General features: G+C 41.0%; 1 long non-coding RNA gene across 1 annotated transcript; it reads right to left on the bottom strand.

The window, feature by feature from the left end:
• Positions 1–45,130: 45,130 nt before the first annotated feature.
• LOC117755793 lies at positions 45,131–70,940 on the bottom strand. Its single transcript, XR_004612664.1, has 3 exons — positions 70,869–70,940; positions 64,116–64,118; positions 45,131–45,142 (listed from the first exon to the last, which is right to left on the bottom strand). It is a non-coding gene; the product is annotated as an uncharacterized LOC117755793 (long non-coding RNA).
• Positions 70,941–72,089: the final 1,149 nt, after the last annotated feature.

Here is a 72,089-nt window from a genome sequence, read left to right as displayed (position 1 = left end):
AGCTGTATTCTTTACTAAAATCTGAGAAAGTCTTGTTTAAAAATTTAAATGTTTGTTTTAAATCATTAAACCACTTTAAAAATCTAAATAATTCACTGTGAACAAAATGTGTTTCCCCTCTTTTTTACAAACTGCAAGTTCTGTAAGATGGATGAAAACAGGTTTCCTGTAACAGAAGATGTCCATCATCTTGTCCTGGACTTTGAATGCTCAGATCACCACCCAGCCAGAAAAAAAATGACACCACCCACATGCCTCCACGAAACATTTGTTTATACTCTTTCCTCTCTTTCCTCTCCTCGTCCTACATCACAAGAGCATTGGTAATTTACGTTCCCATGGAGGGGTTGCAGTCCTTGGGGATGAGGGGAGAGAGATCAGCATCATGACAGCCTGATGGAACCAGCACGGAGGCTCCGGAATCGTTTCCCAGACGGAAGAGGATTGAAAAGTTGACAATGCTGGTGGCTATGGAGGCAAGGCGGGTGTTGTAGATGTCCAGGGAGGAGGGGAGTAAGTGCACCAGTGATCCTCTCAGCTGCGTCACATGGTGCTGGAGGCTCCTGTGGTTGGCGGCTGTGCAGCTCCCAAACCACACAGTGATGCAGCTGGTCAGGATGTTCTCAATAGTGCCTCGGTGGAAGGTCCAGATGATTGGTGATGGTGCTCATGATCTGTCGATGTAAATATTTCAGTGATTTATGCACTTTCATAAAGTTGGGAGACTTAAAACAGACAATTTTAAAAGAAGAATGTAACAAATGCATTTTAATGCATCCACTTTAGTGGGGTTTCCATCCATACATTGCAAATTTTAACATAACATAATTTTGAGGAAAATTGTCGAGAGAAATATGAACCAAAGATTTCTTCCATCCACTACTGTTGTGTTTCTCCAGGCAGTGCCATTTGTAGAGGAAGATATGGTGATGAAATTCCATTCAATTTTATTTGTATAGCTCCAAATCATAATGTAAATTATCTCAAGGCACTTTAACTGTTCAGTTTCTTTACAATTTTTAAGGTCTTGACCTTACAATGTAAAGAATCTGCATTCAAACATCATCATGAAAAACATGATGGGGATGTGATGTTTCAGTTTCATGTATCCCACCTTGTTAAGCCCTATGGGACAAATTGTGATTTGTGCATATGGACTATACAAATACATTTTGATTGATTGATTGATATTAATGTGAGGGGGATTCTTGTATCCTCAGCACTCCACACACATCTGATGTTTTCTTTCTTCAATGAAACACTTCTTGTATATCCATGCACTGCTTCACTTCATTAAGATCACATAACTTTCTGCAGTGGACGCTTAATGTTGGCTCATAGGTGAACAGTGTGCATAACAGATTTGTTCGCTTTTAACCCAATTTCTGTTTCAATAAATCAATCAAATTGAATTTTATAGCCCATATTCACAAATCACAATTTGTCTCATAGGGCTTAACAAGGTGCAACATCGGAATATAATTTAACAATAATGCTCCTTACCGACAAAGCCCTTCATAATTAAGCCCCATCGTGTAATAAATAGCTCATAGCACCATATTGTCCCCATAGATCACTTTGCTCCCAAAATACAGGCCCACTTGTGGTTCCCAGACTCTGTAAGAGTTGAATGGGAGGTAGAGCCTTCAGCTACCAGGATCCTCTCCTGTGGAACCAGCTCGCACTCTGTGGGACCATGAGAAAAATGATTAATCAGTCAAGGCTTCAATGTAGGTGTTCTTAAAGGTCGAGGAATTTTATTTCATTCAAATTTATATGAATAAATATACAAGCTAAACAAATAAATATGGTCATAGCTATATTGTTAGTAATCATGGAAAGACTAGCATGAGACATCCCCTCTGTCACAAAAGAGGTGCAGGATCTCATGAGCTTGGCAAGTAAAATCATAATTCTGGTATTTAGCATACTGATCCCATCAGCGCTCTTGTCAAAGCTGCGCTCCCAAAACACATCAACGTGCACTGCCTGATAACTGTTAGAGGCTGACTTTTCCGTGACTCGCTCGTTAACATCTAGCTATTGTCTCTGCTTCGCTGGTGTATGTCTCTCCAGCTTGTCCAGTCCCCTCATGTGCAGTGAGAGCACAGGCAGGGTGCGCACAGGCAGGTCGGTTAGTGAACGACTGGTACGCCAGCAAATGATCAGAGTGTCAGGTCAGAATGAAATGATTGACCATGTTCATTACAGACGTTGGCTTTTTTTCTTTTTTTTCCAGACAAATTTATTGATAGCTATTAGGACATAAAGAGGTTTCAATAAATAAGACAACAGTTGTTTCAGAAACAACCGGCTCGGGAATAAATGCATGTATAATACATGTATAACTAATATACACAACCTGATCACACACAAAAATACAACACTGGAGCATGCTTGAAGTTCAAATTGCAGTTCCTGTTAGGTTGTTTTGTTCTTATATGTAACGTGTTCGATGATTTGGTTCTGATGTGTGTATTTGCAGCACATTTGTGTATTTGGCCATGTTGTGAGTACTTGCAGTTTGTTTGTGTATTTGGATATGGTCTGTGTATTTGCAGTGCATATGTCGTCAAACTGATGAAAGTGTTTTCTCAATTTGCTTGTGTTTTGTCTGTTTGCGTGTTTTCTTCAGTGTGCTGAGCTCTCAGGGCCACTGTATAAATGTTACAATAAATATCCAAATAAAGATAAGCTGTGATAATGAAATCATCTCAAATTCATGGAATGAAGGATGGAACCACTCGACTCCTCTCCCTAAAGGCTGCGTACATAGTTAAAGCTAGCAAAGTTTTAATCAACAGTGTAGCTTGATCAGTGGCTTTTCCCTGTGTATTTGTATTGTTTGTCGATGATTCATACAGTATTGGTATTCACACAAGATTTGACTTGGTATTTGATCAGTAAGGAAATCAGTAGTAGCACATGTCACTTTGATGAACTGGTACCTTCTGACACGTATGACACTCAGTAATGCCTTTTTCACTCTCTCATAATTAATTTACAGCCAGGACTGTTTTCATATCATCAGTCACCCAGTGGTATGTTTACTTTCTTACACTTTCCCACAGTGTTTTATTCTGATATGCACATTGTCCTACATGTCAAACATAATAAAACTTTGATATTCCAAAGGTGGAGAGTCACTCAACCATCAGCACTAATGAGACCACAGACAAAGGTTTCATATGTTGTGAAAGAGCCTTTCAAAAATGGAGCGCCGCCTGCGAGCTAGTTCAGGCAGCCAACTCGAGCTGCGCTGCTCCAATCATGTGACATACATCATGTGACATACCTCACTCTCCATAACCATCTATAATACACACCCACCTTATCAGGTGATATATTTAAGGAGAGAGAAATTTCCCATCACCCCCTTTGCTCGCACTGCTGATGCAGTATTGCTACCAGTTGCTTCAGCCCCTCCACCACCCCAGCATCCACCTGTAGGCTCCAACGGGGGGGGGGGGGGGGGTTACAAGTATTTGCTCATCACTCCCATCATTCCTGTGTAATCATATGGGGGAGTGATTAAATTGGAGACTAGATGCCAAACACTAAACCTGTTCTACTGCTGCAATAAACGTTTGAACGTGAGTTGTCTGACTGAAATAGGTTTTAGCTTATAATTTTAAACATAAGGATGTTTAATGGCGCTCACAATATTTTTGCTAAATGTTGACATGAGAGCATATCAGTGATTGACAGTGATAAAACCTAATGTGATAACTTCAAAAGCATGACTTTAATCATCCTTTCTGCTGCTTGGATACATTTTTTTTTACATTAGAATCACATTGTCCCCCCCCCCAAGTAGACAGATCTGAGAACTGTCAGTGTGCAGGGGCCACAGGAAAAGGGTATGAAGTGTGGCCCCACTCACACAGCTGCTGTCTGAATAAATGGCTTTTTTAACACGACAACATGGTGGGCTGAATGTAATGTAGTATATGCTGTATACTTTAAAGTGCCACAATGCAAGTGTGCTAGATTTTCTATTGTGATCTAATAGTCCAATGCATCTATACCTGTCATTCAAATGACTCAATTAGTCCATGAACAAAGATTTGTAGTAAAAACGTCCCCCTACTCTGATCCAGCTCACACAGCATGTAATGTATACATCAAACAGTCCTATCAGGAGGCGTCTGAGGGTCCTTGATTTATTCTGCAGCGGGAAAAAGCATCCAGACAAACAGCAATAGTTATGAAGAGTTATCCTCAGAGACAAAAAGAGCATACAGCCGGACTCAGACCTGCAGCATATGGTTGGGCCCCACAGATATAAGCACAAGTTTGGGATCACATGAAGACACTGAGACCTTCAAGAGTTGTACATACATGTACATATATGTACATAGGCAACTGGTCCTTGCTTGTGTTTCTTGAAGACATTTCCCCTCACGTCCAAGAGGCGTTTGCCAGAGAAGACAGATGGCTTTAAAGTGAAGTGGTAGTGAAAGGAGCCATCTATACCTGGAAAAACCATGCAGGCAATTGACGATGCCACTGGGGTCTCCCAACAACAGCCAGAGATGAACCAGTTGCTTTTCAGCATCTTTATTATCGAACACATGAGCAAACGTAAATTTCAAACGAAGTTAAAGGGTCCAGCAGTTTCTGCTGGCGTGGCAGCTCAGCTCAGTCTCTTTCTTCTAATGTGTCTGCCAGTGTCTCTCCTCATGTTCCTCCTGGTGTCTCTCCTTCTCCTCATGGCAGCTCTGCTGCTGCCTTTTGAATCCAGGGAGAGTTAATTGGTCAACTAACCTCGGCTGTGCCAATCAACCCTCCCTGGTTCACCTGGAGGTGCGACCTCCACACCATGCTTCAACTGAGGAGGAGCTAAAAGGCGACATCCATACTACTTTATCATAGTTCATTTGAAAACAGTGTTTTAGGAGCCCAACCAATCAGCTGAGCTTAGGTCATTACCTTAAAGACCCAATCAGTAGCGGTTGTGAGTGTCTATGTCAATGTTTCCAAACATTTCCATATCTGATTAAGTCATTATGTCTCACAAAGTTAAGACAGTGTACTCTGGATCTGCCCCCTGATCCATCTCTGCACCAAAATTGAATGGGTTCTTTGCTGACCATTCCACAACTTTCCATACCATTCCCTCTATCAAGTGTTGTGGTAATTCGTCCAGCTGTTTTTTATAATCTTGCTTACAAACCAGCAAAACGATAGGGTTGGAAACATGACCTCCTTGCCGGATATAAGGAAAAGATTCTTACCCTGTGTATATGGTCCTGCTGAATCAAAGAATTAAGGATACACAAACAGGGTATGTTTAATTGAATAATAACATCACCACAAACAAAGAAAATCCCAGTTTTTCTTTTATTTCAATTGAAATTCTCTGAATAACCCTGCTGTCTACCTACAGTTAAAAACTCTGCCCAAGGACACTTTGACACGAGGAATGGGGATCAAACTGCTGACCTTCTGGTTAAGGGGCAACCCGCTCTAGCTCCTGAGCCACAGCCGCCACAGAAGACGAAAAGTACACTGAAACATATAAAGAGGATGCAGTGTGGAGTGCAACATTAATTAATTCCTCATTTCTTTTTTTCAACCATGCTAAACGTGCAACAAGTCCTCCAACTTTAACAAGACAATATAGCCTGTCCAGTTTCAAAGCTCAGTCATGACAGCGAAGGATGTTCAGATAATGACCTTTGACCTCTGTCCCGTGGATGCTGTGTGTCCTGATCAGCTGATGTCTGTTTCTGCTCTATGTTTCGTCACTCGTCCAGGGTTACTGCAGATTCACTGATGTGGTGTTCTGCAAGATTGTCACGTGTGATGTCAGAATGATATTACACACTAGGGGAGGCTGTGGCTCAGGAGATATAGCAGGTCGTCCACTTACCAGAAGGTCAGCGGTTTTGATCCCACTCCGCGTGCTGAAGTGTCCTTGGGCAAGATACTGAACCCCAAATTGCCCCTGACGGGTGTGCCGCTAGTGTGCGATTGATGTATAATAGAGAAAGTGCTCCACAGAGATGCACTGTATGAATGTGGCAAAACTGTACTATAAAGCTCTCTGAGTGGTATTCAGCAGGCCATTTACACTTCTCCGATCACTGGTAGAGGAAGAGAGGGGGGAGGAGTTCTATGTTAACTTCGGTTATTATGTGACATTGGTAGCAAATGAAGTGGTGGCTGCACATGCTGTAGCCAACATTAGATTATGTTGTTTTAATATTTTTTACCCTTTGCTCACAGCAATTCCTCAAATCAATACCTACAGACTACTCAGGGCTGCTCTTTTTGTAGCCCTCTCTTTGTTCTTATTATTTGACCGATAATGTGTCTGTCCATGATTTACTTTTTTTCTTTACTTGCGCAGGGCTCCATGATCCGTGAATATTTCTACAGTAGATCCTCAGAAACAAATGCAGGAGCTGGATTCAGGATGCAATGCAACCACAGGATAAATTGCAAAATGAGAGAGGCAGATTGAGACGGCCGCAACAAAAAATCTGGACACTTTCCAGCAGTTCATGAACTCTCTCAGGGCAGTTTGAGCAGTCTGGGTTGTCTTTCTTTCAGTTTGCAGTAAGCAGTCACAGTGAGGTTCAGATGAACACACAGAATGACAGACAGGTGAATTGGCCCTGTCTTCACCTCCTCCTTGCTCCATGCCACTGCATTAATCCCCAATTCCTTCACCACTCTGACCTTCCTTTGGGACAGGTCAAAGGTTACACTCAACATAGGACCCTCCCCAGAGTTCCAGACTCCCAGGGGGAGCAGTTTCTACTTGAACCCTGACCTCTGATCCCCTCAGCCAGGACCTGAGCAGAGGAGATGGAGAGGCAGGAAGGTCACGGTCAAGGACTGAATGTCTGCTCAATGTCAGGAGCACACACACACACACACACACACACACACACACACACACACACAGACAGTGGCTGTCGTTATCCATCACTCAGGTGCGTTTTAGGCTCAGACTGCCTCTGGATGTCAACATTGCCACTATTGATTTTCCATTCATCTGGACCAAAGACCTACAGGAGAGGAAGAGAAGGGAAAGGAGGCAAGGGACGGAAGTAGGGGAGAGTAGGTGAGAAAAGAAAAAAAGTAACCGCGAGAGCACAGGAAAGAAAAGAGAGGGTGAGAAGAAAGAAAAAGAATTATGAAAAAAGAGCAGGAAATGAAAGAAAGAAGAAAAGGGCAAAATGTGAAGGAAAGGATGAGATAAAAATAAGGAACCAAGAAATACCAAAGGGAAAGTGATCTCTGTTTTTTTCACCCCCTATTTTGAACAATATTATAATTTAAAGAATGGCTTCTTCTTTGATATGTTCTGAAACTACTTCAAAATGATTCCATGTCATCAGTGAACCCTCCTCAAACAGTCCTACAATATACTGTCACTTTTTTATTGTTTGTGTGCTGGACGTTGTGTGCAGAGATTTTTATAAATAGTTTATGCTGCAGAGTTAGAAAAGATAGAAGTTAGAAAACTGTTCGTTCATCCTACACAGTCGTCAGACCCAAGTTTACAGCTTTTTTAAATAAAAGCTCTGTAATTCACTTCATTGCAGCAACAAAATGAATGCTGTGTTTTTACTTTGCAGAGAAATTGCTAAAGAGGAAGTGACTCTATAATTGCAGTTGCCATGACGGAGATCAACACCTGCCGCACATGTGGATGTCTGTCTCAGTCTGATTACGGTGAAAATGATCAAAAATGATCTGGTGGCGATTTTGACCCCTGTTTTGACCCACTTGCTGACCACTGCTGTAGTTTACCTGAGAAAGTAGAGGACGTGTTCAACTCGGTCCATAGACTAAAAGCATACTAACTGCATTTAAAGCACTTTAACTGCTATAACCTGTAAATAATCCCTGTGGTGAAGCATGTTAGGTGCAGCATCATGCTATTGAGGAGCAGTGACAGACTGGTGAGAACTAAGCCCTATGAGACAAATTGTGATTTGTCAATATGGGCGATAAAAATCAAATTGGATTGACTCATGATTGAACTGAGGAAGGAATAAATGCAGCCAAATACAGAGAGGTCCTTGACGAAAACCTGCTCCAGAGTCCAGGATCTGAGACTGTGGTGATGGTTTAAATTTCAGCAACATGACCTCAATTAAACAGCCAAGACAAGTGGTCCAGGTGAAGACCAGAGATCAGAGAACATCTGTGGAGAGACCTAAAGAATTCAGTCCACAGACATGACATGTCCAAATCAAACAGTCTGAAGGGAGAACTAAGGGAGAATTAGATAAATTGTCCAAATCCAGGTAAGAACAGCTTGTAGAGTCATTGAAGAATCAAGGGTACTTTTGTAAACATCACAAAACCACCTGCTGCACTCCAGCACAATAAAAGCCTCCACACTCATGTAATAGTTTATATTTTATACCAGTGCCCCTTTTACTCAGTAAAATCTGTATTTATCTTGTCTGGCACATATTCTTCTGAAACGAAGTTTCAAAATTAGGCTCCCGCTAAAGCAGTGAAAATATAAAAATCAATGTTGGCCTAGTTTGTCAACTTTCACAGCTTGCCTAGAACAAGGCCTTGGATTTTCTAACAGCCTCCTAACTGTTTCCTGATTCAAAATGACAAAATTTTATACCCTTCTATGTTTGTTCTTTTTTTCTCGCAGTACGTGTGGAAGTGCACACTGTGTTTTTATATCCTTTCAAGTGTGTATGTGGATGGTGTGTGTATAGAAGAGGACGGTCTCTCAGTGACTGGCCATGCTCTTGTGGCTGCAGCAGGCAGCGGGCAGTAGGGGTGGGGGCATTTATCAGTCCTCTAAGTGGCCATAGGAAAAGCAATGCTCGCTGGGAGTCGAGCTGACAGCAGTTTTCCTCGGATCGATTTGCAGCGCTGCTCCAGTTTATGACAAAAGAGTTCACGACACGGCAGTCACAAAGTCAATACCGTGATAAATACTCCCCCTCCACTCGCTCCTGTCCGCCACTTTACCAGGCATTTGGCCTGACAGTTATTACTCCCGCGGTAAATCCACTGACCAGAGGGAAGAGAGCTGAAGAAAATCCACTCTGCTCTAGGTCTCTGCACTGGATTTATGGACCCGGGTGGACCCAGTTTACTTAATTTAAAGAAACTGTATAAACTTGGCGAGTTGCTCCTTCTGCAGGTGAGCCACTGCTGTAATTTCACTCAAGGGAATCTGAGAGAAATCCTGCTAAATGCATGTGTGCCTGCAACATACTGCACTATGCGTTCTTGTATCCATGCCCATATGTAAATGAAGAAATTATAAGGCAGTGTTTCCATCTTTGTCCAAGCACGAAGACGACAAATAATACACCCAAAATAGATCTGTAATATATCCCCTTCTTTCTTCTCTGGAATCGAATTTAAATAATGATTAAGGAATTAAAATCAGGGATTAAGTCGTAGGCTGTCACACACACTTGTTTGTTGCCTTGACCGACTAACACCCCTGAAACTTTACATCACATGCTCCTCGCATTAGTGCAAAAAGATCCCTGTGGTTACATTTTCCACAAATGAAGAAATATTAGGAAATGTTTTGTAATTTGTCATAGAGCCTTGCCTTAGCGCTAATCCAACATGTTAAATCCCTTTACAGTTAAAAAGTAGCCTTATCCTCACATATGGCTGGGATCACAGTAATCATCACAGCCGATTATGTGGATGAAAATTACACTGCTACATATGAATATTTTCAATTATTCTGGTCCAAATAATACAAGTCTGGTGTGAGATTAATATTTTTTTCAATAATGACTTACAAACAAGACATCTATTGCATGTTGAGTGGCAAGTCATTGCATTGCAGCATGACTCGTAATCCTGTTAGAAACCGAGAAAAGCACAAAAAGATCTCATTAAGATTTAAGTTGTTGCAGGATCATCAATAAAACGTTGGCAGAGACACACTGGTACTAGGTCCCATCATGCAAAGTGTCTCTAACAGAGTGTGACCCACATTGGCACCAAGGCAATACGACACAGTGTCAGCCGTAATCCTGACACCCAAACTTTCTCTTCTTTACTCCTTCCCTCTGTCTTTCTCACAGACAGGTGAAAATAACTATTAACCCATACTCTTCATTTCATTGATAAAGTTTTGGGATATATATTTTTATAAAACTTAAAAGAAAACAAGCTGTGTAACTGCCTAAAAAACAACCAGAGCCTAACAGGGCTGCACATATGTCTACAGTGTGTGTGTGTGTGTGTGTGTGTGTGTGTGTGTGTGTGTGTGTGTGTGTGTGTGTGTGTGTGTGTGTGTGTGTGTGTGTGTCATCTTTATCAATCGATTGATTGCAAACTTGTTTGGGAATTTGCACTTACATACAGTCTGTGGAAAACAGTGAGTTTTGCATAATTACAGTATCTGTGTTGATTGCCTATTTTGCAGTATTAAAATGTACATCCTGCATGATCCACACATCTTCAAAGGGGGTTATCTAACTAAGTAATTTTGCCCTTCCATAAATTGTGATAGAGATAAAAAAAAATTACCGGGTACCAGTAAAAATCAGCTTATCAGTTCCTAAACTGCTGGGCAGCTCTGGCTGAGTGGTAGAGCGTTCGTAACAGCAGCATGTTAACAAAATAGCATTTACAACACTCAATTGCATTAATGGAGAGTTGTACCAATGTTTAAAGTATTTATGCAAAATGAAACTGATCTCCATGTGTACACTTGGTGGGGTTACCCTTTAAACCACAGCAAAAAGGAGCAAGAGGCTCACTAGAATTTGGTATTCTTGCATGTGAGCAAGTGAGTTAAGTAAGTCATGCTAGTAGATTTAACATTTAAATTCCACCTGCTTGTTTCAATGTATTCACTTTGGGTTTACATTGATGGAAATGTCATCACTGGTGGTTTAAAAGTAGCTGCAGCTAGAAACAGCAACAGAACAGACAGAAACATCATCACACAATAGGTAGAAACATCCTCATGGGTTTGAATATCGTCACTGGGCGGCTGTGGCTGAGGGGTAGAGCGGTCGTCCTCCAACCTGAAGGTCGGCAGTTCGATCCCCAGTCTTCCCCATCTGCATGCCGAAGTGTCCTTGGGCAAGATGCTGAACCCCGAATTGCCCCTCATAGAACAACAAAGTGCTGCTAATAGATGCACTGTGTGAATGGGTGAATGTAAAACTGTACTGTAAAGAGCTTTGAGTGGTCATCAAGACTAGAAAAGTGCTATATAAATACAAAACCAAAACCTCATCATTAGGCTGCATCTGTGTGTAAGGTGAAGTACATTCATCTTCACAGCCTGTAGAATCTGTGTCACTTAACACAGCCCTGTGATGACTATGTGTACCGGAAGCTGGAAGAAATAAGGAAAACTGTTGAGTACATAAAGTTTTTATTGGTTTTGTTACTTTTCCTGCTATTTTCTTATTTTGTGTATTTGTTCCTTTTTTTGCCCTGTCAAAACTTTTCCCTTTCAAAAACGTTTTTTTTTATATGATGTCATTAAAAATATCATATAGTGATCGCAGAGTATTTATCGATAAGGAGAAAACACATTGTACACTGAAGCTCGACAGAAATTTTAAACAGAAATATTCATATGATGATATTAATGCAGGTTCCTGTTAATCCCTATCAAGATGAACAAAGTTGCTGGACATGTAAAAAAAAGTTTGAGAACGATGAACTGAACAAATCGGTTTACTTATGATGATTGTGAACGTGAACGACATTCACTCCAACAAGAGTGTATGTACCTCACGTTCATTTTTTAAATTATCGTATCAGGCCATCATGTGAAATACCAGGAGCGGGCGGAAATGTGTCTGTGTATCTTTCCAGACAGCACGCACACACACAGAGGCCCCGCCCCCACTCACTCGCTCAGAGTGACACACACTGTAAGGTGTGAGGAGCGTTCACGTGAAGCAGCCGCTAAGTGACTTTGTTGAAGAACAGTGGGAACGAACAGTGAAAACATCCCAGCCCCAATCTTGTTTCTCTGGAGCTAGAGTCCACACAGTTATGTATTAACCTAGTTTCAGAATTCTTACTTAGAGTTATATGGTGTTAGCTAACTTATAACTATAACTGATAACTTATAACTAAACAAATTGTATTACCTTTGAAAACGTTTACACACAAATAGCTTTAATCTGCCTAGCTAGCAGCTAGCTGATGCTGATGAGTAGCTCATGCCAGCAAGGCCTCTCTAGACAAGTACAGTAGCCTTCTAACAAAGCAGGTAAGTGTGTTTTCAGTAGTAGCTGGTTCTATGTGGTGCATTGTGCTGTTTTGTAAATACAACTAAATTCTACGATATTAAGATGTATTCATAATTTGTATTCATTAGTTTTGCGAACACATCTATTTATTCAGCATAAGTTTGATGAACTTTGTGCAGATATTGAATAATTCCCCCAATAAATATTTCCCAAAGTTATGCTAAATCACATTTCTCCAAACTAAGTACTGTAGATTAACCAGCAGGTGACCTTCAATGTGTAATTTTGGTGAGAATATACAGTATTACAGGGAAGAAATTGCAGGATATATAGAGACCAATGTTATGTGTCCAGCTCGGAGGACGACTCATATTGATGAAAATAGGGTTGTAGCCTGTTGTCTACCTTGCTGCGGTGGAAAGAGGCGTGGTTAGTGGTTAAACAACGTTTCGCTTATGACGTATTGATCCAGGAAGTTTGAATATGTTTCCAGCTCTACCGAACTCAGTTTTACACTCATCCATTCACACACACATTCATACAGTGCATCTATGTGCATCTGTTTCTCTATGAGAAGGGGCAATTTGGGGTTCAGTATCTTGCCCCAGGACACTTCGGCATGGGAACTAGGGAAGACTGGGATCGAACCGCCGACTTTCTGGCTAGAGGTCGACCGCTCTAACCCCACAACTACATTTGACAATGAAGTACAACCTTGTTCCTGTGTAAAGCAAAGCAGCGATGTGAGCGAGAGACAGCCTGTGATGTGTCTCGTGAAACTTTGTGTGTTGACCCTTTAAACACGATAAATGTCCTCCAAAATGTGCAGCCAACAGACAAGGCTGTGAATATGAATAGTCAAGATTTTTGAGATTCTTCTTTTACTTGACAGCAGAGCTAACTTTTATCTGTCTTCACAGTTAGCGTACTATGCAGCCAACCTGTTAATCCTTTAAAGTCTGTGTGTGTGTATGCACATGTATTGCTCCTTTCTACTTTACTGGCTTCCACATGGCTTTTAAGCTCTGGTGGAGGGAGGGGCGGATACTGACAAACACAGGGAGGGAAAACAGAGTAATATAAAATGAGAGAAGGAACAGATGAAAGAGAGACAAGCACAGTGTCGAGAGAGGAAGGCAGAGATTTTTCTTCCAAGTTTGACTGCAGGCGATACAGCAACCGTAATTAATTACGTCAGACAGGTACGTATTAAAAACAATATTCCATCTCACTGAAGCCTTGGAGGTCTTTGCACCAATAAAAAGAGGTATTCATCAGACGAGGCCCTGTCCAAGGAAAAATACTCCACGAAAGGGGACGTTGCCTTGTGTGGTTAATTTATATCAAAATCACTGCATAAACTGGGAGGCTGTAAAAAGTCCCAATTAGCCATCTGCGATTGTCTGGAGGAGGTTTGATGTATGGGTCTATCAATACAGCACAACTGCAGGCTGGGCTGTAATATCAAACTGTAATCCACAGTGCACATGCGAATAAGCACCCATTGACTCTGGGTGTGATTTTACAGACTGTTAGGGAGAGCGATTTCAGTGCAGGCACAGCCCGTGGTGGACATAAAGCCACAGACGATGTAGGCAGCAAGTGTGTGTTTATCTGCTGTAAAGTTTGACATGGATCCTTGGAGCTTTTATTGTCTGGTTGTCAACTGCTTTACAGCTAAAGTGTTAATGTTTAAGGAAAAACATTGTTAAGGGTTGAAGGATTTAAGTTTTAGTAGATTTTACTGTTAGTTATAACATTTGGACAGACAACTATTTTTATTATCAAGGACAGTAACATTTATTATGTTCAGGGTCAATTTTACCCCAGGAAAGCAAACACAATTTCAAACATTTACAAAGATCTTATTTTTAAATCAGATCTTTATCATCATCAGAGCAACTGTAAGGATCAAATAACAGTCTTTTTTATACAAAAAACACCTATAAAAGGTCAATTTGAGCATTGGTAAGGTAGTCGCTGAACCCACTTATCCCATACATTATGCTGAGGGTTTGTTGTCACGCTCTAGTCAGCCCTGCCTTGTTTCTTTGTTATCAAAGCGTATGACATGACTGAAAACATGAAATGTGTTTACATACATGGTGGCTGGAAATATTGCCCTTCCAGTATTCCGATTGTTGTTGATACGCTGTTTGATTTGTGCACTACTGCCAAAATGAGCAACCAAGTTTTTCCAATTGTACCCATAAAGAGCAGAAGGAAGTTTTTTTAAAGATGATAAAATCACATGTTACAGTGACCTCAGTATCATTCTAAACAACAAATATAAATATGTTTTACAGCTAAAACAGCCTGGGGTCAAATTGACTCCAAAGAAAACTATGCTTACAGGTCATTGAAAATAATAATAATCATGTACATTTTTTGTTAACTCGGCTGTTCCCACTAAATTAGGAGAAGTCATTCAATATGAAGCCAAAAATTTGAATGGGGTCAAATTGACCCCAAGGATAATAGGAGGGATTTTCTTCCCCCAATTCCTAAGTCTCTTTCTGTTTCCACAGCGTTATATAAATGTACCAAGCCTGAAGATCCTTTCATGTCCTCATCCAACATTACTTTGTTACCACAGAGACTTACATTCAAATATTTGGTGGATTCATCCTCAGGCCAGTTGTCGTGGAGAATAGACAACCTGATGAGAGTGAAGCTGATCTAGCATCACCACTGCAACAGGACCAAACACTAGTTTCAATAATCCTGGTCCGAGATTCATTGTGAAAAAAAGTACTCAGGCAACATCACAACCTTCTCTGGCCCTATCAGACCATTCTAGATCTCTCTGATGAGATTCTGGCCCACCCTCCAGATGATGCTGTGGTCTCACTTTCACTGGACCCGGATACAGCACCTTATTGATACTGCTGTCTCCCCTTCACCACCTATGGACATTACTTTGAAGATTATTAGCCAAGCAAAGGAAAATGGAGCAAATAACCTTTGAGCTGTCAAATCTTTCCATTGCAATTAGCTGAATGAGGCTTTAATCAGGAGAATATTAGTAGGTCTTATTCATTCAGAGACAGCAGGGATCTCCTCAAGGACCATCCTTCAGTAGTTGGTGCTCACACTCTGTTTCGCAGTGAAAGAGCCCACACCCCTTGACCGATCTTGATCCCATTGATACCGATTATCAGTGATTCCAATTCAATTCAATTTTATTTGTAAAGCCCCAAATAAATACATTATCTCAAGGCATTTTACAGAGAAAAGAGTTCCCACAATGAGCAGCACTGACGATTGTTGAGAGAAAACTTTTCTTTAACTGCAAGAAATCTCTAGAAACAGACTTAATGTGGGAGGCCATCTTGGATTGGAGTTGGTTAGAGCAGAAAAAAATGAGGAAGAGAGGAGAGGTGGGTGGAAAAGAGAGGGGATGAGAGTGGGAGAGAGAGGAGTGAGAGACCAGGAGTAGTACCAATAAAAATGCATTTAATATCGGCTGTGGCTGAGCGGTTGTCCTCCAACCAGAAGGTCAGCAGTTCAATCCCAGCCTTCCCCATCTGCATGCTGAAGTGTCCTTGGGCAAGATGTATCTGAAATCTGTGCATATCTTTACCGAAGTGACTCCGATCTGCTGGTTTGTAAATAAAAGTTCATGGTTAACTTCAGTTTGGTAAACCTGCTTATTTCAAGCAGTGCCAGGGTCAAAGCGTCTAGACATTTATTTGTCTGCAGGCTCACCTCCCAAACACGTCAGCTCCAGACACTGTCCTGACAAGCATGCCTGTGTGTTGTGGAGGGAGAGAAAAAGACAGTCTGAGGTGTGTAAATCAAGCTTTTTGAGGAGAAGAAAGTGAAGGCGGGAGCAGGAGGTGTAAATCAAATGACTATTGAAAAGTGAGGAGTGGGTTGTAAGAATGAAGAGAGGAGGAGAAGGGGAAATGAGAGGAAGAAAACAGTGTCAGGTGCCCTGCTCCCGTGACTTGTCAGTGTCTTCTGTGCTTCCTGTGTTATTTTGAAATGACCCATCTTTTTTTCCGCATTTACTTCCAGCCCTTGTGTGTTTCCTGCCTGTGTGATTGTTACGCCCCTGAAAATGGGGACAAAGAATCACGAGTGATGTGCGTTGTTTCCTCAGCAAAAACTTTACTGTAATGAGGAAAAGATTGCTTTTTCCCCTAGGTACGTGGGCAAGGACCAAAGCAATCGATCTCAGACTCAAGATCAAGACCACTATGTAGATCAGAGTTTTCCACTATTATAGCTTAAATCAAACAATGAAGAACAAAGTAAACAATGTAAAATAAACACTATTTTAGCATTTTATCTTTTATCTTTTAACATGTGATGAATTTAAACCCTTTCGTAAACCCCTTTGACTGTTGTGTGCTTTGTTCACTGCCATCAACCCCAACCAGCTACTAATAAATGTGGAACTTCCTTCATATATTCAGACGGAGATGATGTTGAGAGTTTACTGTCGCAGTTTAGTTGTGTAGAAATGTGATTTCTAGGAGACAAGGATGGGCAGAAAGTCACAAATAGTAGTCTTGAAAGGGGAGAAGGCAAATGGAAGAACCGATTTACCGTTTTTAGTTTTGTTCCCATTTCTCCAATTATTGGAAAAAAAGAGGAGAGAGAGATGGAAAAATAGAGAGAAGAGATAGAGAGCAGCATTCCAGAGGTGTTAACTCCAGTAGCTCAAGCTGTAAGTCAGTACAGCAAATCACAAGCCAAGAAAACATTTGACCTGCACACACACACACACACACACACACACACACACACACACACACACACACACACACACACACACACACACACACACACACACACACACACACCAAAACACACACACACCACTGAACTATATATACTGCTGTAAATATTATCTATGCCCCCCCACCCCCACAAACACATACACACACTGCATCAGTTGTCCATATAGTAGTCCCAGGTTAATTTCATGGCAGCTCCTCCTCCTCCTCATAACACAGATGGCCATGAGACAACTTAATTCTTCCTCTATTGACTCAGTTTGCATCGCCAGTCCCTGATGTAATGACTGATCCATCACCAAACCTACGCGATGTTGAGGGTGAGCAAAGTAAAATCTGTAAGAGAGAGAGAGACATAGAGGGGCAGAGAAGGACGGAGGTCTGAGATGAGTGTAGGGCTGAGAGTGTTAATGCTTCTAAATATACCAGCATACATTCCCACTTTGTGTATATCAAGGGTATTCCTGACACTGCTATGTTTAACATGCACTATTATTCAAGCAGTCTTTTTTAAAAAATATTCTCTTATTATTTCTCAACTTTCTCAAACAAAAACACCTTGTGTTTCAGCAGCATCTGCTTTGCTCATTCTTTTGCATTTAGTTATTTGCTATGCAGTAGGCTATATTGAAACTGAACCAAGGGAATTTCCCAAAAGCAAGGTTTGAGAAAGGTGCTGCACAGAAAAGTAAGATTTGTCTTAAAAAGTTGGAATTCTATATATTTTAGTCCAGAAGCATTAGTTGGGTCAAGTTATTTAACCTTAAATGTTATGTAAAATATTATAATTTCACAAACAAATGTAGTTTGCTCAGTGCTCCATCCAATGAGTTTGACCAAACTAAATCCACTGACAAAAACTGTGAGAAAAAGTGGAAAGGCATTATCCAGGTTTATAATCACTTCTGGCAACAGGCCCTTATACATTCTCTGCTCAAATGATGTCGTAGCACACTGACATGAAAGTAAAATTAGCGCTAATGTCATTTCTCTTATCTCCCAGTGCCACATCCACGAGACCGGTGAATGCTGCAGCATCCAGTCAACCAAATATCTTCAGGAGCTGATGTGACTCAGTCACTACAGAAAGTGTATGAGTCACAGACACTGGCAGTCAGAAACCTGTATAATCCTAGTGAGGAAGTATCCAGGTTTATGAAGGACCAGTTTTCTCTGTGTTCATTGTAAATGTAGCTCTCTTCACAACAACAGAGACACGGGCATTTATTGCTTTGTCTCTCTGATGCACCGTCAGAGGAGAACTATATATAAGAACCATGATGTTTATGAATAAAGACATATCTCCTAATTATGAAGCACATGGCATGACAATGAAAGTAAAACATCACTCAGTGTTGACATGAACCCAAACAACATTTTACAAGTAATATAAATACCTTGTTGTCAGCTTGTCGAAAAAGAGGAGTGAAGTCCCTTAAATATCCTTTGGAACTTCTTTAAAGAGGTCTTTAAGTCACTGTACCATGTGCTTGAACTTCAGACATTAAGAAAACTTCATGAGACAACCTTCACAGTGCCATAATGAACTTGACTGCAGGACCACCACAAACAGGAACATTATGTACAATATAAACAATTAACTTATGCATATGTGGTTACAAAACTTTTAGTAATTTATTTAATACGATGCTACCAAGCGGACCAATCACAGCTCTTGCGGTCTGCGTCGCCTTGATGCATAGTTATACTTTCGGGAAGGTACACGTCAGGGTACGGCGTAGAGTTCTGTGTAGGGTACACGTCTATGCAAAGGCTACGCCATAGACACAGAAGCATGAATTGAGCTTTAGGTATCCACTGAAGTCCAACAACTCTGAGAGCCAGGGTGGGAGGAAGCAAAGGGTTAACCAGCTGTCAAGCAAACCTGTCTCACTGCTTAATTCTCTTAACTTCAACAAGTCCAGACTCCTCAAGCCAGTTCTTCCAACATGATGGACGCTCTGTTAACAGTTTCCACTTTTCTTTTGAGACGTCCCCCCTCCCTCACTTCCTCCCTCCCTCTGTCACCTCATTTCTTCCTTTTTTTCCTTAAAGATGCCTGTAAGATGAAAGGCTGCAGCCTTCGCCTTATCACTGTCTTTAGAGCTTGCAAAAACTTGGCGACACCTCAGCTTTTTAAAGCGAGAGAGGAAAAAGAGAGAGAGTGAGAAAGAGAGAAGAGAAATAGCGTTGGGGATTATAGTTCTGAGGACAAACCTGACTATTCACACTTGGCATTAGCAAGACAGCCCGGGTACAAGAAGGATATTTTTTATTCCCTTCAATTTAACTTTAATTACTCAAATCTCGGCGAGGGCACACAAGAAAAGCCCAGGCATTTGTGTCTGGGAGATTAGCAGACTGCCCTGCCAAGTCCTCGCCAGCGCTGCATCGTTAGATAGAATTCAAATTCAAATCCAGGCTAAAGACAGTGCAGCTGTCGCCCCCCTGGCCTGAAAACCCCCTGGATCAGGAACGAGCTGTCCTCCCTCCTCCCTTCTTTCCCCAGGAGAAACCTAATCCTGCCTCTCTCTCTTCCTCGCTTTCCATTGCTCTGTCTCTCTCACTCTCTCTCTGTCTCTCTCTCTCTCTCTCTCTCTCTCTGATGGCTGTGACAGCTAAAATAAAGCCGTTAAAGCCCCCCTGAAATAATAAGTAATTAAAAATAAAAAAGTGGGTTGTTTTGTATTTATTTGGCATCTTTCCTCAGGCTGGGAGTAGAGGCTGGCATTTGTAGGTGTCAGGGGTGACGTGTCTGTCATAACTCCATGAATCATTTTGAAGTGTGGTTAAAGAAGGGATTTCTTCACGGACATATCTGGTTAAACAAACACTTCCACTTCCACAAGGGAAACCTTGCTGGGCTTTCCTCTCCTCAGGAAGTTTGATGACATGCTTAAATTCTGCTTCTCTGTGACGTGCGATGCAGCGAGTCTTCATTGGGGGCTTGTTTAATCTTGTCAGCGAAGGACTCTTCCTCCTCCCTTCTTCCCTCACTCCTTCCTGTATCTGAAACCTCTTTGCAAAGACGGCTCAACGGGAGAGCGTCTCACACAACACTGAAATCCCCACTAGTTGTTCACTTTTCACCCGCAATTGACTTTGCGAACACCTGCAATGTCTTCGATAAGTAGCTCGTTTTATCTCCTTTGGGAGAGCAGACCCCCATTATCGCAGGTTCGGGGGCAGATACCCCTGTCGTGCCGCAGGCCGCAAATGATAATCCATGCTGCCACTCTGCTGAAATCCTGGTAAAGTGATCTTAAATTGACAAAACCCTTGGATCCTCAGGACTAGGTTAAGCCTCATCTATTAGTGCTACAGTAGCTTTGGATGAAGGTTCGTCAGCCTTGTGCCATTCCTGAGAACATCAGCAGCAACGCCGTCCTTTTGGTTATCTTCCTCTTTTAATCCACACAGACACAGCAATGCAAGAGGGGCAAAGAGTTCACCATCCCTCTCCCTTTTAAGTCTTAAGTCCTAATTTCTTCATAAAGTCATGTGGTTGGGTCTGTGAAAACACTGCATCAAGCCACAATATCAAAGCAGGCAACATTAAAGTGCTGTGCTAAAGTGCGGCAACTTGTTATTTCACTGGCCCAGAGTCCATGAGCACAGTAATTGATTGGCGTGATGGAATTAAGGGGAGACTTGCCATGCTGAAGGGAGAGCTGGCATGAGCATGATACATTAAATATTTGGCACAGCTCAGCCAGCCAGGCATCTGATTATGATTTCAAAGTACATGGACCTGGACTTGATTAAAAACCACGTACCCTAGATGAAGGGCCTGAAAAGTCCCTATAGGCATCCACAGAGATGCCAGTAAGGGGGCCACAGGGAGTAACAGCAGCCCTGGATGAAGTAATGCCATGCCAGCGCAATTAAAGGTCCATTTAAAGAAGCTTTGTTTCAACCAGCCAATCAAATGTTGTCTGGGAGGATGTAGGTGGGCGAAAGATTGTACACCTTTAACACAGAGGTGCACCCTCTTCTGCAGGACCTCTTACGAAATAGGAAACGGTAAAATCAACAGTAGAAAAAAGGACAGGAAAAGGCAAAAATGTCTCGACCTTCTGGAATTTACTTGCTGCCTTCCTGACTGAGTTCTAACAAGCCGCAAGAGCCAAGTTAATAACCCCTATTCCCCCTCCCTTCCATCTCCCATCCCTTCCTCCCATCATCTTTCCTCAAAGCCCTCACTCATCACCCCTGTATCCTCCCTCCCAGTCTCCTCAGGCTTCAGGGAGGGGATGGCGATTAATATCTTCCTAACTTGTTACCTAATTCATTATGGAATAGCAGTTAATTTGATTTGATATTATTTTAATAATATTCTGTAATATATTAGATTGTTTCAGGCTATCAAAATCATTTTCCAATTATTACGGTTACTCAAGCAAGTCCAGCTTTTTCCCCCCTTTGTGGTAAACGGCAGTTGGTCTGACTGTGAATACATTAGCTGCTACAACTCCATCCCGCAAACTGAGACTTCAATACATGTGTATGCATGATTACACCCCAAATGTCATTAGTGCTATAGATCCAGACAACCACAATAGACTTCTTTGGTGACTGGCACAGCAAGGTGCCGTAAATTTGTTTGATTGGGGTCTCGTAAGGAGGAATAAATCAAATAAATCCAGAGAGATCTGATTTCTTTCTGTGCAAACGGCTGCACACTGGTGTTTTGGCTCTCTGTTAATTAATGACACACTCCAGTAACCCTGCCCTTTTGTGAGGCATTAAGGCACATTGGGCTTCAGCTTAAATGGACATGATCTAAGCACCCCCTACTGCCCTATATATACACCTTGCTGCCCCACACAAGTCTCTGAAAGCCAGTGTAGAAATAAGAGATACAGACATGCCACCACATTGGTTAGGGTTAGTGTTAGAAAGATCACTTCGGCATTAGATGTTTTACAATTAAAAGAGGTGAAAGCTTAATAGAGCCATCATTCAGATCTCACACAAGGCTGACTAATACAACACTGTCTTCATTCACATTGTACATACTTGTGGAGTTTTGTATGTGTTCACTCTTGAGCAAGAACAAAACAATGTGGTTGCTTTAATTATTATCCTGGTTAACCCACAAATATGATTTAAGAAAGAAGACTTTCTCATTTCCTCTTGATTAGACTAAGCTGCTGCGACATAGGGCAATTTATGTCCACTTGAACATCATCTACCTGTACGGTCAATGATGGCAAGTTTCCAGGGAAATGCCTCCACATCAGTAATTACAGGTTACACACTCAACTACACCCAGCTGTAACAGTGGAGCCAGGTTGAAATTGATGACTTTTTATTTGACCACAGACAGGTTTTCTGTTCCAGTGCCTTGTCCAGCAGCTCTGATGTCTGTGCCAAGGGGTGCCCCAGGGCACTCACGTAGGGACCAGCCCGGTTTCACGTGTTCCACCTCTCTGAAGCTCATAACTCAGTTTTGAAGTGCTGTTGGCACACTCCCAAAGACATACCGATCTTTCTCCAATGTATGCAACGCTCCTGCCTTGAGTCCTTTTTTTTCTCACTAACAATGACAATGGAGCTCAGTTCCTTAACGCCCCACTTTTTTATCTCTTATTGCATTCACATAACCGCCCCCTCTTTTTTCTCCCTCCAGTCACAGCATTATCATGATTTATAGAAGAGTCCATTTTGTTTTCAGTTCCAAGACGCTCAAATCAAAGTACCATTGCAGTACTTTATCTTGGTTTATTGGAAGCCACTGCATACTCCCATCGTGGTCAGTTAAATGTATTTAAGTGTATATTTAGATAAAAATAGTCTCTGTCTGAGCCGCAGATTTCATTGTTTTCTGTGTCAGTGATGAATCTCTCTTTTTTGATAGTTACTCACAGGGAGAAGAAAAATGCAGGCATGGCTGCACTGTTATTTCCTCTGAAGAAAAAAAGAGGAGGCACTCAGTGTAAGAAAGAAAGACCAACTCAAAAGAATCTGATTACTCTACCTTGCTTTGAAAGTATACCATCTGCAGCACATTCACCACTGTGGTTTGACATTTAATTAACATGTCGAAAATATTTTGGTTATTATTTCAAGCTTCCCCCTGGGGTATTTGCCCACAATCCTGGAATGTTACCATCAATTACTGCCACTCCCCTCTCTCCTCCACTGGCTGTGAGGACACTGAGAGAGGTCACTGGAAAACTTGTCTAACAGACTTGAAGCACATTAAAAAACATACTCTTCAAGGGGTTTATATGAAAAGCAAGGTGATGAGAAGGCATGCTTTTGTTGACTCCTATTACTATTACCTACATGGTTATGTTGAGCTTTTCAGAATAACACACCATCTCTACCCTTTCTCCCTGGCTCTGCTGAACACCCAACTCAACAATTTCAATGAGCTTCCATGTTCTGTACCACTCAAAGGAAGGGAGAAAAAACACACAATACACAGAAAACATGAAAACCCACCTTTGTCTAAATCAGGTACCAAAACCTTGCTGTCTGTCAGGCAGACACAAAAGCCTTTAAGATGCACCCCACTGTTTCTATGATTCTGAGAGAAAGCATCTGTATGGCCGGATGACGTCCTATGATTTATACCATGAGGACACAGCATAATAGAACAATGGCCAGAGTCCTTCCGTTGAACAAAGAGTGGAAGCTGGGAAGCCGCTTAAAGGCAAGATGCTGTCACTTATTGCAGGTAATATGGATGGACAGAGGCCAAATTTGATTTCCAGGCTACAATACCTTTGTGAGGTGTTTGCTGGTCATCACTTGTAAATCAACACAGCCTTAATGATGGGCCATAGATACCTCACAGACAAGATAAGGAACAGGGGAGAAGAATATTTTGCAGGGCTGCATGTTGTAATACTGATTCCTGTTCATTTCCATTCCTCAATATGCACGATGTACAGAGTGAAATGTTGTTTACAATGAAAATATGATGTCAGATGAACATATATTCAACACAGACACACACGCTGACACAAGACACACAGAGGAGCAGGGCTGCTGTTTTTGAATTCAGCCCACTCCTTTGGTCACCACAACTTTTGGGTTTAACCTCCATCTGACTTCGGCACACGTCTTTTTAACTGCTCTCTACCGAGGCGACCAGGGGCACTGTGTATGCTTTCTCGCCTTAAAACCTTCTCTCTTATGTTCTGGGAGATTGAAAGTGTCCAGCGTATTATTCAAATGACACGCTGCCTCACCGGGTGCTTCTTTTCTCTCTCCTCTACCCAAAGACCCCCCCCCCCCACACACACACACACACACACACACACACACACACACACACACACACACACACACACACACACACACACACACACACTCCTCACATTATTTTTGAAGACAACTGCAGGCTAGAGGATAAGAATCCTGGTTGCAGTGCTTGCCGGCACTTCCTCCTCGGCCCTGATTTGAATAAAGAGCTTTGAAATTAAGTGGACAGGCCCGTCAGAAAAGCAGCGGTGTGCCTTTAAGAAAGCCACTGTGCCTGAGTAAATTATTTTGATTGACGGTACCAGGAAATTTTTTGTGAGTTGGTTGATTTAATTGCAAGTGCCATGGGGCATCTTCAGGGGCCAGGTACCGGCTCTCTTCGCCGTTGCCCGTTTGATCTCCTCTAGCCGTCTCCCGGTGGTACCGGCTGCCTGGGCACCAAGGGCCAGAGGGCAGATGAACAAAGGCAACTCTGTGTCTGTGAGCCTCTTTCCCCTTCACCTCCTCTGAAATAGAAAAAAAAAACAAAGCTGTGGAATGGGCAGCCAAAAGTGTGAAAATGGATTTCCAAGCTCATTTGATGTTAAGTCTTTAGTGTCAGGAGCGGTATATTCATTGATAAAGAGAAAAGAGAGAGGGCGGGAGGGAGACGGTGAGGTGGAGATGGAAGGGGGGAGGAGAAAGAACGGAGGGAGAGCAAGAGAGCATCTCCTCACAAACAGCATTTTCTTTTTTCCTGGATGGAGAAGAGGTGTGGACTGGGTTTCAAATGGGAGGGAGGATTAGGGAGAAGGGGCTTAATGAGAAAAGGATCCCTAGTCAACGGACAGGCCCTGTCAAAAAGAAGAAGCCAATACTCACTCACAGAAACCAAGCCAAGACCAAGCCAGCAAGCACTCTCTCTCTCACACACACACACACACACACACACACACACACCTCCAGACCCAACAGTTTTCTTTAAATCTCATCAACCAAAGCCCAGCATCAACCTATATTACCTATACTACTATCTCCACCAGCTGTCTGTCTCACAGCCGCTCTCTCAGAGCAGAATAGACCAGCTGGAGAACCAGTTGTCCTTATCAGTCCCAGTACTCGGCATAAACTGAACAAAGTATAGCTCGGCTGCAGCACTAGGGCCCAGATGCCTCTGGTCACAAACACAATCCTGTTGTGTCTTTGTCTCTGTTGCTACTGCTCTGTGGCTGATTTATTGCCTAAGATCTGCTCATTTACATACATATAACATTAGCTGAGCCATATTTCCCCCATCTGCTGCGGACTTAAACAATGCTGAAAAGCAACTACTAAGTATTTAGCACAAACTGCTAGCCAACTAGCAATAAGGTGACCACCACTCAGTAATGTTTCAAAGGGTATGGATGGATTTCTCATAAGACACTCTCCAATAGAAACCAGGATGCTATCTTACCAATAGTCTGATTACTGTCTGTCATGTTTGTCATCAAATGGTCAAATCTAGACACAGACCTAAGAGTGAAAAGAATGAGATCACAGTGAGATGACAAGAGTCTGTCAGATGTTAAGAAAATGATCTGGATATAGCTGGATAGGTGGTTCATGCAGTGTAAACATGCACCATACAAATTTAGGAGATCCACTATCAGATACTACTAAAACCAAATTTATGTAAAATCATATTCCCATTCAAATCAAACAAAACACAGTCTTTATGCATTTGGTGATAGTCAGAATGCATGAACCAATACAAAGTGCATCATACACTATTTGTCGATTCAAACAAAACGTTCACTCAGCATGATGTATGACATCTGAATACTGACATATATCTGTGTAAATGCCCAGTCTGTTCAGACGGACAGCAACCCTGCCTTTACTGCACTGCATCCACACTGCTGATGGCAACGTTTCCTCACTTCTCTCTGTGCTTTTTCATGGCTTCTCTGTTTGCATGATTGTGAAGAGGCTGTATGCAGGCGTGGGCTTTGGTACTCAATGTATTCTAATCTACTTGTTGATAAAGAGGAGTGAGATTTCCTATTTACACTTTGAAGAAGCAAGCTTGTGTGGAGATGGTCCAAAACTCAGAGCTGTAGCTAAAGGCTACCTATGATTACAATGCTTATACAGAGCTAACAATGAGATGGAGCTGCACGTGGTCGATAGAGAGAAAACACTGTGTTTATGAAAATCGCACATTCCAGTGGAAGGGAATAATTTCATTTGCAAAGAAAAGACCCTAAATCGTCCCCAAATGAAGACCCCCGAGGGATTTTTCTTCAGTACAATAGACCTTTAATCCACTGAGACTCCCATACACACACACACACACACACACACACACACACACACACACACACACACACACACACACACACACACACACATTTGCCACCACTCACTTTAACTTCCAACACGCTATGTTCTACATCTGTTTTGAATCCTGTTTTTATATTATTTTTCCTTTATTAGTCAATGTTCAATATTGAGTCTTAAAATGTTGTTTTCTGAGCCATAAGACAGAAAGGTTAAATAATAATGGTTTGTCATTGAAACATTAGAGTGAAATGACCTTTCTTCAAAGATAGAGACATCTATCATCGTCAAGAAAAAGACCACAGTCATGTGAGAGTGAACGATAAAGTTTTGAGATGGAATGCACATCTTCTTGATATAAGTAGTTTCCTCGGTCAGCACCATGTAGCCATTAAAAAAGTACACATTTTTAAGGATGTTTTTTAAATATTTTTGGGATCCAGAATATAAATTTAATCATCAATATATAAAATAACATAGTATAATATCTGTATAATGCATCTCTTGATGGACTTCATGAAGTGTATCTATCGTATGAAGATAGAGCCAGCAGGCAGGGAGCATATAGCTTAGCATAACGACCAGAGGAAGGGGTAAACTCAAGAACTCTATACCAACCCCTCTTAAGCTGACAATTACCATATATTATTTTAAAGTGGTTTCAAATGTGTCAAGAGGATATGTTATGGCGTTCATATGGCATCATACGATATGGTTTACATAAGAACACTGACTTCCTGTTGTTTCTGTTTGTTAGAGAGACTAGAAGACTCCAGGTCAATGAAAGGTCAGACTACACTAACGTTTTTATGACCTTGTCCTCAGCTAGCATGGCTGTTTCCCTTGTTACCAGTCTTGATAATAATTATCTTTCTCCTGTTTGCAAATTAAACCAAACCTGCTGTGTCTATTTGAGGGAGACTGGGGTAGTGTGTGCTTGTCTGTTTCATTTGGTGAAAACACATGGAAGTTAGATTTTTCTGACTGAGAAAATGTTTCTATCGGGATTATTATATAATTACTAGCCCTAATTACAGTGTTACATTACATTCACATACTGGAGGGTTTTCATATTTAGGTGCTCACTCCCAGTCCTGTGATGCAGAACGAAAGGAGTTTCATCCACGTGTCTTGTGTGAGTAGGAGATAAGATGTCCACATGCTCCTGTGCATTAGATCCACACCCGTATGTAGACACAATGCCTTCTTTAAAATGATGCTATTTATCATGTAAAATACACTACTTTCTCAGCATGGGAAGCCTTGAATGGGCTCCTGGAAGTCAGACATTTTGAGGGAGATATTTCAGATTTAGATGTAGATTTATGCATTGTCTTTAAAAAAAAAATCTTCGCAATGGTTTGCTTGTTAAAGGGCTTGCTTGTATTTGAAGTCCCTCCCCACTCTCCACTCAAACACCTTTTCTCTCCCTCTGTGAATCTAAGCAGTGTTCCACTCCCACTTAATTGACTTTGCATAAAGAGGCCTCTCTAAACTAGGATAATAATGTCAAGATAAACCTTGACACTTTGCACGGTGAAATCAATTACATGTTGTCGACTGTTACATGATGCACAATGCAAACTCTATCCTCTACAGGCCAAAGTGCTCTGTGCGCGCACACACACACGCACACACACACACACACACACACACACACACACACACACACACACACACACACACACACACACACACACACACACGCACACACGGTGTTTTGTACATATTTCCACACATGCCCTTCATGTAGATCTGTATAGGTTTATTTCATCTTAGTTCAGTGTGTTCTCTTGTTGCTGTTTTGTTCAATGTGGCATCGGTCCAGGGAGAACTTTGAGTCATCAAACTATATGAGCTGTATATGTTTGAAATTATAATAAAACTAGTCCTCAGTGTACCATGTGTTTGGATTTATTGCATATAAATGACTGTAGGGTACATGAGGAATCACTCAAATGGAACATTTGGACATTAATATAATAAACAGCCTGATTTGGACAACAAACTTTATACAGTGCAATTAATAAGACAGTGAGTGGGACTTAATGTTGGGAAACTTTCAAGAGACAGATTAGGAAAAAGAATGATTCTACATTTCCTAAAATGCAACCAATTTCCATTAGACCCTCCCTGTCTAAACTATGTCTTTTAAAATCCTGCTTCAGTTTGTCTCACTGGGTTTAATGGAGCTTCTTTCCTTTCGACCATCTAAGACCTGAAAATGGTGCAGGCTCTTTCGCTTTTTACTGTGCATTTGTCTTAAGATGTTGACCATGATGTTCAGATAGGATATTTGTAGTTATAATGAAATAAAGATCTAAAGTTTTTGATGTATTTTAGGTGGTTTAGTGTACACATTTGATCAATTATTTATATTGTGTATTTTTTACTTTGTATATTTTAATACAGCACTTAATAAGTCACTAATTATACTATGAACAACACAGAATAAGGTGTTCCAGCAGCATACAATGAGGAAGTGGATGTGGAACCAAATATGAAATTACATAAAACACAAAAAATAAACAATGAAATTTAGATTCAAAAGAACCAATACAAAAACCTTAACCAATGGTGCAGTACAGTCTAACAGTTAAATGTCAATGAGTAAATACATGCATAGATCTGAATAAAGGTCTAAATATTTTTGAAGGTTCTGTAGAAACAACAATTTGTGCAATTTAGATGATTACACACTGTGAAAACGTCTCTAGGATTATTTTATATTCAATTTCTGCCAATAGATCCCTTTCACCTAAATCTTACACACTGGACCTTTTAAGAAAAGAAATTATGGTTTTAACTATTTCTATGTGTGCTGACACGGCTTGCATTATTAGAATATTTATTTGCCTATATCTCCACAAAATACCCTCAGGTTTACAGCACAAGGATTAGTTTCTTGTGTTACATAAAATACCTACAGTTATCAGATTTTCAAACTAAATTCAGGTGATTGCTGTAAAATGTCTTTGTATATTATTCTTCAAATGGAAGTGGGAAGGATTCTTCAGTGAGAAGTGCAGTGTGCCTATGATTTTAAGACAGGAAACACTCAATAAGCTCAAATTTTTAAATAAACAAGCTTTTGTCTATGAACTTTGATGGATGGAATTCATGTCCTATTTTGACAGAATTAAAAAATAGCATTTATTAAGAATATACTGTTATCAGTAAATAAATCTATATTTACTGACAAATATATACATAAATACTGATATTGCTACAAAAACAGAAGAAGCTAAATAATTTACTAAATTCAGATTTTTTTTAATTAATAATATATAAATCATCGAAAAAGTATCTTCCAACTGAAGAGTCTTCCCAGTTTTATTTTGTATTTTTTGCGTGCATTTCCTGTGCAGTGGAGTTAACCTAGTAGTGGAGGCTGCACCAGGCCCGACCCCACAGTGGAGGCCTTCAGGCAGACCGGCTTGAATTCTTGAGCACACACTGTGCTGAATGAGAGAAGGCCTAAGACAGGTTTTGACAAATTACCTTAGTCAGCTCATGGTCATTTCTTGACTGAAAGCTGTTTGTATTTAAATGTTTTATGTCCCTAAATTTATAAAAGAAAATAATGTGATGCAGAAATTAGGTTTTCTCTTGGAACTCCATCGATTCAATAAGTTATAATGATGATGTTAAAGCTATTGTAAATACAATGAAGTGAATTAAGTTACAATTTGGTTTTCAATTTGAGTGCTCTTGTCTTTTTATTTAACGTAGTCAAACTTATCTGAAGGAGTTTTTTGTTATGTAGACACACTCCTGATTATTATGGTAAATGGACTCTATTTGATATAGTTGGTAAGCTGGTTAGTGGACGACCTGCTCTACCTCCTGAGCCACAGTCACCCCTATCAACACAGTTTCAGGTTTACCAATGAAGCTCATTTGGGAAAGCTGTTGGTTTGGGTTCAAGATGTCTGATCCTCTGAGTGACATTCTTGTCCCTTTAGAAACTTTATGAATATGTTCAAGCTCTCTAGCCTTTCATCAGGCTAGTCCAAGTGTGCATATTCCTGAAAGTACAATTCAAAATTGGAAACGAAGTCCACATTTCAGGTTCTACCAGGCCTGTGAAAAAAAGTTGACAGAATACGATAGAACAATGGACAGGAATACTTTTACTGTCTCCATGCTTCAGGGGCTGGGGGAGATTTTTAAGGGTGAAGGGGGTTGTGGGAGATGTTGGGGTTGATAGGGAGCATTACAGTAATAAATTTAGTTCAGTTATGGGATATAGGCCCTGTAGCATCTCCCAGGAGGCAACAGGGTGAGAAGATGGTGGCAGGGGACAGTTGAATGCTCCTTGCTTTGTGGAGGCAGTTTCATCTGAAATTGTCTACCATCTATCTGTCTCTCTGCAGAGCTGTTTTGTCGACTGCTGAACAAAGGTACCACATTGTGATGCAGTATGTTGATATCCTCTCTATGGAGCATTGGTAGAATGGTGCAAGCATCTACACAAATACATTGGCTTTCTTTAATTTCCTTCCCACTATTAGCCAGTCAGTGCAGAGCTGTTGGTTGTCCACATGTCTACATGCCTGCTCTGCCACAACCAGCTGCCTGCATGAAAACGTGTAACACTGCCCACTTAGAAAACCCCAAACGTCCACTTAACCACCTACCATCTCCAGCTCTAATCAACATTTTTGCAAGTTGTACAATAAACCTCTAAACCTTGGTCTGACTCCACTCTTGTGTTCTGCATATTGAGTTACACACTTTAAAACAAAGCAATACACACACAATGGGGAATTTTATTCACTTTATTTATGTGTATGATTTTTAAAGGTATTTAAATCATCCATACTCATTTCATACTTTGAAGCATATTTTCCATAATGTTCTATTTCTATTCCTTTTAGTTTGACACTGCATTATTCTTTGAACTAGCTGCCTATTTTGTTGACAAGTCCTGCAATATACAAACTTAAGGGGATACATTTCTGTGTAAATAAATAAACAAATAAAATAAGAAGTGGAAACAAACCTGTTTTACTGGCCCTGTGTGCATGTTCCAGGACTGAGCTCGCTTCACCCTGTCATCTGCACAGAATATGGACTCATGAGAAAAGGTGATGTATGACAGAAGTAGAAGGAATGTGATGAACTTGACCAAAGTTGCCGTCCTGAGTTTGCATGAGTTCCAGCAGAGAGAAACAAGTTCTACCCTCCTTCTGCCCTCCAATCTACAGCCGAGGGCAACGGGGCAAAAAAATAAATAGAACTGAAAAAGCAATCAACAGCCCCCCTTCCACCTTCACCCATCTCACCCCCACCCCCTGAGCTGATTTGCATCTGATCCCCAGATCATGTTTTATTTATCAGTAATCACAACCAATCAGGAAAGAAATTAATCAATGAAGGCGCGAGGCAGGAGAGATATCCGCCATCTGGGGGTTGCACTGATCCCTCCACCCCCGGACAAGCACACACAAACACACATGGGCATGCACACATGCACATCCAAGGTCCAACATACACACACACTCACATATGTACATACATACATGGGCAGGGAGCAGCAAATGCAGATATGCGGTGAGAAAAACACACATCCACTCAACAATGATGAGAACCATTTGTATCATGCACAGACCGACACACACACACACACACACACACACACACACACACACACACACACACACACACTCACACAGTGAAGTCCCCTTTCCCGTGGCTTGTCATAGGCCCATATTTAGGTGACTGATATTTTTCTCTCCCCCTACCAATGAGCTCCAAGCAAGTCCATATGGCCCGGATCAAAGGTGTTGCTGGGTGCATGCTTCTGCTTTATTGCCAGCCGCTGCTGTTAATTAGGAAACAAGATCACAGGCAGTATTAAAATCCAATTAAATTGATATGAACAGATTGCCAAGTGATGTTCGCTAATGTATAATTGAGCACCATGCAAATTTCTCTGGCTGCCTTTTGTTTTGCCATGTCTCTGCCTCTATCTCCCTGGCCCACAATGAGCAGCCGAGCTTGAAACTTTTCCTCTTTCTGTCATTACCGACTGAGAGATAAACAAGTTAATACTCTGAGATGGGGTATTGCTTTTATCAGTTAAAGTGATTCCCGTCATGCACCAGGGGGATGTGGAGGATGGGAGGTACGGCAGCAGGGTGTATGTCCCAGGATGATCTCAGAGGGCGCCAATCTGGGCTGTCTGGACATATACATTTGAAAAATGTGTACGTCTTCTGAAAGCTACGTTAGCAAGTTACCTCACATTGGAATATACAAAAATATCTAGAATATTTGAGATTCAAGACATTTAATTTTCGAGAAAACGTCACCAAAACAGAAAAGTTGTGTTCATATCAATTATAAAGTTGTCACGAATTGTCACGAATAACAATCATAAATCACATTACAGGCACAAAAATACTACATACTATACAGACCCCAGTAGACCAAGTACAGAGGCAGAGGTTTGACATATAGCACATAAAGGAAGCCCCAGTGTTATAGGCAAGACAGTGAATTTCTTAAGAACGTCTAACTTTAACAGTGATCTCGTCAACCTCCTCTAACATTGCAGGTCGGCCAGGTTATTGGATTGGACACATTAGGGATTAAGGATTTATAAAGTGGATTATAAAGGCTTCCCCCAGCCCAGGATTTGCTATGTGACATATTCATACATGAAGATGTGACTGGTCAGACTGGTTAAGAAGGATTTTTTTTCTTTGAGCTTTAATCTGGTCCAGCAGTGGGCTGGCAGGTTTTAACAACAGGGCTTAGACCTGCTAGGATGATAAGCGACATGAACGATGATCAGGTTGTCAGACTGTGCCAACGAGTAAAGCTGTCACATGTCCCTGCTTTCCTGAATGACTTCTTTGGATCTTTTTAACATAATAGTTTTCAAACGGCTTCCCTGTTCCACGGCCCCTTGCTGTAATCCAGGCTTTTTGAAGATGTTCTAGGGGGCATCCAGGTTCACGGTGGTTGATGTCAGAGACATCTTGGTATTCATGGGGGAAATTTCAGGGGCTTGATATCCTTCTATTGTATCTCAGTTAATTTTTGAAGATGTTTCAGGGTGCGCTACAAGTCTTTAAAGGGGGTTTTAGTGTTTAAAGTTTAAGTTTAGAGGTACAACTTAAAGCCTTGAGGTGTCATTGTGAATTTTCTAGGAATTTAATGTAACTCACCTCTCAAGAGGTGAGACTTCATTAAACCCTTCCAATCTTTGTGGGTCCTTAAATTGTGACAGGACATGCTGAGGTTCTTTCGGGTATTGAAATTATTTTACAAGAGATGCCAGAGCACCTAAAATGTCTTATGGACCCACAGAGTTTCTTGAAAAGGTCTATAAGGGTCGGTATCATTGGCTTTCAAGAATCTTTACTGTAACTTAATTCACCAAGGTCCCCAGGGGTCAAAAGGTTTCTAACAGTAGGGCTCTGTGAGTCTTACAAGGATCCCAGGACACACAGAAGTACTTGTGGATGTTGAAATTACTCTGGATGGCCCCCTAGAGTTGTTAATGATGGTGTTATTTTATTTTCAGAGGTTTGTAGTTATCCTAAAGGATGGCTCCAGAGGCCATCAGGGACTCCCACGGGTTTCATTGTAATTTCCCTCACTAAGGCCTGGCTCACATCTCCTCAAACAGGCCTGTGTGTCTATTTGAAGGTCCTTGACATATAAACCTGTTCCAGCAAACAAACCCAGTGATTACAGAGTCAGAGAAGTATGCCATTCTGAGCCCAGCCAGTTATAACCCCATATCATCAGTGATTAAATACCACTCACTCTAACAGCTGAATGAGCCTAATCACATATATTGTCGACATATCATCTCACATACAAATGAAAAAGTAAAAGGCTTGGATCTAAATGAAAAACAACAATCTCTCTGTCAGATGCCACCATCACCAGAGAATGGGCTGCTGGCCAAGTCAAAACCTATGGGGAATGTCAGGATGTCGCCAAGTCAGACCAAGCGTGCAATGAAGAGAAAAAGTGAGATGAGGAGAGAAGGAGGGATAAAGAGATGGATGAGTAGAAGTGGGTGCAGCTGGTGCCCTTTGTCTCTCTGGTGCTTGGCCCTCAGAGCTTCAGATTCACTGGGAGGGCAGTGAAAGCCCCAGTAATGACATGCTAATGTGACTGTCAGAAAAGAAAAGTAGCGAGATCGGAAATTGTGCCAATTCTCTGCTGTAAATGGGCAACATTGCTAAAAGGAGGGGAAATACCCGTCCTTTTTATATGAAAAGTGATAAAAGCCCTGATAAATCCCAATAAAAAGGGATTTGGAGATATGAGGCGAACAGATAAGAGTGAAATGGTGGAGATGAGATGCAGGTGGGGGTGGATGGATAAAGGTGTAATTTTGGCTGGAAAGAGTGGAAGTGTACAAGGCCTGCTGGGAAATCTACGTATGGAGTTGGATGGTGTTTGGCTTTGCATCCCAGTTTGACAATGGGTTTTATACTCCCTTATGAAGTAGACCAAAATTAAAGGCATACACCAAAACAATCACTTTCACCACTGAGGTAAAGCCTCAGAAGCCTGAATATTGTAAAATAATTATGCAGAGCTACCAAATATATTGCATTGTATATAACTATGTTTTGCATAAAATCATATAAAATCATATCACCATATAAAATTAATTGATAATGGGAAACAGTTTTACTTGAGACTGTCCTTCCATAAAAGCAGCCAGACTGTATATAAAGATGGATGATGCATCTCCACCTCCTCCCGTTGTTCAGAACTGATGCTACAATATCCAGGACATGATGCAGCCATCTTGCGCTTTAGATGTAATTTGGAGCCAGAGTCTGCAGAGTAATGATCATGGTGTGGAGCCGTGGCATCAAGGTCCCGCCCATACATGCATTCAACCAATCGCAAAAACAGTCTCAGCTGCTAATCACTACATCAAAAAACGAATTAACATAAGCACTTGAACATACATCGGTGTGATAAGGATTACCTGAATTGAATGAAACCATCAATGACAAAAATGTATATGACATATAGTTTAACTATTTTAATTTTTCTGAATGACGATGGTGATATGAAGTAAAAACATTATTGACATACACAAAGTATCCAAACAAAGCTGCTTTCTGTTAATAATAATTCATCTGTATTCCTGCCACACATCTGCATGTGCACAATACAGTTAATTTATATTGTTATGTTAATTTGTGTATGTATTGAAAATTATTTTAAAGAGCATTCTTTTCAAAAAAGAAACAAATATGAATTAAAGGCTGTAGTATATTGTTCCTCTGTTTATTCACTAACACACATGGATCTGAGTTTAATTCACAGTGTATCACTTCCTGGTGAGTACAATGCTGCTAATTAAGACACATAGCCCACTACATAAATCATTACTGCTTGTACTATTTTTTTTTATCTATCTATCTATCTATCTATCTATCTATCTATCTATCTATCTATCTATCTATCTATCTATCTATCTACCATTTAACTATTTTAGGTGCACATAATCACCATGAACATTTAAAACAATATGTTTTTGTATTATTGTAGCTCAGAAGTGTTAAGACAGTTGTTTTTTAGGTTTTTTTTATCTGCTGCTGAGTCCCTAAATTTGTACCTGCAGCTCCACCACAGAGTACAGTATGGTTTGTAATTGTGTGTGTGTGTGTGTGTGTGTGTGTGTGTGTGTGTGTGTGTGTGTGTGTGTGTGTGTGTGTGTGTGTGTGTGTGTGTGTGCGTGTGTGTGTGTGTTTGTGTGTAACTATGAAACCATAAAAGATCCAATTGAAATAAAAGGACAAAAAGGAATGTTGGGCAGAAAACTATAGAGGGGTGCTGGGGTGCTGGGGTGTGCATTTGCGCTATGTGTGCGTTTGTGTGTCCTAAATATGGCAGATGAGTGTAAGGTGTGGGTGTGTATGAGCACCTAATTGGCCCAGATATAACAGAATGAAATATTCATGTGAAGGCTCTGCGACTTTTCAAAAAGAAACCCGATGTGTAATGATGGAGTTGGACTATTTTATCAGCCGCGCACCCCGCTGACACACTTAAAGCACACCATGCCACCACATCTCCGAAAAAGTGCACAAACTTCAACAGTAAATATGGAAACACAGTTGTGACTGAATAATCTTTTCTGTAAACATGATAAACACATGTAGTTAATGTCTATTTGTCACGAAAATAAGTTGATATTTAATGTAATAATAAAAAAAGTGAAAAAGAGAATATATTTGTTTTTCACCATCATACCTATCTTGTGACCTCAGCATTATGAATGTGACTCTTAAAGCTATTGGTTAATGTTAGTCAAAGTCCCTGGTCTGTTTCAATTTAATAGAAATATGTTTAACTGTGGATGTGAACCTAGGCTCTGGTCTGACAGTAATTGTGTGTGCTGCCATTCACCTTCAAACAAGCTACTCTTGCCTCCACTACTGTTATAACTTCATTAGTTAAAAAATATTGCCTCTGAACATGACCCAGCCACAGATGGCATTATCTACAAAACATATTTGCTATTGTATTTCAGTTGTACTTCATTGATTTAAACAGGGTAGTACAAATATTAGAAACTCCTCTGTCAACATAACACAATGCAGTTTTATCACAGACTACATGCTCCAAAATTATTTAGTTAAATCATTGCCTCTTCTATGCATTTTCAACACAAACTGAACATTACAGCCTTCAAGAACAAACCACACCTTGAGAAACATCACCTTGATCTAGGATCTCTGATTAACTATTGGCCAGTCACACACATTCCATTGCTAGAAAGAGTTTTGTTGCAGCAGCATTCAATCCAATTTTATTTGTATAGCCCATATTCATATTCATATGGCTTTAACAAGGTGTGACATCCTCTGCCCTTAACCCTCAACAAGAGGAAGGAAAAACTACTAAATAAAAACCCTTTTAACAGGGTAAAAAGAAGGTAGAAACCTCAGAGAGAGCCACGTGTGAGGGATCCCTCTCCCAGGACGGACAGAAGAGCAATAGATGTCAAGTGTAAAGGAGAACATCAGAAAGATAAGGGTATTTGCAGCATTGATTAGAATAAACACTTTGTAGCATAATGGAAGGTCAATGAATTGATGGATTATTGTCAGTAATGGTCGAGTATCTGAGGAGAAATATTGTATATCAAGCAGTCTTGTTGTAATCATAGTCCATGGTCAGCAGCCACCACGATCATGATCCACCATCAAGATCGGATGCCACTATAGTCCACAGTCATTGTCCACTGCCGCCATCAGGATCCACCATCAGCTGCCACCTCAGTCGTGGTCCACCACCATTATCAGATGCCAACACGATACAGGATCCGCCATTATCCGATGATAAGGCAAAGGGACTCTGGGGAAGAAGTCAAGTCAGTAACATGTATTGATGAGATATTAATTTCTTTGATGTGATAAGGATGGATAAACCTTCCCAATCTGCTCCCAGGGCCTGTCACTTCCACTGAACCTGTACCTGCTTAAGTAGTAAATGTTCTTCTGGTTACTACAGATTCAGGCTCTGCCACTGTGCTCTTCTTACTGAATGTCACTGCAGCTATCAATACCACAGCATACTCATCCCATTTCACCCCTTCTCCCTACCCCTTGTTTTCGAGGGTTATCGTGCCCCTTGAAACGGATGGAACCTATAATATTCAAATAACATCTATGCTAATGCAGGTGAATCAAATTACCAGGTAAATGCTCAGGACATCTTTTCCTGCTTTCCCTCCATACTATGACAATAATGGTATTTGCAATTCATCCAATCGAAATTGAAAAAGCTTGGATGCTCAGCATTATTTCACCTATAAATCAAAAGCACACAGCTACAGGTTACTAGCAGTGGTCTGTATGCAACCCTGCCAGGATGGATTATTGTTAGCGGAGCAGTTAAGTTCAGTACCCTCGCTGCTATACTCTAGTTATTTTGAGTGCATCGTGTATCTTCAGAGAGGGGGGATGCGACATGAAATTATGTGAAAATGCGAGATTATCGTGCATAAATCAGCAATAACAATGTAACGTTAGCATGCTAGCTACCGAGACATCGTCAGGTGTAACAGTAGCGATTTTTTTAATGTTGTTGTGAAAAGAATTCCGATAATACATTGAAACAATATTAAACTAAGATTTTACAATTATTATCATAATTTTTAAATCCTTATTAATGGAGAAAATGTTACATTTGTGGGTCTCTCGAGTAGCTTTGGCAGCTATTTTGCCGGTAATTCAAACGGCATTTCAGTATATTTTCACAGCCCTCGGTTTGAAGTGTGTGTGAATATCCCTACAATTGCCTCTACCCATCCATCCCAATAGGAATCGGGACACTGTACCCCTATGAGCAAATGCGCAAAACGCATGGGTAGGGCTAAGGGGTAGAGAGAAGGGTTGAAATGGGATAGAGCGTTCGACTCATTGAAAAATCTATTTGGCCTTTCTGTGTTGGCTCTTGTGATTAACGTCCTACTTAACTAAAATAAAATGCTGTTACTCCCAAAATAATGCTACATCAATATTTATCAATATGTATTCTGATGTGAAATGTGGAGTACCCCAGGGCTCTGTTCTTGGCCCTCCACTATTCTATCTTAATATTTCACCTCTTGGGCAACTTGTATGCAGTCAAGTAATACATTTTTTATAATTATATTCAGCTTCTCACAATTTGAAATTGTTTGAAAAGCTGGATGTCTCGAAATTAAAAAAAATTACTGCAAATGCTGGTCATTGGCTCAGCCAAACACAGAAACAAGTTACTGACAACAACTGTGTGACAGCCAAGAACCTTGTACAGGTATTATGTCTGATTCTATCCCGTCTTTTAAACATTTCATTAAAGTTGTCAGAATTTAGTCTTCTGATGATGAGAGAGATACTAAGACCCTGGTTCATTGTGACTTGTTTACCGTTAAGTTCAAACTGAAACAGTTTTACAATGCTGTGACAATTATTTTGTATAAATCCAGAATATCTGCAATAATTTCCAGTGTTTCTGTTGACAGAATCCATTCTTTTGTTTAAAAAGTTTTTTTTATTGTGAAATATTTGCAGGAGCGGAAGACGCACGGCTTCATACTGTATAGTACTTGTATTTATTTGAGTACAAGGGACTACATTCATACAAGGAAATAGTCATATTTATGGCCATATTAAAGGCAACGCCTATGTAAAAACATTGTGCTGCAGAAGCAGCTCCTCTGCAGAACATATTGTTGAACTGAAGCTAAATATTATGCACTGAACAGATGCTGTAAATATGAATTGATATTGATGTGAATATTGTTCATTGAATAGATAAAAGTTGCACAGCTGCCCTTCTTTGTGTATATTTATGCTCGTACATTCAGCCTTTAACAGAAATTGCAAAAACTAATAAATATGACCCTCCTAAGTGGGTTTCTTGGAAGATATCAGGGTGGTAGATCTCGGCTTACTTTTGGAATTAAAAAGTGATCTTGGGCTCGATCTTGGTGATCACTGCTGTAAACAATGTGTGTGTTTCTGGGATATAGAGCGTTTTGTGTGTGTTTGCAGTTCACCAGCATTTACTGGTCAACATGCTCAAAGCCATTATGGATCCAACCAAACTGACAAGGAAGCATGAAAATAAGATTTACTGGCTTTCTCTTCTTCAGTAGAAAACTGTAGCCTGAGGAAAGTTGTTGGTCACAGCAGCACCTAGTTTGCTGCGCCAATGAAAAATGCTTTGGTCATCTTTGTAGATAGTGTTGTAAAAATAATCACTATGGTGGAGAACAGGGTTATATGAAGCTATACATTCATCACTGTAGTGCCTCTCACCTCACCAGCAAAAAAGAGACTTTCTCTAATGTTCCCCCAGTCATTAGTTAAAATACTGAAATGGGAACTAGCTCGACATGGAACATTTAAAAAAAAAAGTACAGTTTCCTCTGTTAAAACATGTACTGTCATACATGACATGCACCACAGAGAAGAGGAGCTGAATTTAGCCTTCGAACTGAGAGTGGCGGATGTTGGGGTTGCAATATTTGCAACAGCAGAAACTAAAAACGGTTTTACTTCTGGTAGAGAGGAACAACTCACCAGAGCTTGCCAGAAAATAATTCTATGTCAAGGTAGACTTTTTTGAAAACTGTGGGATTGTCCAGATGGGCTAGGCAGAGACTTTTGGAAACACACCTGTTTCCTCCCTGACTGGGTTGTGTCAGTTATGATGTATATTTTACTTCAGGAATGGGCTCATGTCCTAATCTTTTCCTGAAGAAAACAAACTCCATCAGCCTCGAGGTTGACTTTGAGTCAAGACTGTGTTGTATAAAGCTGTTTCCAAAGTCAGGAATGAATAGATAAACTAATAATTAAGTTCTATCTTCTGTACAACAAGGCACACAGCCATAACTTCTGGCCTTGACCACCATAGTTGTGACTGTTCCAAACCCTGTTTCTTTGTTTCTACTCTTTCTCAGCACTGTCTTCTTACTCCTCTGCTGGGACTCCTGCTGCTTGCATGAACTCTGACTCCAACAGAAGAGTAAGGAGACCCTGCTATGATATTGAGATTTAATATCCCATATTCAAAAGTCTGCAACACTTCTGGTGCATCTTCTGGTGCCTACTTTCCCGATGGGGAATCTTCTATGGAGTCCAGTAAGAGGACAACACAGGAACTAAACCTTGATCCCCCTTCTGAGTACAACGCAGGGTTGCTGAACAAATCAGGATCTCCCTCCAACACGGAAACCTCTGGAACAGGCTCATACACACATAAACACACTGATTTTCCCATCACACAAGCAGCCACTAAAGCCCTGGCAGAGAGCAGAACAGGCCTTGGCACAGTTCACCTTAACGAGTGGCAGCTTCAAGCCCCCTCCCACTGCTGGGTGGCAGAGAGAGATATAGAGGCAGACCAGAAAACAGAGAGAGACCTTATTGAGCAGAGTGGATTGTGCGGTTGGCATATGCTGTGTGTTTCTGTCAGGCTTTGGCCTGCCGACTGGCTACTGAGCGCTCTGAGTCTCCCTGAAGTGATGCTGAACAAAAAGGAAGAAAAATGAAAAAAATGAAAACAAAAACAAAACCACAATGGGGGTTTTGCCCTTTGAATGGACAAATAATTAAAATCCATTTGTTTCCTCCTTTTATTCTTTCTGTTTCGCTGTCTCTGTTCTGCTAAACCAAAGCTCATAATAGCTGGCCACAGAGAGGTTAGTGTGGCCAAACTGGAGCTGTCCCATCCAAACCACACCGCCTGACAGCCTTTAAGGAGCTGCCGAATGAAAAAGGAGAGGAAAAAAACGGCTGCTCTGCATTAGGGAGCCCAAAGACAACGGATGGTCTCTATAGGCCAACGGCAGTACAATTACAATCCTTAAAATTCTATTCAGCATATCAACAATGAAGCATCTTCAACACATGTGTTCATTTGCCATCACTAAATTATATTATGTAAACAGCTAGTCAATTACACAAAACATATCAAGTGTGCGGTATAAAGGAAAAACATTTAAAAAATCACGCCAAAGCTAACAGCGTTAACTACTGTCCAGTGTCAAATCAGAATCCTGGGATTTCCTGCCTCACTATGCTGCCTCACACTTCCAAGATTTACTGCAGATTATAATGGACAGATCATCTCCACAACTTAATTAACAAGAATAAATTATTAATATAACTTTGTTTGGCTTGTGTATTATGTTACATGTTTAGTTGTAAATTTGATAAATGAATTATCCCTATGAAAGCTTTTCCTGCAAAAGAAGTTATTAAAAGCTACTCCACAATTCACATGGAGCACATTAGTTGGTGAAGGTGATCCGTATTATGAGAGATGATTAATCTCAGTGTAATTTTCTTGTTTATCTACTTCTGCTGCCTTGCGATACTTCGAAAGAAAAGACTTTTCGAGTAATTTTCTAAAGTGCGCACACGTCTGAGCTTGTGTAAAATAAGGTGTACAAACACACTTATCTGTATCTACCTATAGTTTGTCCCCCGTCAGAGGTCCCATGTTTGATCCTCCAGAAGCCAACTGTTGACATGGTCACACCCACAAAAATGACAAAAATGAGACAATGGCCTGCTGCTGCCACATATGGTCAGTAAATTACAAGATGAATGCAAACATCAGATCCTTCAAGGTATCAGATGTAAGAAGAGATAGTGCTATCCACTTCGGCATCATCTACTCAATATCTATTTTTAGCTTTAACTGTTCAAGGACTGCTTGACTTGCTTGTCCTGATAGCACACCAGTGGTTAAAGGTGTCAGGTACCCAACCGTCCACAGCAACTACTACTATCACGTCTGTTGTTCACATGCTGCTACATGAGGGTGCTGGTATGACTAATTGACTATTCTGTGTGTCAGACTAGCACTTGGCAAATCGTTAAAATGACGTCTATCAGGGTGAGAAGGAAAAGTCATCAGGCGGCTTTCACACTGGTAAATAAATGCAGAACTCCGAACTGGAGAATCAGTTGTAAAGTTGTGTATGAACTTCAACTTCATCTGCTCTGTCTTATATCCTATATTGCTGGAGTAAAATGTCATCTTCAATTATTGATGTTTCAAATGGTTCATATAATAATTCAGAAGAAAACGGTGTAAATATACATTTATATACATTATTAAAAAACCATTGTGGTTTGGTTTGTTTTGACTTTTTGCTCTGCGGGTTATTCAGACTCTAGTTGTTCACTCATTTTTTTCAAGTGAATGCTATGTGACCTGTTTGGTTGGGGAGGATCAGGGGCTTCCCTGTTTCAAATGCAAATTTGGGGCACCTCAGACGGAGGCAGGAAGAAGGCTCCATCCTCCTCCTCCTCCTCCTCCACCACCACCACCACCACCACCACCACTAACACACACACACACACACACACACACACACACACACACACACACACACACACACACACACACACACACACACACACGTCACAACAATTCCCAAGGGCCTGAGACTAAAGTCATGCACTGCTTTCTTTGGGGTCAGTTGTGGATGGAGGATAAAGCAGAAAGCCAAAGCAGGATTTGAATAATTCTGCATTATATACGTATACATAGTTAATTCCAAAACGAAAATAAATTAACAAAAAAAAAATGTAAACAGTGACGTAAAGAAAGCTGGTGAAGTGACCACAAGCTGACATATTGGCTGGCAGTTAACATATTTGGATAGATAAGGTAAATTGACTTTTGTGTTCATTTTGATATTTTTAATATTTCCAATATTGTTGATTTAATTTAATAAATAAATACACTTATCCAGAAAAGTCTTCATTTGTATGTGCACTGACAAGATGTAAGAGGTCAGTAAAACTGTTTTACAATGTGATTGTTCCTTAACGTCATCTCTCTGTTGTCTCAGGACTCAAACACAGTCACTTCTTCATTGGTTCTTTTACAGTGACTCTTGCTCTAGTAATTACAACACTGTGTGGCAAAAAAGCCAACACAGTATATTGCCATAATAACTGAACTGTGGATATTAAAATGTGATTTCATTAGAACTCAATTTCAGCTTTTCTGAAAGCATCACAAGATGCTGTACAGAAACTGAAATCAACAAAGGCTAATCTGCTTTTGAAAATTGAAATATTACCACCTATTATACAGTAATCTCATCAAGTGCCGATATGTCGGCGATTACCAATGCAGAATGTGGGGTCTCCAATGACTGTAACTAAGGCCAACCCATCCACTTAGAAATAAAAGCAATGAATCCATTATTATGTGGAGAATTAGAGGAAATTCTTTTTGCAGAAATGGTTGAAGAATGGAAGTATGATTACCATTTTTTCCCTCTTTTACTTGGTCTTTTTTAAAGAAAGCAGAGGGCTAATCTTTGTGCAGCCACAGACAGAATAGCAATGGTGCCCCGGAGAAATGTGTTGAATAAATGGACAAGGCAGGAGGATTGGGAGGTGACTAAGTGTGTGTGTGTGTGTGTGTGTGTGTGTGTGTGTGTGTGTGTGTGTGTGTGTGTGCGTGTGCGTGTGCGTGTGTGTAAGAACAGCGAAAATAATGCCATTTTCTTTTCTTTGCAACAGCCCTTCTAATGAAATTGCGTAGAATCTGACAGAGTTTCTTTCATCACAAAGGAAAGGATTTGGCGTCTGCTTCCTTCTGCTAATTTATTCGTTCAGAAGTCTTAATATCTGTGCAGCCGGCGGAGGATCACACAACACAAGCATTTTCTCTGCCACTCAAGATTTTTTTTTCTTTTAGGTTAGAGATTAGATTTTTTTTTCTTCAAAGCTTCCAAAATGTCAAATTTCTATTAACAGGACAGTTAAAATGCAACAAAAGACAGTGCTTGATGAATTTAGTGAGGCAGTAAGTGTGTGTGTGGATGGGTTCATAAACCGTATGAGGAGAAGACAATGGAAATATAATAATAACACAAAATAAAATAATAATGTATTAGCCTAAATTGTTTTTTGACAATTCAAACTTGGGTTCACAAGGATCACAAAAATGCCGCAAATAGCTGATAAATACCACAGTGGACTCTGAAGTGGCTTCTTTAACCTGCAATGGCGGTGGTCATTTACAAATGGAGACAAAGCCTAGCTAAGATACTTTTATTTTGGAGTGGAAATCAGTGGAAAGAAGCTCAGTAGCAGTACAATAGCAGCAATTTGCAGTACAGTTTTGCTATTGCCCATTCCCACACACTTTCATACAGTGCTTATATGTGCAGCACTTTCTGTATCCTACATCCATCACACACACTAGCGACACGGCAGTCAGGGGCAATGTGGGGTTCAGTATCTTGCCCAAGGACTACCCAGCACGCGGAATGGGGGAGACTGGGATAGAACTGTCGACCTACTGGTTGGTGGTAGACACACTCTAAGTCCATCCTCAGGATATAGTAAGGTCGGCATCTGATCATTAGTTCCTTCAGGGCTGGAGAACAACCCGAAGAAATAATCTCCACATCTGAGCACCACATATTGTTCACCATGCAGCAGACACCTCCTTCCTTGCTCTTCTCCAGGTATAATGTCCGGTCCTGACGGTGAATGGAGACCCCATCGGGAACAATGGTGGAGTCCGGGATCGAGGGATTGAGCCAAGTCTCCGTGAAAACCAAAATGTTACAAAACTTAATGTCCAGTTGAAAAACCATCCTGCTCCGAAGTTCGTCCAGCTTATTGTCCAGAGACTGAACATTAGCCTGAAGAATACCTGGTAGTGGAGGCCGGTTCGCCCGTTTCCTCAGCCGGAGTAGGACGCCGGTCCCCGACCCTCGTTTCCTTCGTTGCCTCTGTGCTCCAGGTACAACAGGTAAACATCGCCATGGGTATTCCCCTTTGTTTGCTGGTGGCAGTGAAAAGGTTTTTTCCAGAGTCGACCTGATGTGCAGAAGTTGTTCTCTATCATATTGTATGATAGGGCTTGCTTGGTCATTGTGTACAATGCAGAATAAAGCAGAGTAAATAACTAAATAACAGAAAAAAGCAAAACTGTGGGGGAGCCATCCTCGGCGCCATCCTACCTATGGTTACATAGTTTTATCAAGGTATGTCCTACCTTCTTGACTCGATTTGCTTTCAACCCTTTCAGAAAGTTTCTCATGGAGTCTCCATTACAAATCTCAAAGAGGACACCTGAGTGGCAGAATCATGCTCTGTTTTACATCATTAAAAACTAGGTTGATTTATATTTTCTCTGGTTTTATCAGTCAGTCATGGAATCATCTGGACCTTCCCTTGTACCCGACCTTCCCAATTGTATCGATTAATTTGTCTAGAATTTTTCCTGTCAAGCTCAACTGATTGAAGTCTTCCAAACGAGCACTGAGCTCTCAAGATTTCTCCTTTGGCTCTACATAACTACTCTAACCTGTACCTGAGCTTTGTAATGTCTGCATTATACACAAACATTCAGCAAAATCACATGGAATGAAAGCACAGAAAGAAGACAGGCAACATCACATAAGAGACCATTGTTTCCCTCCTAGATAACACATGGCACATACAGAGATGTCGATAGTGTGGCCTCCAATTCCCCCCATCCACACACACATAAACACACACACACAACTACCATCACCCATCCAGCAGTAACAGAATGATTCATTCCAGACTGTTTTTATCTGACCTGAGCCAAGTGTTCTGCACACTGCGGTAAGGTATGCCCCGAGCACTCTCACTTAGAGATTTCACAGTGTGTGTGTGTGTGTGTGTGTGTGTGTGTGTGTGTGTGTGTGTGTGTGTGTGTGTGTGTGTGTGAGTTTGCCCTCTGCCTTGTTCGCTGGCCATTCTTACAACCTGTCTCAGAGATAAGAAGCGTTGCTTTTTCATTTCAGGAAACTCTCCCCCTCTGTTCTTGCTCTTGGGAGCAGAGGGCTAAGGACCAGCAAGGCTTTTCCAATTCATCCAGTCAATATGACAGACTCCAAATCAAAGTAAGGCTTTAAGAGCAGCTTTAACCATGCAACACACACACTACTCTGTCTTTCTCTTGAACCTACAGTCCGCTCCTCCCTCAGTCAAATAATGGATAAAGAAATTGAAGTAGTCAGGGGAGGAGGGTAAACATTTATATGTGACACTTAAAAACTGTCCCTGTGATTCGCTGGCAAACTGACCGATGTGCACAGTGTCAGCCGGGATTGGCTCGTGTGACTCTCAAAGGATGTACGGTATAGATAATGTATGAATCGATTGATGCCCTGTAATTCAATTTGATTCTTCATGGTGCCACCTACAGTGTTTTTATTTGTCTTTACAGTGTAAGCAGAGTTAGTTAAGGTACATCTCGATCCTGACAGAGCACTTTGCAACCCCTTTTCATGCATAAGTGAATAAAGTGAGAATTGATGATTAAAATCTCAGGACTGCAAAATTTTAAAATTTGAGAAGCAAAGAAACGTGATTGTTAATTGTTAATTGCTGATGATCATTTTACACATGATTCAGAAAAATTCCACTTCAATCCAATTAAAAATCCACACTGTCACTGAACTCTGTTACTCAATTTGTGTCTGTAGAAGCAGTTGTTATGTCTCCAGCCAAGCACACATAGTGCTGAGAGGACAACAGCTAGCATCAAATGAATGAGACAGATTGTTTTCAAAATGGCCCCCTACAAGATTTTCCCTACCAACTATTCTTTATGACTCACTGAAACCAGTAAGTTGAGACACTCAGGGTCATTATACTGTAGCGATCGGTGAGCCGGTCGCTCTGATTGGACAGCATGTTGCAAAGGCTCATGGGACTGTTGGGTGTTTTGGGGAGATGTAGCTGTTTTGGATGCTGTTTTGTTGTGGTTCATGTGGTTTTTGTGTATTTGTGTTTGTTGGTTGGTTGGTTTTGGTTTCATTTGAGTTCACTTTTGCAGCCACCGGGACTATGGGATGTGGTGTCTGTGAAGGGGTCCAGTCACTGTTCCTGTGAGAAGTTTTCACATATATCAAAATATTAAACTTGCTCTCTTGCGGTCTATGGGACGCAAGTGAAGTGTTGGAAGAAAGTTCTCTGTGCAAGGTTTTATTCCCACACAAGCTTGCCACAATACATTACAGGCTGTCCACAAAAAGAGAACTTACAGTAGGAGATCTGAATGATATGGATGCCTGCTTGTGAACATGGAAACACAAATGGAAGAGGATCTGTTCCAGAAGATGGACAAGTCATGGACAGCAAAAGTGGAAAGACTAGAATAAAAAAAACCACAGACATTTAATGCTAGGGTGAGGTAGAAAAGTTAGTGGATAAAATGAAATGTGACAAAGTGCAACGGAGACAAATGTAGTGATTCATGGTGTAAATAAAGCACGAAGAGAGGAAACATCAGATGTGTGTGGACCAATGAGGAGATTGGATCCTTCCTTATGTTAACACATGGAACAGAAACGTTACATCTTCATCATGATTTCTACATATTTTAATCACCTTTTCTCTTCCTGCAGTGGTTTAATGGCAGCTCCTCCAGGCCATACTCAGGAAAAAATACATCACTCACTTTCTTACTAGCCACACACAGGAAATATTTTTATTTCCAACATTCAATCTCAAATTGCTGCTAAAATAAATTCATTCAGTAATTGCTGAAGTAAATGTTAGTCAAACAGAGGTAAAACTGCTAGAGTAAAAATTTACTCGGACAAAAGTAATATGGGTGTTTGGTCCTGTTACATTTATATCAGGGTTAACCCTTTTACATTACATGGGGGATGGGTTGAAAAGGATAACCCATGTTAATAATTCATCTTCAGGCTTTCAGCCAGATGTGGTTTGGTGTTTAAATGCATATAAGCTATTCCAAGTAAGAACTCCACCAAAAGCAAACGATAAATTCTAGGCACTTTGTAGTTCGTGCATACAACTGATAATATAAATGTTTACTACATATCAGGTATTATCAGGGACATCTAGCTAAAACAAATGCAGTCCTGCAATAAACCCTCCTTCATGAAGTTTAATGTTCAGTTGTTATTAAAACTATTTAAACAATAATTAAATTTGTTGAATTTATCCGTTTTGTTGAATTTATCCGTTTTGTTGAATTTATCCGTTTTATTTCAATACATTTTTGTACTTGGTTACTAATAAACATTATTGGTATTGTACTGCAACAACAACATTGGTCAATCCCCATAGTTTCATGATAGTAAAATGGTCCTCAGGACACCTGCCGTGGTGGGAAATAATAATTCAATTCAGTTTATTTGTATAGCGCCAAATCACAACATACATTATCTCAAAGCTCTTTAAATAATTTGCAAAACCTTGCAAAATCATAGACAAACCCAACAGTTCCCACAATGAGCAGCACTGACGACTGTGGAGAGAAAAAAAGTCCTCAAACTGTTGGGATGAGCAGAGAAAAATGGGGAGGAGAGGAGAGGTGGGTGGAAAAGAGGTAGAGAGAGGGGGACAACTGATGTGGTTTTGAGTACTTTGGCAGGTGTCCGTCTGTCTTTCTTTCTATCACGAAACATTACAGATGTATACTTGAGATCTACACGAAGGCTACGCTCCAAGACGAATATGGTGCGAGCCATGACGACTGTGTCCTCATGAGATGTTGTTATGCGTGCTGAATAATCAAGGGTCAGAATGTCAACATGTTGACAAGCATCACGGCTGCTGGGATTGCATTGTAAGATGGTCTCTAGTACTTACGTTGTTCTGGAAATTTGGTAATGGCGCAACATTTGAATGGAAACCAAGGAGACAGTTGTTGGCAGGAGGTCATCGGAGATTACTAAAACAATATATAATTACAACAGGTGTTTGTATCATGCTACCAGTTTAACCAATCAATCAATCAATCACATTTTATTTGTATAGCCCATATTCACAAATCACAATTTGTCTCATAGGGCTTTAACAGGGTGTGACATGCTCTGCCCTTAACCCTCAACAAGAGTAAGGAAAAACTACCAAAAAAACCCTTTTAACAGGGAAAAAAGAAGGTAGAAACCTCAGAGAGAGCCACATGTGAGGGATCCCTCTCCCAGGACGGACAGAAGTGCAATAGATGTTGCATGTAGCTGAACACATTAACAAAATTACAATATTTAGAACATTGATTGGAAGAAACAGTTTTTTACATAATGGAAAGGTTTGTCAATGTTTAAAGTATTCATACATGAGAACATGTCTTGATATAAATGAAGGGAGCAGCAATGGCAATTAAAATGGAGGAGTTATTGTCAGAAATGGTAGAATATGTAAGTAGGCATTTTGTATATCAAGGAATCTTGTTGTAATCATAGTCCTTGATCAGCTGCCACCACGATTCACAATCCATCACCACGATCCACCACCCCGGGAAAATAGTAGATCTGTATTCTTTTCATTAGCATGAAATTCTAACATTTACTGATTTGCTTTACTGTAGCTGATAGTGTTGACACACACACAGAGGGTTTCAAGTACAGTAAGGGTCACACAACATGTTCAAGGTCCCACCAATGCCAAAGGTCACACATTGGATTTGGTATGCTCCACTGGTAAAAGCCTCTCCCAGCTGCAGTGCCTTGACCTGTTGGTCTATGACCATCATGCTGTCCTCTTCACAGTTCCTATCCCCCTGCCCAGACAGCACACAAAACGCACCATCACCTTTAGGAAAACCAAGACCATGAGTTCACCAGCCCTGTCAAACCTACTGGCTACACATGTGGCCTCAGATCCCCCCAGCACCATGGTTAATGGCTTGGTTGCTCACTACAACACTGCTCTATCCCTCAGTCTCGAATCTCTCACCCCCCTCAAAACCCGAACTGTCTCCTACACCTGCCCAGCCCCCTGGTTCACAGCTGAACTTCGCACTATGAAGGCCTCTGGCCGTCAACTGGAGCGGCTCTATAAAAGATCTGGCCTTACTGTCCACCTGTAGGCCTACAGAGACCAGGTGCGCTCATACATGGAAGTTGTAACCGCTTACTCCGCCCAATTGCCTCCCTCATCAAAATCAACAACGACATCTTCATCGCTGCTGACTCCGGCCACATCAGTATCCTCATCTTCCTCAACCTCTCTGCTGCCTTCAACACATTCTCCCATACAATCCTCTTCAACCGCCTATCCAAACACCTCGGCCTTACAGGAACAGCTCTCACCTGATTCCAATCTTACCTCTCCAACAGGAAACACTTCACCACCATAAAAGGTTCTAGCTCCACTCCAGCCCCAGCTCAGTGCTGGGCCCCCTTCTTTTCACCATCTACATGCTCCACCTTGGTCATATCATCCGTCAACATGGCCTCAATTTCCACTCCCACGCCGACGACACCCAGCTCTATCTAAGCACTCATCGATCTGCTTAGCTCCCCCTCAGTCTCTAGTCAATTGCCTGCACGACATTAAAATCTGGATGACATCAAACCTTCTCAAACTGAACAGTAATAAGACTGAGCTCCGTGGCAGAAACCCTCACTTATGCCTTCATCAGCTCCCGCCTGGACAACTGTAATGGAGTCCTGTCCGGTGTACCTGACAACATCCTGAAACGACTCCAATATGTACTCCTCTGTCAGGGTTCTCACCCGCACTAAGCCCTGGCAACACATAACCCCGACCCTCATTCACCTCCACTGGCTCCAGATAATGGACTGTATTAAATACAAAATCCTCCTTCTCACCTATAAATCCCTCCACGCCCTAGCCCCACTATATTTAACTGACCTCCTCCACCCATACACTATGCTCAGAAGGCTGCAGTCCTCAAACTCAGGTTTGCTCTCCATCCCCAACAATAAACTGCAAACGTTTGGAGACAGAGCCTTCTGTGTCGTAGCCCAGGCAATGCAAATTCTCTCAAAATCTTCAAAAAACTCCTCGAGCTCCACCTCTTCAGTAAATGCTCCACCCAGCTGTTTATTTCTATCCTGTTTTGTATTATTACTTTTTTCTTTTCTCTTCTGTTTGTCCTCACAGACATATGTAAAGTGTCCAATGGTTCCCGTGAAAGGCGCTATATAAATGCAAGCCATTATTATTATTATTAAAAATGTTTGACCCTATGAATGCTGCATAAATCCAACAGTCGATTATGGTGCTTATGTCAGGTCGGATATGATGATTTAAGTTTCACTGATATGACAAGTGACACTAATATCGCAATCATGAGGGGAATCCAGACCAGCCTGCTGCTGAGACAGAGACGGAGCTGCTGCCATTACCCTATCCAGCCGCAAAAGTTAGGGAGACAATATGTATGAAAATGAGTTGGTGAGTCAAATCCTCTCCTCTGGAGTGTTTTGTCCCATAAGTAGTCTGTTGTTTCCAAACTGATGAGAAGCTTATCCTGGGTTTGTGGGCCAATAGACTGCCATTTTGCTTCTCTCTTAGAGGTGTCCCTACTTTGCCATGTAGAGCTGTGTTAATAGTTTCCCATTGCAGTTGGCATGGTTACCAGTGCAGAGAGTCAGTGACTTAAATCTGCCTGCTGAATCTTAGCGAACCTGCTATAATCTCTGGACAATCTCTGTATTAACATCCAACTTTTGTCTGGCTCTCCCATTGCTGCTTGCTACGTGCGTGCTGCACACCTCAGACCAGCACAAAGGGTTTTTTTCTCTTACAGGATAAAGGTAGGTAAAAACCGGCCTCCAACATCATTACCTACCAAAGTCTTCCTCATTGACCCCGACCTTACACCAACCATTTGTCTTTTTCATTTTGAAATGTAGTGATAAAAATAATGAAGATGAGTCTTTGTGTGACAAGCTGCCCGGGGCTGCTGTGAGATTTTGATACAGGGAATAAGAATGGGAATAACAAGTCAGGACAAGGCGCTCTAGTGATGGCTTACTGGACCCCTATTTAAATCCCTTGAACGTGGGAGCAAATGTAGCAGCCAATGTGCTAGCATAAGCCCTTTAGCAGCCGCTGGCCCTGATTAAAACAGCACATTACGATGCCACTGAAAGACATGGTCCAAACTCTGGACTCTTTATTAGCCACCCTGGTTAACAAGAATCGACTGACCTGAATTAATGTCCTCTTTCCTCTTTTGCTTCTGTTGATCTATTTTGTGCTACAGCCGTTTAGAGGTGTTAACCACTCATGACCTCAATTTATATTAAGACACAGCGTATGTGTGTGTGTGTGTGTACTTGTACTTATATATTTGTGATGACCATTTTGAGCATAGACCTTAAGGAATGAGGACATTTTAGGAAAGTGAGGACATTTTGGCTGGTCCTCACTTTTTAAAAGGATTGTTTGAGGGTTAAGTCCTGGTTTTAGGGTTAGGGTTACGATTAGGTTTAGGTTAGGCTTAGGCATTTAGTTGTGATGGTTAAGGTTAGGGTAAGGGGCTGGCAAATGCATTATGCCTTGTGTGTCCTCACTAAGATAGAAGTACAAGACTGTGTGTGTGTGTGTGTGTGTGTGTATAAAGTTTTGTTTACCGATATCATAAACACAGAGTACTGTTTGCCCCTCTATGGTTTCCTTACTATAGTTTCTGTGATTGCCATGGTCACAGAGCGAGTTATAGAAGCAAGTTGTAAGAGTTGAACCATCATGAACTGTGGTGACTGCTCCACAGAGCCATGTGCCTTCAGGAGAGCAGCACTAGTGGCGAGGGAGGGCGGCTGCCACCCCACCAGCACATCTGAAATCACCTTTTACTAGTTTTCCAATCAATTAAAATCAATAGCATGTCCACTTTTTCAAAACTCACACAGTGTGCTTTTGAAATATACACATCAATTAACCTCTGGTGCTAAATGCACTTACACCAAAACACTTTCACTTCACCCAAAAGCAACTCATGCTGCCATAACTGTAGCATATGTTCTCTCCCATAAGACAACTTCATAATTCAATGTGCAGTGAAATAAAAGTGCAAGCTAAAGTAACATTTGTCTGAGTGTGGTAATTTTAGATAATTGTGAAGGAATGAAAATCTTACTGTATAAGAAAACAAGAATAATATTTCTGTACAATTTCTGAAAATAGAAAAGAAAATCTGTATTCTTCATTGGCCTGCACTGTATTATTGCATATGTTCCAACAGTGCCACATGCTGCAGTTGAGAGCTCAAAAAATTGAATATAATCAATTATTCAAAGTACATTACAATCCATAAAAAATCTATTACTTTTAGAACATTTGCAGAAAACACTACAAAAATGTTTGTGTTTTCTGCAAATGTTTTGCAAATGCAGGGCCACCATAAGCATGGCCGATCCATCCTATCCCCTATGAACTGTTATGTCCTGCCATACAGTGACAAGTACACCTGTTATTTTCTATATACATATACATCTCAATTGAAGTATGACCACTTTTGTAGAGATGGTTGAAAGGCTGCGGACTAAAAACCTAAACCTAAAAATAATCTTATTTAAAGCGTAGAGTTAAGTTTGTCTGTCAAAATGCAGTTTTGAACCGAAGGTTTACTGTTTTGAACAGAGGATCTGAATGTTTCCCTGTTGACTTGGTGAACACTGCCCAAGAGAAGTAGCCTTTCCATGAATATTGTTCAAAATAGTGTTATGAAAAAGTGGACATGGTACTGAGACGAAAGTTCAACGGATTATTTAAAAAAAAGTAGTTTTCCTTTGTGCAGTAAGGAATTATTAGTACGTGAAGTGAATGTCTTCTGCTAAAATGAACCTTTATTCGTTATTATAGGAATCTATGGTGGACTGTAAGCTTTGGTAAGAGATAACTGTGTTACACTTTAACAGAATAGGAAAACTTCAATGTTTTCACTGTGCATTTACCTTATTACAGTTTGAGCACTGAGGTGTCCTTTCAGAAAACTGTAAACAAATCAACAAGAGCAGGGCTCTGAGTGTCAGTTTGTTCGCCTGACAGCAAGTTCAATGACATGAATGGGAGGAAATTGTTTTTTATTCTTTTCTTTGGTTTCCCTAAACTTCCATCCTCCGGTGTCATTTTACTGCAGTCCCCACATCCACACATACAGTGTCTCAATAGCAGAATAAGATGTTAACTGCTCTGAACAGTTCTCTTGTTTGTGTTTCTATTTACATCTAACTGGAGTTATTTAATGTTGACTTTAAGGACCTCATATGTTCTGCTAAACTGTTCAAAAAACATTGCTAAGGTGAGATCCAGGAAGAGAGACCCTCAGAGAAACTCCATCTGCTGCTGACACTATTCTCAAGGAGCCAGGCTGCTCCTGTTGGTGTTCAAAAGCTTACCTCAAGGCCACAAGAGGAGTCAGCATCACTAAACTTTAAGTTTCCTTAACTTAGTTTCTGAAAGTTGGGCCAGGCTGTTCAGCCAACCTGCAGAGAGCAGCAGAGGTGGGGACGACAAAGACGGACCCTTCGCTCCTCCATATGGCAAGTTGAAAAGGGTTGTCGCTGGTAGAGTGTCTGTACTCCAGCAGTACTGTTATTAAGGAGCTGCTTGGTACATCCAGGATTGTGCTGCAGCATGACGTCTGCACGGAGATACGATGCAAGCATCGAGCCAAAATACACCAGAGTTTAAGACAAATGCTGTGACAAAGGCACATGTTTGTGAAATGCATTGAAATTGGCTGCTGTTTAATACCCAAAATGTTTTTTTTAAATGTACTTTGGCTCTGAAAAAGAAAGAAAATGATTTGGCAAATTAATTTAGTTTAGGCAAAAAGCTATGAATGTGGTATTAACATGTGGCCCCACATGCGTCTCATAATCGGAACTAAGATTGGATCCCACTTCCCCACCCTATATGCACATAGACACGTCCATAATTTCTGTTTACGAAGACCAAGTTATGTTGTTTTTTATGTTGTTTGAAGATTTTACCAATTTCAAGGAAAGTATCAATCAACATGTGGTAATCAGTGTGGATATTGTGGTGGTGGTTACAAACAAGTCAATGAGAATAGAAAAAATACGTTAGATTCGTAGTGAAACTGCAGCGGCTCAGAGGACGTCAGCTGAGTAGGAGGTCCTTTATATGTGGCCCAGACCACCTCCAAATGTGGTCTGGCATGATCGGATCACTATCTGATCTGATCTGAGTGCGTTCACACCTTCCGTTTGTGATCGGATCACAAAAACTACATGTTGATACCAGGTGTCGGGGCCACAGATGGCCTCAGTGTACTTCAAACAAATGTCTTCATCCAACCTCAGTCTTCTCCTGCACTGCCTCTGTTATCACTCCCCAAGAAATCAATGTCTTATGTTTGTCTTTTCATTCTTCGCACAATTGATTGTGCAAAAGGGAATAACAGGCACATCCTCCGCTCAGAGGCTTTCATAGTTTTGCAACAGATGTTAGGACTCGGCCTCCGTTCACACCTCTGCTCACCGGGCCAATCACTGAGCATAGTTTCTGGAGATAAACTGATTCTCCAGAAACTATGCTGCCGCAGTAGAAGAGTTTCACATCACTCCACACCTTCCCTAACTAACGTTTAAGTGACATCCTTGAAAAGTTTGATTAAAATGTTTTATTCAAATGGAGTGGTGACAGGGTCTCTCTAACTCAAACTGGTGTGTAGAGGAGTCAATCGGGAGTTTTATTACATTAAAATTGATCTCACGCTGAATGTGAAACTTAGGAGTCAACAATGTCTCATTAGGGTTTGGTCTTATAACACAGTCACAGTCATTTTTTTGCTACTGATTTTACTAGGCAGGTGGTACTTTGATTATTTGCCCGTAACCAAGAAACTGATGGACCTATTTTTAGAAACTTTGTAGGCTCTACAGAATTAATGAAGTATTAATTTGTGTATTGGGCACCCATAGAAATAAATACATCCAGTGAGCATACACAGTCATACATTTAATTAACAGTAAGAAGTATTTTAAAACCTGATCCTAAACTCGTAGTCTAGGACACATACACTGTCCACCAGCCCAGGAAGCCAAAAATAAAAGATAAAAAATGTACACTCATAAGGCCAGTACCTATGAGTCATGGATGATGAGTCCTGAATCCCTCTGCCACACCCATTTTTTACAATCCACCACAAGAAATTACAAAATGTATCTATAATAAAACTGTCCAGGTTTATTCAAATCATAAATAAAATATATTTGAGGAATAGATCTGTCTTAATTTTGTCTCTCTACCCTGCAGCTTCCATAATACTGCTGGATCAGATTAAATCCCTTCATAATTTTGTTTACAAGGGATTTTGAACCAGTTCCTTTGTTTGTTTGTATCTTAATTTTTACACTAAAATGCATATGGGTGAGGATATTGAAAGTGTAACATATGTAGTATATTTGTTATCATAAAATGTTTATTCTTATTTAATGCCTTGTAACACCAAATGTCCCAAATGTATTACCAAGGACATGTTCTCCATGTCCTCAGTGATGAAGTCCTGGAGGATTCGTATCTTTTAGAAGTGAGAAATCAGTCACACACAACATGAAACATAGAACAACCAAAAGAATTCGGATGTACATTCAAGTTGTGGCTCATGATCGACTCAGTGGTTTAGCGACTGTATGCATTATACAAGCATATGCATCCTGTAGCTGTAGTGTTTTATTTGATAGAAATGCACTAACAAAAAACACTTTACAGGAAAGTCTTCCATCCTCTCATTGTGAAAACAAAACAATCCATTTGAAACCTCTTTGCCGAACACCACAAACACCTATTACGTGACTAAGTTCCTGGGAGGAAGGGGAATCTTCAGGGTAATATGTAAAGGGCAGTAGACATAAAACCCCTGAATGTCACCTGTTCCAGCGGATTGACAAAATAATATGCACCCATCTTTTTATGCCTGTGGATGGAAAGAGAAATGAAAAAAAACATAAAGGGAAGGACGCGGGGAGCGTTTGGGCCCCCCCCCCCCCCTCTCTTTTTAATCAGCGGAGGAAGACTGACATGTCCAATCATAACAAAACATCAGCTGGTAAATGGGCCTTCGCAATCACTGTCAGCCAGCCTCCATTAGAAAGACCCCCTTTCCTGGACATCAATCAATGCTTTATGGACTGATTCCTTCATTCATTATTTAATTACTGCTATTTCAATATTTATTTAACCACTGAAGACTTTTTGTGTGGCTTAATCACTCTTTTGTTGGCAATCACATTTTACTTCTTGTTTATGTCAGTTTCTTTTTCTTTCTTTTATTCATTTTTGCCAATAACTTTGTTCCTCTGTTCTGTGCCTATAAGAGGGAACAGCAGTGCCGCTCTCATCACCACCTACAACAACTAGTGTCTGCTCAAAGGAAAGTGGTCAAAGTAGAGAGACACACATTTGATCAGCTCTAAAAGTGATCTGCGTTCAGATCGCTGCTCTCGAGTTCCAGAGCGTTCAACGAACACACATAAAAAGACAACATCTCCGAAAGTGACAAGCCTTGTGCACAAATCACATGCAAAATAGCTAGCTGTGGAAATCTGGAATTATTTCCTAAAATTAAGCCCATTAGCCGTGAAATTATTTGCTTTCATTTAAGACGCCATGCAATCCAATTTGAGGTGGCACACGCACACTGCATCTCTTTCCAATTTCCCACTGATCCCGCGGAACCGAACATCTACAAAGGAAGCGGCGTGGGTCACCTAAGTATAGAAAGAAGAGATATATCCTACTGAGAATCAGATTGGAATGGAAGATTAGTGAGGCTTTATCATGATATTCATTCAAATCCCCCCGAACATCAGCAGCCCGCTTGCTTTTTATTCCAGTTCACACTCCAGCAAAGTTTCACCGAGGAACTTAAAGGAGCCACAAAGCGGAATCCCACATGGAACCGATCAGCTGATGGAGGAGCCATGATGGATTAGTTGTATATGGACTATTACTGTCATTTACATAAATAGCATAGAGGGTTGGGTTCCTGATGGAATAGGTAAACTGGAGCTGTTTTCTCTTTCACTGCCCCACTAATGTCATTAATGGTATTAGGAGGAATTATATTGGATTTGGATTACACCTGTGACAAAACAGGTGAGTTATTATTTCAGGGAGAATCTCAGCTCAGATGGGTACTTACTCTCTGCAGCAACTGGACCTCCCGTCATACAGCAAAGTTTCTTATGTGCTATTATGGATCTTTTATCAGGAAGCAAACATCAACTAGTCAACATGGTCAACTGTGTTTGTTTCTTTCTATTTATTCATAGAGTTGTTTCTTAAGGTGGTCCAGTGGTTCTGACTGCTAACTCAGGAATGGGGGTCTGTGTTGGAACCTGTCAGCTGGCTGGGACCTCATTTAATGGTAGTAGCCATAGAGAGCTTATTTCTCCCATCAGTGTATAAATCTACAACCTGCACTCCTGCTTCTTGCTGGTGCTCATGTTAACCAACAACAGCGAACACACAACAGCTGTGAGCTTGGCTCAGGACTGTGTGCCAAAGTGATCACTCACATGTCCACACAAGTTAAATGCAGTGTGTTTAAATCACAGCACCACTGACAGAAACGTCCAATATAAATGCAGTTAATGAACACATCTGCTCGGGTGTTTGTCAGTGTCAGTTTTCGAGGCTGATCTGAGTTTAGTTGAGTTTCACTCAGTCTTTTGACTTTGTGGTTGACTATGAACTGACAAGGTGATAATTGTGTTGTTGGTTTTATAGGCTCCAAAACCAAGTTTGATCAAATTCATCGGGGCCCACTCCCAAAAGTTAAGATTTTGATTTCTGTGAACTACGTACATGTTCCTTTTTAAGGCCTTTGGATTGCAAGCATTAGATAACAACAGCTTTTTAACAACGTCAGTGAGCATTAGAATAAATGATCTGTCATGAGCATGAGAATCTGGTTAAACTTTCCAATAAATGATCCACACTAGAATACTGAAGACAACACCCTCTATATTTCATTTTAGTGTTTGAGTTTGCATCCTGTTGAATTTGAATGATAGAAATGTGTCTCAGACGGTACATACAAGTGTGATCAGGTGTGTGTTGAAAAGCACAGGGACATAATGCTGATCATACCCTGGTAACAGTGGGCCTTCTCTCTTTCCTGTTCTGTCTCCTCGTCTGTTTCATATCTCCTCCCATCCCAAAGCTGAGCTTTGATTGATGTAAAGAGATTTTTCTCTCTTGGACAGTGTGCAGTTGTAAAAATGTTGTTAACTCTTGTCACCTCTACAGTATGAAGTAAAATAATTGAACCATATTTGATCATAACTATGACTGTTAGCAACATCCTGAGCATTTCAAAAGAGAAGTAGAATATGCAACAGAAGTGAATGTTCCCCAATGGCTGTATTGATGTGTTTTTTCTTCTGTGAAAAGTCATCACTGTTGGAATACAATGACACCGACATAAATCCAAGCTGACCTAAGCTTCTGTTTTCTGTCAGTGAGGGGATTTGACCCATTTTAGCGCTGCCCCTACATGATGTTTAATTAAGATATGGATCAATTTTGTGGGGTAACAGTCAGAGTCAACACAGCTAGTAATAATCCACTAGCACAGGTGCTCCTCCGGCAACTTGTTGCCAAGAATTGTCTTTTGTCAACACAGGATGTTTAGCTGACACAATTGAAGAAACTAAATGAGTGCATGAATCCAATCCACCAATAGAAGATATGTAGATATGGGTTCATAAACCACTTCCTGTAACTGAGCGACAGTGTTGGATGTGACTTAACGTGTGAGTACTGGGCTTCAACCATTCAGAGTAACATATTCTCACTGCAAGTTAATACTACAGCAGCTGACTGCCTAGCTACAAAAAAATTGGCTTGAGTGGCAAATAAACAAACAAACAAATGTTAAAACATTTAATGCATGAATTTTTTGTGTCGAGCTGAACAAGCTTAAATGTTGGCTAATATGGTAACAAACTTAATATTATTATTATTTCCACATTCAGCAGTTACACGGTGATTGATATGCATTTTAACACATTTGCCTGGCTGAGCTTGGGTATGGCAGTCTCATGAGTTGTACATGTTCCTGAGTCCATCTTAGAGCTCTGGAGTCACGGCACGAAAACCTTTTTGTAACCATCTCCTACAAAAAGGTCCATGCACAACAACACTCACAACTGTAGCATTTTATAGCAAAGTCATTTCATCTCACAGGAGTTGCCACATTCTATGGACTTGTTTGTAAAATTAAGTAAATTGGGACAAATCTTTTGTGCTGACATATAACAAATATGTCTTGAGAGTGCTAGTAATAGTTTAGATAGTAATAGTAAAGAACCTGCTCTATCTCCTGAGCCACAGCTGCCCCAAGCTTATTACCTATGTAGCACCTTGTGGGGTCTGTGCTTAAAAGAGGGACACAATATGCACTTATTATCAGACATTTCCAACCAAGATGGTTAGCCACGAGAGCCATTGTGACAGCAGTATTAGTACGTTTCAGCTGGCAGCCATGGTGGCCAAGGTTTCCCTGGAGGACAAACAGATATGATATAAATGGAGTGCATGGACCAGAAGTTGTCCATATATCCATTCATACATCAATCTATTCAGTTCCCCTCAACAAGAGGGCATCCACACATTGGATGCCTGTTTGTTTACAATAATAGAAAGGAAGTGCTGTTCTATGTTCTTCACAGAGTGGCAAGACCTGCAGAGGACATGAGGACTGAGTTGCAGCCACACCAGGCACATGATGTACAGCAAATGCTTGTAAATAGAGTCCTCTGCCTCAAATTGACAATACTGCATCATGATGTCGTTTAAGTTTGGAAACATTTCAGGAACAATGGACAATCAATCAATGAATCAAATTATATTTGTATAGCCCATATTCACAAAATACAACAAGAGTAAGGAAAAACTAAAAAAAAAACCCTATTAACAGAAGGGAAAAAACTTAGAAACCTCAGAGACAGCCACACGTGAGGGATCCCTCTCCCAGGAGGGACAGAAGTGCAATAGATGCCGCATGTAGCTGAACACTTACAAAATTACAATATTTACAACATTGATTATTAAATATGTTTATCATTAGTTTTTAAGAGAATGCATGTATTTTGAAAGGTTATGGACATGTTTGGCACACTGAGAGATACCCAGGGTCACGGCTTAATATGTGCCCTGTAAAACCTTAATACTACTTTTACATATCAACCTGAAATGTAGAGACTGCATATGGAAAAGAAATGTGGAAAGTAGAAAGTTTATAAGCTAGTATTTCCCCTGTAAAATAAAATAAAAACATAATTGAGTGTAATTTCATTTTCAAATAAATATTTTCATTGTGATAAATTAAGTAATTTTTATTTATGCATTTAATAGTGCTTTTGCCATCTTCAACTGAAGCGTTTAACCATGGTCTTGTGATGGTTAGATGAGATGTTGTTCTGCATTATATAGAGGCATGTCATATTTGGTAGGAATAGAAATCAAAACAGTTTCTGCAGAAAGCTTGAAATATCAATCTGACAGATCAAATGTGATGATTGCCATGTGGAGAAAATTATCAACCGTAAATCTGTAAGTCTGTCTCCCAATTTTTTGGTCTTCAATCATCATTGCTATGCAGATGACACCCAACTCTATGGAGCTGTTCAAGACCCTTTCACTTGCTTAAAAGCTGCATGTCTGACATCAGTTAATGGTTGGCTCTTAGGTTTGTGGAGGACAGAAGATCCACAACCAAGATCAATACAGCTCTGAGCTGTATTTAAAAATACGATGAAAAACTGCATCTGTCCCGACAGATTTTCTTTCTAACAAATGCCACCAACAGACTTACAAGTGGCTTACAGCAAACCTATTTGCAAAAATTAAAAATGTATCTGATCAAGTTATTGAATATTTTAGAAAGGCTTTTCTGATACAATTAACACAAATAATGACCCAGAAGTCATCCTCTCCTAAATTTAAACAGTCTGATATGCTCATCTGTTTCATATAAAACCGTTTAAATCTGCAAAGAAAATAAATAAAAACTGTTACCTCTGTGTTATCACAGTACTTTCTACATACAGCAATAAATCTGGAAGTATTCATCAACCCTCATCTAACTTTCCAGCCTCATATATTATGTCATTATGGAGAGAATTTTGTGCATGGTTTTATTGCAAGCATGAAAAGTGCAATGTACTCTTGACGAGCAGAGTTCAAGCTGCAGCTACGCTAAAGCAAAGAGCTGGCTTCTATCTTTACGATCTAATTTAAGATTCATGTACTTTTCTATTGTTGGACTTGACCCCAAATGTTTGGTTGGTATGATGCAAACAGCAGACTCACTGTTACTGACTGTGTTGCTGCCTTCTACTCTTAATGTAAAGCACTTTGCTGCATTTTGTGTTTGAAAGGTGCTGACCATCATATATAACCCTACCCCCCAATCCACCACCTTCCCACCCATACACAGACAGTTCCCCTACCCCCTTTGCCGCTCCATATGCGTTAATGATGACCTGTTATGGCTCCTTTGGCTGAATAAAATGGATAATTGGCTATCATTGTCTTCCCCCGGCACAAAACGCTGGTGTCCAGATGCCCAGACTTGAGCTCTCAGGGCCTCAATTAGTGAACCTGAGAACCAGGAAAAGGCCAATTACACCCCTCCGCCCCCACCACCAAAAAGCACATGCATGCACACACACACACACACACACACACACACACACACACACACACACACACACACACACACACACACACACACACACACACACACACAAACAAACATGCATACACCCATCCTTTCTTTGTCTCTCACTTCTCTTAATCACTGGCCTTCCCTTCTGCCTTCACCCCATCTGTCGCAACTCAGGTGAATGAGTTGGGAGAGTCAAGTTCTCTCTTTCTTTTTTCTCAAATTGTATACACACAGAAACACAAATATGGATGCAACGTCCCTTAGTCGTCGATGTAAACAGACGAGACAAAAAGTTTTACCGGGGATGTCTTTGTAATAACATCGTTGAGATCTTAACACTTGGCCCTACCCCTTTATCCCAACATGGGAATGCGCAAAACGAAGGGGTAGAGCTAAGGGCCAGGGCAAAGGGGTGAAATGGAATTGGGCCGAAGAGTGTGGAAGATAGAAATGCAAGTGTTAAAAAAATGGTAAATGATAGATTATCTATACAGCACTATTCAAGTCTTAATGACCACTCAAAGTGATTTACAGTACCCATTCACACACACATTCATGCACTGAGAAGGGCCAATTTTGGGGTTCAGTATCTTGCCCTACATCCACCTTTGTGCCTCCTTGTGCGGTGGGACACAGTGAATGCAAACGTTCATGATCAGAGGCCTTATTGTGCCTTTATGAAAACATCCTGCGGGTCCCGGCAGGAGAACCCTCAGAGAATAACTGCCTAATCTTTAAATGAATTAAATCCTCCAGAAGCAATATTTGCCCCAGCTTTTTGAAAAGCATTGGAGTGTGCTGTTCAAATGACCTGTACTCGCGTTCCTTCTCTGAGACAGGGTGGTGGTGAATTTACATTGACAATTCATTCAAATGTATCTGAGATTAATCAGAGCTAATGCTGCTGCATTCTGTAGAAAGGAGCTTTTAGCATGGCAACCAGGCACCCTGACATGTATTTACATTATTCATGAGGGTGATTTGGATAATGCTGCCTCCGACTATTACTCCCTCTATGGTGTGTTAACATGTATTAAGAGTGATTTGATGAGATGTGTATTCATGGAAAATGGGGGTGTCGATTACCACAGGAGTTAACAGGGTTGAGTGAGCAAATGGTGCGAACAAATTTCATTCAGATCACACTCATGTAATTCTTTAGGAACACCACTTTTAAATCTCTGTATATTAGCACCATGCACATTTGATCTATAGCTACTACTCAGTTTAAAAGAGACTGGTCTGCTAGCATGCTAACCTGTGTGAGGGTTTGAAAAGTTATAGCCTTGTAGACGCTAATTGCACCACACCAGCAAACCACCACAATACACGTACGGTAACATCAAGAGAATACTATTAGCAAATTGCTTATCCATGCAATTGTCAAACCTCATGGCTGTTACGTGCTACATGCCACTTCCTGCTGCATTCTCACACTTGGAGAGTCCTCTTGTTTAGTGTCAGGCTGTGTAAATATATGCTGTTTTGTTACCTATCTCTGTGTTGTCCTTTTCACCAGAATCAATCAACACTTCACCTCAGCAAGGCAGTAGAGAGACAGAAAATAATTATCTTGTGAGTTTGACTCTCACAAGTCAAATAAAACAAACAAATAGGTTTCAGATAGTTAAGTTCCAGGCATTGCAGAACAAATGAAATCATAGTAATTTGTCTTCTACAGAAAGGTCAGCTCTAACCCCTCTGGAGCTTGGGTTTCCCTCACTGTGTCACATTTCAAAGAGCACCAAGAGGAGCTCCATGGTCATATGACTAAATCTAAACTTATATGCAAAGTGTAGTCGGTGCTAACGGTGTTACACAGTGTTCAGGCACATACTGATTATATAACCCCCACCAGCCACACAATCTGTTACATTTTTTAGACACATAGCAAGCTTGTTTGGTTCATTATTGTGTATCAGGTAGTGCTCATTTCACTCGTCCTCAATACTTATTCTGGTGTTCCGACTATACAGCGAAAGTGTATGCTCAGCACAGCAGCAGAGTAGTTCCAGATCTCTACCCAAGCACAACAGAGGTTTGGAGATTTTTCTTTCCAAATCCAGACGCCCACGTTCTACAGCAAAATTGAGAGAGAGAGAGAGAGAGAGAGAGAGAGAGAGAGAGAGAGAGAGAGAGAGATGTACACTTTACAATAAAGTAACAGCACAAAACTTAAAATTTGTTATTATAAGAAGTGGACCACCACAGTCTGGGTAATTGAACACTGCATGAATTTCAAGTGCAGCAGTAGTGAAAGGCTGCTCATGAAATCTTACGTCACAGATCTCACTCAGTAAACGCTGCACAGACACTGAGCCAACACACGTCTTTTCTTGTTGTGTCTGGACAAGTTTATTACCTGGTGAGAAAATTTCCACACCGTGGCATCTTTAGTGACAAAAACGTTATCTGAGTGATTGGATCTCAAGATGCAATGGGGATATATATTTGTGCGTTCACACATGCACTTAGCACTGTCCCCTTATCGGATAACTCGGGATGTGTTCTAAACTCAGGCCTTGGAGTAAAGGGTGGAAATTCTTGTCAGATTTCTCCCAATGTTCACCTGAGTGGTCAGAAAACTGTTCATTTACATGTCAATCAGTAACAGTAATACTGATTACCTGGAAAGAGCACAAATTGTGATCATTGACAGAATATCTTAATCTCTGGTGAACACTGAAGACATGACCTCCAAAAAGTGTCCCTAGAATTGGGTCCAGACTTTCTGTGGAGGTTGCCTTTCACACATGCAAAACGCAGCAACACGCAAAATGCTATTTCACATAATTTTCATCTTCCCCTGTTTCCTTTAGGTTGAAGGAAACAGGGGAAGATGTAACCCCTCCATGCATGCTGTGTGCATTTCACACGTTTTCTAGCAAGTGCATGTTTTAACAGAACAGCAATGACAGAATAGAACTGGGAAGCTGGAATATGGCATTTAAAATTACAGTAGTATGGCCATACTTGGCACGCGATGGGCCAAAAGAGGCTCTTTTCATCTAATAACTCGGAATAACTTTGAGTCCCTCGAAAGGACAGCTGTTCTACGCTCTTACACTATCAGTTAAATCTTTGGTAGACAAACACGATGCTTATCTCAATAATGACCATCAAAATTATATTTTAATGCTGAGATCGGCACTGGCAGTTGTACCCTAGGGAAGGACTTCTTAGAGACGGGTGCAGCTAGATGTTATCCTTGGTGGTTATCAGATCTGCTGTAGAGGATGTGAAGCTTCCCGAATTGGGTTGAGGGAGGGGAGGGAGAAGGGAAACCATCCGGCTGCCCAGGACAGCATGGAGCGTGGATGAGCATGATGCATCATACACACACAAACACAAACACAAACACACTGAGCGCTCTCACTGTAACACACTCTGTCTGAGGACATGCATCAATATTACAGCTCCTCTCTCACTGTCGGTCCAGCTCTCTGGCATGCGGCGCACCCCTGGGACATGCAGGGAGTTTACTATGAAGAATGCAAATGAAACCTCTTCTTCCGCATGTCTAACACAGTAGCTTGAACCCTCTGGGGTAATGGTACTCCCCAACAACCCCTTACTCCACAACCCTCTGCTACACACATTTTCCAACAACAACACTGCATCAGAGATTTGGAGACCTGATCAAACCAGTTTGCACTGGATGAAAAACGGATTCCATCAAACTGTAACAGCATCAGATAATCTCATAACAACAGTGGAAGAGCCCAAGTGCCCAAGGCAAAAACGGTTTAAACAGCTGTGGCTAAGGCCCCCTCAGCCAACAATCAGGCCCTATAGGAAATTATAAGAGTCCTCTGCTCCAATTGCAGCGGATAAACTTGGACATCTTGCATGGTCAAATATTTTCTTCTAGGACTATCAAAGTTTCTATTGAATCATCTACAGTGTTGTCGATACTGACATTGATGATTGGGATCCTGCTGGTTTTGACTTTTCAAACAATCAAGTACATTAAAGGGGACATAGCATGCCCATTTTACTACAAGTTGATATGGTTCCTTGGGGTCTTAATGAAATGTCTGTAACATACTTTGGTCAAAATACCACAAGGATCATTTCAAACAGCACCCTTTTTACCCTGTATAAAACAGCCCTCCACAGAGTGACCTGTTTTGAGTGCCTGTTCCTTTAAATGCTAATGAGCCAGCTCCCCCCTCCCCCTCCCCCCCATGATTTTAAACGATATAAATTACATATTTTATATGATATAAATTATCAAATATGCATCCCATACTTTGTATTCCCCTTCTGTTGTCCTGGAGTTTTAATTTTCCCAATCACATAATTAAATGTCCCCCTCTGCCCATCCACTACAAGCAGACAGACAGAGAGAGAAAGAGAGGTGGGGGGGGGGCTATGAAGACCATCATTTACCCCCGAACCCCGACATTCAACGGGTACAACAACAAGCGGAGAGAGCAGAATCGCGGGCTGACCTTATATATACAGTCTATGGGGCTGACCAGCGGAGAAATGCACGTCCCGTGTGAACAGCCAGGCGGCTGCGTGCTGGAGAACGGCGCTGCGCTGCCTCGCAGCCTTGCTGCGGCGCTTCCGCGTCCGGTCTACCCCGGTGTAACGAGTGGGGGGGCTCTGTGTGTTTGTCCCAGTGTTACAGTAGTGCTGAACACTGCGGAAGTCTTCCACACTGCTGGCTGTGTGGCGTTGACACAAATTCCAGCTCACGCATGGGAGAGCGAGCGGTCGCTCCCGAGCAGCTGCTGCAGCCTCCCAGTCCCAACGATCCAGACAAATGCCACATGTGAGTGAATCGCGGGCTGACCAGCGGAGAAATGCTCGTCCCGTGTGAACAGCCAGGCGGCTGCGCGCTTGGGAACGGCGCTGCGCTGCCTCCGGTGTAAACCCGGCGTAACGAGTGTGGGGGGACGGGGGGTGGGCCAAGGCCATGTAGGGAGACTTCCAGTTCCTTGTTACGACACAAAACCCAGGAAGCTCAATCGAGTCGCTCAAGCATGACGTTTCTGATTTAGAGGAACCATAACAAAACGCACGAGTGTTTTTTTCCCAGAGTTTTTGGGTTGGTAGACATGCCAGATACCCACATTAACCTGTAGAAGCACTAACAAAGTGGAATTTGCATGCTATGTCCCCTTTAACTGAAAGCAGCTGTAGCCTTAAAACACACATACTTGTCAAGTATATGTGTGACTAGCACTGTACTTCACAATATAATGGTCCTAGCTTCCAGCTACAGGTATTGGCTATCTGAACTGACATTCAGCTCCTTTAAACCTGTGACCTTGTTTTCATAGGTCTGTTTCTATATAGAATGGCTAAAGCTTTCGATATTTAGCTCAACTATTATACCCTATTATATTCTATATACTTATATATTATATACACTATTATGTTTCCCTTGAGGCCCATTCATCAGTGGTGAGAGGATCTCACAGGTTTATACAGACCAAAGAGAACTGACTGTACATGAAATGGACTTTTATAGTGGTAATATAGTCTTGTAAGGGTGTGTGTCTATACAGCAGTCTTTTTAGCAACAGTGTCTGTTTTCAGTTGCAGCTGCATAAGGCCACTTACAGAAAAGGTGCTGCACCAAGCGTCTCTCAGAACTACCTTCTGTGCTCCTATTTTAAAATCTCTTTTCAACTTTTTAGAAGGCATTGGTTTTGTCACTGAAGTTGGTTTTTCGGTAGCCAATAAAGTAGGGCAGAACTTGTAACCCTGGTAACCAGGAAAATGGAGAATAAGTTGTAGCTGTGTCTGTCAATCCTGAGCGACATGATGTCAGACAGAAACAATAGAATAATTGTCGGAGCAGATTGTGTTGTAAACTATAGCTGTAGTCAACACACCACAACTACACAACTTCTAGCTCTACAGCTGTCAGGACCTGTTCATAACTGGCCTTAACAGTGGATGCATTTCTCTCTGATCCTCGCTGTAAACACGTAAGTAGACAAAACATATAGGTTTGCAGAAGTACACAACATATTATAAAATCAAAATGCACAGGGCAGATAAAATGCGAGCAGTGAAACCCACAATAGTGCAAAATTGATATTGTTGTCCACACAGGCAGTGCATCTGCTCTGTGCCTGCAGCAAAGCTGCGACGTGAGGATCCTCGTATGACGACTGTATTTCCTTGAATAAAAGTAGCTTTGGCACCCAGCTAAATGCCAGGACTCTACGGCATGAAACAGTGTATGTTCCGGTCCTGTAATAACAATAAAAATAATAACAGAAACTGTGGCAAAAGATCATTTGTAATGGTGATCAGATGTCAGTGTGTCCTCAGTATGTCTTCAACCTAGAGCCATTACTTATGATTATATCAACCAAGACACATGTTAAATGAGTGGAGGCTCAGATTGTGCAGCAACTGTAGCATCATCCATAGAAAATCTACGGTCAAACATCTTCCAGTTGGTGCTCATGGTAAAAAAAAGCCAGGTAAAATGAAAATGAATCAAAAACGGGATACAACTACAATATCCAAGGCACATTCCAATCAACTTTGTCGATTTGAATCTTGAGTAAATCATGGTGATATGCATATTGTCAACATATTGTCATGGAAACAAAGCCCACACCCTAAACTTTTTCGATCAAGTGCTCCCCAGCGCTCTGCCAGACAAAAGTGCTGTATGGACACATAACATGTGGGCCTGAAGTTGATTGAACTGTAATTATTTGGTTCATTTTGAAAACTTAAAGAAACAAAACATGGTTTACAAACCAAACATCCTGTACAAACAGATCAGGACAAACACATGTGTGGATTAATTCATGATCTATTGGTTAGTCTATCTCTCTATCCAACCTATCTGTCTAGTCCAGGGGTCGGCAACCTCTACTATGAAAAGAGCCATTTTGCCCCCTCACACAATACAATTCATCTGGAGCCGCAAAACATATTTGATAAAAACAGCTTATAAAGTTTTATATATAGTTATACTCAGTGTTGTGACAGTTCGCTCTTAAAATGAACTAGTTCATGTTCATAGATAATTTTTTTCAATTTTGAACTAAGTTCACGGTTCCAAAAATGAACTAGTTCACGTTCATTTGTTCTATTCCAGTTCCTTCATGTACTGATCAGGTCCCGATAACTAATGATGAGTGTTTATTAGTTCAAGTGAGAGCAGGTCAGAGTGGAGGAGGAAACAGAAACTCCAGCTCGGTGCAAACCAACTGCAGCTTCTGCTCTGATCACTGAGAAACTCTGTGTTTTCACTGTTTTCACTGTTCTTCAACAAAGTCACTTACCGGCTGCTTCACATGAACGAGCGCTGATCTCACTGCGTGTGCGCGCTCCCAGACATACACACACACACACACACACATTTTCTCTCGCTTCTGGTATTTCACATGAAGGCCTGATATGATGATGATTTAAAAGATTTACGGAAACGTTCATCATATGAAAACTGATCCGTTCAGTTCATCGCATTCAATGAACACCTTTCATTGAATGCAACACTGTACAGGGAGCCACTGCAGAGGGGCTGAAGAGCTGCATGCGGCTCCGGAGCTGTGGGTTGCCGACCCCTGGTCAAGACCAACCTCAGCAGCACTGACAGATTGACAAGAAAAAAGCAGCAGGTTTTTGTGGTCCCCTGAGAATGAGTTTGATGACCTGGCAATGTGAGGCTGAAACTGAATTCAAGCAATAACAACTAGAACCATGAGGTACCTTCACAACTGCCGTGCTTTCAATTTGTAGGGTAGACGTTTTAGCATAGCTGTAAATTCAAAGTATGAAATATTCAAAGAAAAAAAACCAATTCTGTTAAACTAATCCATGTGTATTCGATACATGTTTTAACATCCAAAACTGTCTAAACCTCAAACATGTTGACTCAGAGAGACATCCTACCTTTTCAGAAACAATCCATCAAAAAGGAAATGGAAAGAAAATGGGATGAGAATGAATAAGTAGAGAAAGACAGGAATAGAGGAAGAGAAAGAGAAAAGATGAGAGGAGGAAGAGAAGGAGACCTATTTATCAGTCTAATTATGAGAGACAGATCAGAGGCCCCAGTGCAGAGTGGGATGGTCTGAGTCAGGGAAAAGACTCTGGCCGGTCGCACTGAATATTTATAGGAAGAGGAGAGAGGGATGAAAGCATTTTATTAGCAGACTAATGGTGGATGTGAGTAAACCTCTTTTCCAATATCTGGGTTGCTCTGACCTCTCTCATCTCCATGGCCTCTTTTGAATAGAACAGCTCTCAGATAAGCTGGACCACTGCAGGGCGACCTTCTCAGATTTCAATATCAGACACCACATTTTAACCCTTTGTGCACCAGGGCGGAGAGTATAGGAATATATATATAATTATGTGGAAGATAGAGACAAAGCTGTTTAAAAGCAGCTGTTGATTTCACCAGAACTTCTTAAGTGCACAAAGAGAATATTTATTTGTACCCTTAAATGCCAGTTTGTTATACACTTATTATACACAAACATGACTTCAGGCCCATACAGCCTTGACATAAATCCTACATTTGTGAAGAGTACAGTAATTCAGTATTTCTACTCAGCTTCATGATCATTTTGGAGTCTTGTAGTGGTGTTCAATTCAACAGTGTTATACTGAAAACACATCAGCCCTGTGATAGATTGGCAACCTGTCCAGGTGTACGAGGGTAATCCAGGTGGGACTGGTTCCAGTTCCATTTTTTTTATTATATTTATCA

This window comes from Hippoglossus hippoglossus, chromosome 22, assembly GCF_009819705.1.
Source record: "Hippoglossus hippoglossus isolate fHipHip1 chromosome 22, fHipHip1.pri, whole genome shotgun sequence".
Classification (NCBI taxonomy): Eukaryota; Metazoa; Chordata; class Actinopteri; order Pleuronectiformes; family Pleuronectidae; genus Hippoglossus; species Hippoglossus hippoglossus.
Note: the sequence above shows the minus strand (reverse complement) of the source record. Positions and strands in the feature narration are given on the sequence as shown.